Below are 68,065 nucleotides of genomic sequence, written 5' to 3'. Positions count from 1 at the left end.
CATATTTTCAAACAAAGCCAGCTAAACAACTTTATTATCATATTGTGTGGTAAATATTGTTGTTTTTAAAACCTGCTCGTGTTGACTTTATTCCGATTAACACATGTACGTTCATACATGCATACATACGTACACAAAGTTATGACTGTAAAATATTATAATCAGCAAATTTTATTCCCACTATATGTACATACATACATAAATTTGTATGCGCATACCACACATTCGTATGTATGAAAACTATTCGAATGAATGTGTTTTATAAATATAAATATGTAAATATGTCCATATATGTACATATGTACTTATGTATATGCGAATTATCGCATGCATATTTTATGTCACAGTATCAATTACATTGTTTTCTTTAAATGTTCGTACTAAAATCGCAATCAAAACAGAAACGTATTATATCTAAAGTTTTTGTTGTTGCTGACTGCAATCAATTAAAACATGTGTACGTAGGCATCTGCATATGTATGAAGTTCTGTACAAGACATATGTATGTATGCACATACATTTAAAGACTTGTTCAATATAATGTATTAACACATGTAAAGGGTGATTTTTTAAGAGCTTGATAACTTTTTAAAAAAAAAAAAACGCATAAAATTTGCAAAATCTCATCGGTTCTTTATTTGAAACGTTAGATTGGTTCATGACATTTACTTTTTGAAGATAATTTCATTTAAATGTTGACCGCGGCTGCGTCTTAGGTGGTCCATTCGGAAAGTCCAATTTTGGGCAACTTTTTCGAGCATTTCGGCCGGAATAGCCCGAATTTCTTCGGAAATGTTGTCTTCCAAAGCTGGAATAGTTGCTGGCTTATTTCTGTAGACTTTAGACTTGACGTAGCCCCACAAAAAATAGTCTAAAGGCGTTAAATCGCATGATCTTGGTGGCCAACTTACGGGTCCATTTCTTGAGATGAATTGTTGTCCGAAGTTTTCCCTCAAAATGGCCATAGAATCGCGAGCTGTGTGGCATGTAGCGCCATCTTGTTGAAACCACATGTCAACCAAGTTCAGTTCTTCCATTTTTGGCAACAAAAAGTTTGTTAGCATCGAACGATAGCGATCGCCATTCACCGTAACGTTGCGTCCAACAGCATCTTTGAAAAAATACGGTCCAATGATTCCACCAGCGTACAAACCACACCAAACAGTGCATTTTTCGGGATGCATGGGCAGTTCTTGAACGGCTTCTGGTTGCTCTTCACCCCAAATGCGGCAATTTTGCTTATTTACGTAGCCATTCAACCAGAAATGAGCCTCATCATAAATCGGACGTAAAGCGCGAAACACATTTCGAACCGAACACTGATTTTGGTAATAAAATTCAATGATTTGCAAGCGTTGCTCGTTAGTAAGTCTATTCATGATGAAATGTCAAAGCATACTGAGCATCTTTCTCTTTGACACCATGTCTGAAATCCCACGTGATCTGTCAAATACTAATGCATGAAAATCCTAACCTCAAAAAAATCACCCGTTACATATGAAAGTATTAGTAAGTACATACGTATCTTCCTAGGTTCTATGCATTTTCACTTTCACATGCCATTGAACCCAAGCAAAGTGAATATGAATAACATTTCCGCCTCTTTGTTGTGCTTTCGAATTCGCCTCTTGTTATTCTGTTTGTTAGACCAAGACTAAACCACCGAAGACATATAAACACTTACAAATAAGACATATTCGTACATATTTCGATATTCATATATATAGCGTACTTATATATTATATTCATATTTGTTTATGACAGACTTCAATTCAATATACATACATATGTATATGCACAGAGATATGTAAGTGCAAATATTCTCATTTCGTACGATATTCGCACCATATCTACTTTAATATGATGAATTCAGTGCACGAATTAATTTATTTGTAGTCCCCATTAAACCCTTACTGGTTCACATAAGATTAGTTCCAAGTGTTTCTAGACGTAATAAAAATACAAATTTTTAGGGTTGTTCTTATAAGCATCTTAAAATATAATAAATTTTACTGTGCTTAAATAAAAAAATATTTTAATATCTGTTAAAAACTAGTAAGATGTTCTTTCAATAGTCTTGCCATTGCCTATAAACGAGAAATAAGCATAATCACGAACACTTTTGTCTATGTGTGTAATCGCATAACGCATAGTAGCCGATCGCTTCAGCCGCCACGAAATAAACATACACACTTTTTTACAAACATGCAAACAAATAAATATGTATGTATTTATGTAAGTACTGAAGACATTTCAGATAAACAAGTAAACATGTTTGTTTCCCATTTCGAATAATTCTTGGCTTGAAAGATAAGGTCAAAATATATACATATGTACATACTAATATACATATGTATCTGGGTATACATGATATATTTTTATATTTCGCATACATATTTATATTATGCCTTTGAATTAAATCAATTAGTAATTAGTTGTAATAAACATATGTATGTACATATATAGAGTATGGGTTGAAACTAAAGCGAATGCGTTTTCTTTTCTGCTGTTGACCTCAAGGAAAAGAAACCATAAATAAAAGCTTTTTACAGTCGTCTATTATTAGGTTATATATTCGCTTACAACAAAATAAATGTTTTATTAAGAAAATGAAAATCGGAAAGAATTGATTAAAATCCTGGCATAACTGCTGTGTTCTGTTTTCCTTATTTGTCTCAAGCTAAAACATATGAAGAAAATCAGGATTTGAGTTTTTGAATACTGGACAATAATAGGGTGGTGTCTGAATGAGCATAATAAAGTGCAAAGAGTTTGTATACCAAAACAACGTTTAAAAAGTATGGACACTTAATTCCAAAACTCACATTCTGCTTGACAGACTTTAAGAGCACCTCGCACATATCAGAGATAAGGCATACTCTTTCTTCTTTAATATGATGCACTGGAAAAATATTTAAATTTTATGAATATATGTATTTACACTTAGTCTGGTTGTTTTGTAATGGTATATACATATGTATGTTGTGAGTATTTGGCATTATTTGTTATAAGCGGATGCAAAAAGCTCTGTGCTACTTTTGAACGATTACTCAGTCCTTATGATCCGAAGAAAACTCTGGTTTTGCGAAATTCGATCATGCCCAAGGAGGGACAATTTCCGTATATATACTTATGTATAATACATGAATATATGTATATACATACATACATACATACGAACTTTTTTACAAACAAGCATAAGCGAAGCTATGAAAATACCAGCAATTTACCCAATTTTCAAAAAATAGTAAGGATTGTTAAGCGATTTTATGGCTTCCAATTCTCTTGCCTTTGAGAAGCAACCGTATGCTTACATGCAGCGGGTGAATGAAAATCTTAATTATTATGTGTTTCAATACTGTTATACATATGGTTAGATAAGTTCTTATGTATTTAGGAATGTATGTATGTATTCTTATTGAAGTACATATTTGACTTCGGTTTGATAAACTGAGGCATTAACATTACTTGACTTCATTGTCATTGGCAATAAATTGCGTTTGCTTACATTTTTACACACAAATGTTTGTATAGCTAGTAAGGAAGGACTTCGTTTGGGTGTAACCGAACATTTTTTACGCAAGATAAAGTGATATGGTAAATATTTTTACTAAAAGTAAGACGTGTTGCATCCATTATTCACAATCACAGCCATGAAGATAGACTGTTGTTAGAAAGAGGCTATCCGAATTTTCTTAAGATTTCTTACATATTTCCTGATAGATGCGTAAAAAGTCAACCAAAAAGACTTCTTCTCACCAAGTTTGACTGCTTTAGCTTTAGCGGTTTGGAAGATATGTATTTACAAATCATTTAGGGGCGTGGCCGCGCCCACTTAATAATTTTTTTAGCCTACGGGGCTACTGTGCTCTCCTGTACCACATTTTCTAGCTTAATTGAGTGCTTAGTAACGACACTTTACGCACGATTACGACCATCTGTAGTACCAACCGCACTTGGGTGTCAAGTAACATAAGTACATATGTAGTTGTAGTTTTTTCAAGCCTTCTTCATCTCTTGACAAACAATCAATCGCATTTCAACTCGCCTCGTCTTTTGTCATTTACATATGTATCAGTTTGGTGATACAAACAACCGTTAGGTGCACAAAACTGCTATACTGTAGCAACATATTGCGAGAGTTTAAAAACTGTCCAACAAGCTTATCAGTTAACTTGATCCCCTAGTTCGCCACACTCGACTATGAGTGCGTTCGCAATTACACTTTTCGAGTGGAGGTTCTTAGTAATTCTATCTGTCTGACATCAAATCATCATTAATCAGTCAAACATAAGGGGTTATCTATAACTTATAGATGATTATATGAGATTGCGGCGTTTTCTTGTTTGTCATTTTTGCGTTAATAGTATAAATTATTTAAAAACAGTTGTATTGATACATAATTAATTTGTTTTTAATATAATTTTGCGGATTTGCACAAGGAGCGAAAGCAAAAACGGTGTGGAAGTTCCTTTACATCTACCTCAGAGGACACTATGTGTGGCATTGTTAATGGGAGAGCTAGGGACAAAAGGAAAAAATCGGGAGACAAACATACTAAATTATTATAGTACTGGTTAAACATAACGACTAGCTCTATTCGTTCTTCGTTGCTTTACGTGTTTTAACATTCGATCAAATATGTTTTAAATTGATCAAGGAATGGTTATAAACATCGTCCATAATGTGAAAGAACTTTAACAGCTCTTATATCTGTCGATCAGTTAACATTCTCTGCTGATAATCTATTTGGAATAAAATAACTGGAAAGCATACTTTTAGGCAGAGAATGTTATTAAATATATAAAGCGCAAACAGAGAATGTTAACGAATACGAAGGCGCAAATGTTAGTTGTACTAAAATGCAAATTGTTATGAGGAAACATCGAAAAGCTCAAGTTCGATAAGCAAATTACACCACAGCACCACGCCACAGATGTTCTTTGGCATATCTACATATCAAGGAAAATAAGAGTAATACAAATAAAATTAATTAAATTATATGAAAAAATTGTAAAGAATGAGGGAAATAATAATTAAAGTTGAATTAAGTAGTTAAATCTTCATCCCCGGTTGAAATGTCCATTGTCGAACCTGCACCTTCTAGATATTTGCGTTCACAGCAAAACTTCTTATGGAGGAAAAACAAACAAAATGAAAATTTTATTTTTGCCAGGAGTTTTTAAAAAGAATTTATATTTGGTCTCGAGTTTTTTAATTAGTTGTTATTGAACAAAAAATCTTTGTTAACAATGTCTTGATGACCTCTATAAAAATGTCATTAAGATCATGGAATATCTCCAAAACTATTATTCGGACCAACTTGAGAGTTTAGGACAACATTTTAAACATGATATAGAATTAAATAAAACTATAAACCCGTATTTTTAATCGCTGGGCCATATGTATTAAGCTAAATGAAGGTTATGTTGAGAAATATATAGCAATTTTTATTAAATTTGCGTTGATCTTTAGTGAGAAGTAATCTGCGGTATACAATTATACATCGGCTATTTTTCACTCATAAATCTATATTCGGTAATAAGCCCGGCAATTTTGGTTGAAAAGGTGAACGCAACTTTGTACCGTAGGTTCGTTTGGAGCAGAAGCATCGAAGTCTCTTATGTCTTTTCGGTAGGCAAAGTCAACATTCTTGCAGCATTAGAGAATAAAACCAAATAAATAAAATGTAATTATTTCTCATATATCTGCGATACTTTAGCTTAGACTGAATAAATAAATCTTTGCAAAGATAATACTCCTATTCTATACATTGTTAAATCATTTTAAATTTTTTCGCCAGCCGCAAAACATCTTCCATTCGTTTAGTAATCGTGTGCAGTCCACGATTTTTACTTAAAATAGTCATATCTAGATCCTTGAAATCTTCCGGAAGTGTGCTGTTGTCTGCTAAAATAACTTTTGTCATAAAAATCGGATGTGGAATTTCAATTGGGCCCACACGTCGCACTTCGTTCAAAAATCTAATTAATAAAATTAGTACAAATTTTATTAGAAATATGTTAATGTTGCTGAGAGTTTTGAAGACATTTCGGCTTTTGGGAAAAAGCTTTCTCAAGCGGTGCTTACCGCTCGGCAGGCCATGCCTTCGTATATACATATATACCTACCCTTCATAGGAGTAATCATCAGTATTGATTTGCATTTCTTCCAGATTATGTATAAAAGCGTCATAATAAATTTTCAAGAAACTCTCGAAATTATCTTCAAGCACGGCGGAATCGACGCTGGAGAAGAGGAAAAATATAATATCGTGCGCACAGGACTCATATTGTGCTATTTGAAAGTCTACAAATTTTAACTGCGTGGGTTGATCGCTGTCGTCTATTAAAAAACAAAAAGAAAAATACATTTTCATTTATAAAATGTAACAGATTACAAAAAAAATTGCATTTTGAATATTAGTTGTATACCATATTTAAACATGATGTTGTTTATCCACAAATCGCAGTGTACCAAGCTGGTATATAATCCATCGACAGCTTCTGATTGTTCCAACCATTTATCATAGACTTGAAACCTCTCTAGAATTTCATTGATCGCTTCTTCATTATTGTTAGTGGCCAATTGCAGATCTTCACGTAATTCCTTGAGAAACAGATTTTTTTTTTAAGTTTATTTCAATAGTTTCTGAGGTGAAATGCAGGCCATTGATAAAAATACTCACGCTACGCATTTCGTTTTTCATTTCATCGCCCATTGTGGTATTCATGTTGAAGCGGTTGAAGTATGGGCGTATGGTTCTTGCGAATAACTCTGGCTTTTTAATACGCAAAGCTATAGGTAGTGCATGATACTGTGCCATATATTCCAAGACGAGTTTCGCATGAACGTAATCGAACATTTTGTGACGATTGCCAGCTCTATAGCCAGACAGCTGGAGATTTTCCTGCACTAGAACAGCATCTCTGTCAACTTTGGTAGCATTTGGATCAAGTGATATTCGACTTCCATAGTAAGCGGGAAGACCATCAAACAATTTATCCTGGGATAAGCCAGCTTCAAGTTGCAATAGATGTATTTCTGGTACTACAATCTCGTACATTTTGTTCTCAGTAATACAAGTGCGTTCCGGTTGAAATATTTGCCAGTATAAATCGTTCGTCACAGGAGGCAATTTCGCAATTAAAGGCAGTTCCTCGATGAGCCCATTTGGTCTCTTAATTTTAGCAGCTATGGCCAGCATGCAGCTGCCATAGTTGTCGCCTGGCTTGGTGAGATAACGAGTGCTATACGACTGCAACTCACCGCCAGCTAGATGCGGCTGTACCACACTTTTCAGGTCCTCTATTTCCGGTACGGACATTTTCTGCAAATTAAAAATTTCACAACTATCGATTAACATTTAATTAATCTAACCGGCTAAGTAACAATCCATATTCTTTGTTTGCAACATCATAAGTACAAAGTTGTATCTTTGAGATTCATTAACAAACATTATCAATACACAAATAAGTGACTTGCAAGAATGTATAAAAATAGGCATGAATGTAAGTATGTATGGCATATGTACTTTCTTTGGTGCAGAAAAAAACTGAGTAAAACTTTAGATTAGACCATACAGCTGCACTTATGTATATGTATACATTGATACGAAGCTGATTAAATATTCTTCAGGTCTTAAGTACATACATATGCGTATATATGCGTAGATAGTACAAATTATAAAATTTCTTTATCTTAAATTTGTTTTTAATCTCTTAATAGGCCCCCCTAATGCAAGTATTTAGTAGATATACACCGCTATGGACTACACATGCACGTCATATTCATATAGCAAATAATAACATATTATATTATCATCCTAACGTAACAAAAATTGCTTTCAAGAACAGTAGTTTAGGAGTCCAATATCACATCTTAATCGAACAATATAAATTAGTAATTGAAGAAAATCTATTTCTAGCAAGTAAATGTAAGACAATTTATCTTTTGCCTTAAATGCGTTTGTGAAAGTGGTAAGAAAGTAATGAGTTATTGGTTTTGAACAAACAATCAAGCAAATTCATATATTTACATGCATATGAATGTACTTACATATACGTATTTATCTGCCATAGTAGAACTTTTCCTTAAAGGAACAGCACAAAGAGTAAAGAAATATGATATCAGAACACACAATATAAAACAGAACTCAATAATTAAATCCTCAATGTTGAGACATGAGCACAAGTACACCATTAACATTGAAGTGATTGCTAGTTAAAGGGAAGTACGTAATTTGAATACCAGATAAGATTACAAATTAATTTTCATGCTGCCAAAAGCAAAACAAGTTTGGTTATATTGTTTGATTATTTTTAAATTGTAGTCAGTTTTTTGCAACAATTTGTGTATCTAACTTAAGTGTGCTTAGCGTAAAATAAATGTAATTGGTTAAAATATTACTTCACTTCGAAAAATCCCTATACAACTTTTTACTCTTTGTCTAGAATATATGTATATCATTTATTATTCATCTACAACTGGACCCGAAAATAAAAATATTATCACATACATATATACCTTGAGAATTTATTTGTGTAACGGATGATTCCTCTTATTTTCAAATATAAACAGCCTCGGTGCTTTCCTTTATAGTAGATTTCTAATGGGCACAGGTACAAATAGTCGTTTGTAGTTTGCTGATTTGTTTGTACAAGTACTATATATCACAATTGAATTCAATTTGTTAAATCTAAATGAACTGCGCTTGCCAGCGGTGCTTGGAAGACTGAGGCGAAAACTGATGGGACGCACAAAATGGTCAAAGCTTCACACAAAATTCAGCACTGGTATCACCCCCTTATCACGTATCACGTTATTGTGTAGTTGCGGTACTGAAAATGTTTCAATGTAAAGCATCCAAGGAGGCATTCGCGTATTTTAATCAGTTCGACGGAGGCAAATCAGACCAACAAATTCACACATTCAAACGCATTTGCACATAATTGATAATGCAACTGGTTGATAAATGACTAACGTATATATGTAAGTATATATGTTTGTATATCAGGTGTCATTATCAGTTATGAATGAGGTAACAACTTATATGCACAATTGTATATACATACATACATATGTACATGTGTATACATACATATGTATGTTGGCGTACAGTTCCCTACATTGTTTGATAAATATAGGTTTGCGATCGCCTGTTGGCAATTGCTACAAACATTCTCTATCTTCTATCTTTAAGAAGGTAGTAAATCCATATCACTACACATTTCCCTCTTACTCCTTTTCTATTCTTCTATTCTTAAAGCAATTAATAAAGAACAAGTAACACCATCGCTTCAATTTCCGGTTCTGGTGCCATTCAGCTAGCATGGAGTGTCTAGATTAACGATATTTCTTAAATGAGTCGCAACAATAACGGTAGGTAAAGCAGGTAATGCATGAAGGTTCGTGTCAAGGGAAATTTTCACATGCAGGCATATTCATATGTTTGTATATTGTACATATTCAGGGAGGTTCTGCAATTCACTTCTGAGTAAATTTCAAGCAAATCCACTTCCAATCCGACATTCGGGGTTCTATATATATCATTATGAAATATCCAGGTATAATTTAGAAATCACTTCAAAAATATTAAAGTGTGGTAGATTTCTCCTAAGGCAAATGATAAATGATGTTTATATTCCTATAACGACGAGGGCATCTAACATTCGGAAATAGTACTTTCTCAAGCAGAATCTTAATTGCTGTAACCATATTTCTATTCAGCAAGTCAGAACTTTTACTTGTATTTTAGATTATTCAGAATTATATTCAGCAAAAATAAAATACATACGTATACTTAAAAACTTTCCACGTGGGTGTAAAGTTAGGATGATTTACTACCACATGTAAGTAAAATGAAAGCTTAAGTTAAGCTTACGGCTTCGTGATTTCTTTTAAATATTGTAATTAATTAATCGGTCCGATTTTTTTTTAAATAATTACATTCATGAGGAGTACAAAATATTTTTTTTATGTTTATTTATAGGGTGTATAAAAAAATTAGATTAAAAAAATTGTTGAAATGACACGCGAATAAAAAGTCCTGTACGATGTCCACGATTCAAAAAGATTGTTAATTTGTAGAAAAGTCGCTGTCGCGCTATGAAAGCTTTTTTGTTTTTAAATTTGACAAAATGGAACAATAAGTATTTTCGACAGTTTTTCGTAGAAAAAAATAGGAAGATTAAAAAGGAATAGAAGCTTTCATAACGCGATAGCCAATGACATTAGACATGTTCTCTCCAAATCGGAATTAGATATCTTCAAAACTCTTCCTTTGAGAGTGGAAACCGTTTTAAAAAAGACCATTCTGAGAAAAACAAAGAGTTGGTATGTTCCCCACTCTGTTCCCTTTCTACAGGAAACGCTGTAGCGACCGTGATAATTTGAATTTCGATTTCAAAATTTAAGAGAATGATTTTTCGAAAATTTCACACTGAGACGATCCCTTAAGTCTTCTAATAAATCGCATGTATAGCTTATACATTACTATGTACTACTAACGGAATTTTCTTGGGTAATTCAATATAAGAAGGTTTAATATTTGTGTATCGGAATACGCATAAACAAGAGAAACATCAAATTGTTGAATTGAATCCAGATTTTATCTAAGCGATCTAAGAGTCCATTTGGATAACCGGTACTCCTAGTAAATAAAATGAAATCTCAGTTAATAATTTACCAAATACATATAAATCTAATGCAAGTATATTTTATGCTTTCAACTAAAATTAACAAAAAACAATAAAATGCATACACACATAATGTGCACACCTGTATCTCAATCCTTTACATAGACATACATATATGTACATATGCACATACATACATATGCTTTCACGGAGGTGTAATGAACCCCCTCCCATTATTATGCACAAATTTGACCACTAGCATAATAATATTACTGAATGCACGTGAACACCAGAAATTAACAACTAGGATTTTGGAATTCAAAACAAACTAACCCGAAATAGGTCTTACTTGTATCAATTATTATACAATGTTTACTTATTTCATTCCAACGATTTTAACACCCTAAACATCAATTGGTAGATTTCTCATTGATGTGTGTGGGACATCAAACCATAAAACAACTAGTTGCTAGTATGGGAAAATGGAGGGTGGCCGAACTAGTTGGGCTTGTAGTAGTCGTTAAGTAGGTTGGGGTATACTGCAACATATATACATACATGTTTACATGCATTAGTGTGCACTTCTACTGTAATTACAATAGTACATACATATGTATGTTTGCGCTATTATATACTTGCACGTATTGTTAAATTTATAGGTATCGGTATATATCCATATGCGTACATATATATACATTTGTGTTCTAATAATTTTGTATCTAAATGCAATTGAGGGCAAGCTACTGACTAAGTACAAATAGTATGGTGTTTCAAGAGACACAAACATAGATTCATACCCACCTGCGCTTATTTTATAGGTACATATGTATGTATGTATGTATGTGTTGGTACTAAAATATTCAATAAGACAACAAAAAATAAAATGAATTAGTGGTTTAATATTGACCGAGCTTTGACATATGGAAGGTTCCGCTGAGGACACAACAGTTCGTTTGTATCCTTCCTCAAGTGCGGTTAGACATTACTCTTCTCCAAGTATCAGTTACTTTTCTACTCATATGAAATAATTTTATTTCCATAATGCCTAGAGCATATTTAAAATTCTACAATAATATTGTGATATTTTTGAAAATACTATCACTAGTAAGCCTTACTACCGGACAAACCAACCAAAACATCAATGTTTGTGAGTAAATCAACTATTTATTATTATTTATTTATAACCATATACTTTTCATTCGAAACATTTTCGGTGGTCTGGAGACGCACATTGATTTATACAATTTTTATATGCGTTGACGTTTAATCAAACTGCAGAAAGGAGTAAAGTAACATAATGGCATTAATTACTCATAAAGCAGTACTCATATATGTATATATATACAAATATAAAGGATCCAACCAATTTTTATAATATTTATAAATACACATGTACATAGGTTGTATTAATTGTACATACTCATATGGGAATAAAGACGTGACAACTGAATTTAAAAACAGGAAACGCTCTGTTATACGAGTACATATCTATGCACACAAAGACAGGCATATACAAGTAATTGTGAATAAGTAAAGGCAAATAGTTTCAGTTAACTGTTGTGGCATTCCTAATTAGCTCCCATCGATTTTTCTGTTAATAATATTAACATTTGTTATACACATGTTAATCATAAGGGACGACTGTCGGTTTAGCGAAACATACATATGCATATTTATTCAGAGATAAGAAGGAAAAAGGCAGATTTGAACCTTTTTGAAAGTAGAGATTGAATACTTACTACGAAACAGTGTTCTCCGAAAAAACATCAAATTGGGTAGTAATCAAAAAAAAGTTAACTTTAGTTGCACCGAAGCTATAATAACCTTGAGAAATAAAAAAAACAGTTTTCCACACAAGAGCGGTCAGTTTGTGTGGCAGCTATGTAGTAATCCGAGATCAGCAATTTGCCCAAATTAGCAACATTTCTAAAAATGAGGTAGTAGTTCGTCTGTATATATATATAGTCAGACAGACGAGCAGATAGAATGTTATGGCCAAATCGACTCAAACTGATCATATATTATATATATATTTTATAGGTTCTCCGTCGTTTCCTTCAGGGTATTACAAACAAAACTTTGTGCCGATATTAAAGAACATCTACTGATACCTCATCGCTCCCATCCCCCATTACATTGTTTTATATTCCAATACAATTATTCCACATTTGTATAAGATATATACATATGTCTAAACATAAAACCGTTATATTTTTTAAAACTTAAAATTTCGATCGTTATTGTACCCACGCCAATACACAGAAAAAGTATAAGAACGAGTTATTGGAATTTGCTCTTTGGCAGACAATAGCAAATCTGTGAGCGTATTTCTTATAAAATCCATTAGGCGTTCGGAAGCTCTTTCTCATAACACACTAAACAACATGAAGATACCAAATAGAATCACAATCATGTTTATCGTTCGACAAAAGTGAGATAGTTTTAAATTTTATTATAGGTTGAAAAAAGTGTTAGGACCGAACGATAGAACTTCGTCCTTAACGAGAAATATCTCATTAAATATTTTCTTCTAGTTTTTATTAATGATGCTGACAATGAGCCTGCAGCCAAAGCTGTTACAGTGGTATCAACATATCTGAAGAAAAATCCTAGTTATGGAATATCAATTCAGATTGACCAAGTTGAGGCAAACAAAACCGATGCTAAAACACTTTTGGAATCAAGTAAGTCGTTCCCATAGTGACTTTGACTCCCATATACTGCGCGGCAATTCATTTAATGAATACTTGGTTACAAAGGTAGATACCATGAAAACGTTTGTTAAAAAAATATCAATTTGTTTTCAGTTTGTTCAAAATATGCGGAGAGCATTGACCGTAAACAACCCCCTCATGTCGTATTCGACACCACAAAATCGGGAATATCCTCGGAAACAGTCAAATCATTTACTCAAGCATTGGGGTTACCAACTATCAGCGCCTCTTATGGACAGGAAGGAGATTTACGCCAATGGCGCGATATGGATGAGAGCAAACAGAAATATTTGCTCCAGGTAATGCCTCCGGCTGATCTTATACCTGAAGTTGTGCGCAGTATTGTACGGAAAATGAATATAACCAATGCAGCTATTCTATATGATGACACCTTCGTCATGGATCATAAGTACAAATCATTACTGCAAAACATACAAACGCGCCATGTCATTACTGGCATTGCGAAGGAGGGAAAACGAGAACGTGAAGAGCAAATAGAGAAACTACGTAATTTAGACATAAATAATTTTTTCATACTGGGGAATTTAATGTCTATTCGCATGGTTTTAGGTGCGAAAGTTCATAAAATACTTACATATTTACATATATATTTCAGATGCAATTATATTTAATAACTATTTTAGAATCTGTAAAACCGACGTATTTTGAACGTAACTTTGCATGGCATGCCATAACTCAGAGTGAAGGTGAAGTGAGTAGTCAACGTGACAACGCCACTATAATGTTCTTGAAACCAATGTCATATGCTCAGAACCGTGACCGCTTTGGGCGTTTAAAGACCACTTTCAATTTGAACGAAGAACCACAAATTATGTCAGCATTTTATTTTGATTTGGCCCTTCGTACTTTTTTGGCTATCAAGTAAAGTCTTTCATTGGGTTTTCCCGAAAACAAACATATTTGTAATGCATTATTCGCTCTTCATGTAGGGATATGTTACAATCCGGAGCTTGGCCAAAAAACATGGAGTATATTGGGTGTGATGAATTTCAAGGTGGTAATACCCCAGAAAGAAATATAGACCTTAGAACTGCTTTTACAATGGTGAGTACTGTCCTTCCCATTTCATATATTAATATAAATATACTCGTATATGTACATATGTATATTTGTACTCGTTTCATTCAGATTCAGGAGCCAACTTCTTATGGCGTGTTTGAATTAGTTACACAGCCAGGAAAATCATTTAACGGGTACAGTTATATGAAATTTGAAATGGACATTAATGTTCTACAAATTCGTGGAGGGAACTCTGTGAATACAAAATCAATTGGCACTTGGACCGCAGGATTGGACTCGCCGTTAGTTGTTAAAGATGAAGACGTAATGAAAAATTTAACCGCCGATACAGTCTATCGCATTTTTACAGTAGTTGTAGGTTACCTTTCTCCTTAACCATATTAAATTTAATTCGAAATTTTTCTCTATCAACAACAGCAAGCTCCTTTCATTATCAAAGATGAGAAGGCTCCAAAGGGTTATAAAGGCTATTGCATCGATTTAATCAACGAGATAGCAGACATAGTACATTTTGACTATACTATTCAAGAGGTCGAAGACGGAAAATTTGGCAACATGGATGAAAAGGGCGAATGGAATGGAATTGTGAAAAAATTAATGGACAAACAAGCAGACATTGGCTTAGGTTCAATGCATGTTATGGCTGAGCGTGAAATTGTTATTGACTTTACGGTCCCTTACTATGATCTGGTTGGGATTACTATTATGATGCAACGTCCGCAGGTCCCCAGTTCTTTGTTCAAATTTTTAACAGTGCTTGAGACGAACGTTTGGTTGTGCATTTTGGCAGCTTATTTCTTTACTAGCTTTTTGATGTGGATTTTTGATCGATGGAGCCCCTACAGCTACCAGAATAATCGTGAAAAATATAAGGATGACGATGAGAAACGTGAATTCAACCTAAAAGAATGTCTTTGGTTTTGTATGACTTCCTTGACACCGCAAGGCGGCGGTGAGGCACCGAAAAACCTTTCCGGCCGTTTGGTGGCAGCAACATGGTGGCTATTCGGGTATATCAGTTTATACATATTTATGATCTTGCGAATAAACACACGTATATACATATTTTCCCCTGTAAGTGCATAAATGTACATATTTAAGTATTAATAGAATTTTGATTTATTAGGTTCATCATTATTGCATCATACACAGCCAATTTGGCTGCCTTTTTAACAGTATCTCGTCTCGATACACCGGTGGAGTCCTTGGATGATCTTGCAAAGCAGTACAAAATTCTATATGCACCGTTAAATGGCTCCTCAGCAATGACTTATTTTCAAAGGATGGCCAATATTGAGCAACGTTTTTATGAAATATGGAAAGACTTGTCGTTGAATGATTCCCTCACGCCACTCGAGCGCTCAAAACTAGCTGTTTGGGATTACCCAGTTAGTGATAAATACACAAAAATGTGGCAGGCCATGCAGGAAGCCCAGTTACCGGCAACTCTTGAAGAGGCGGTAGAACGAGTTCGCAACTCAACTTCAGCCACCGGCTTCGCCTTTCTGGGCGATGCCACAGATATTCGCTACCTTGTGATGACCAATTGTGATTTGCAGATTGTAGGTGAAGAATTCTCCAGAAAACCATACGCCATTGCCGTTCAACAAGGATCACATCTCAAGGACCAATTTAACAATGCGTGAGTTATTATTTCTAGCAAAGACATACAAGTATGTATGTATGTAAAAGCATAATATTTTCATTCCTTTTATCAATTCAGAATTTTAACCTTACTCAACAAACGTCAACTGGAAAAATTTAAGGAAAAGTGGTGGAAAAACGATGAAACACAAGCCAAATGTGACAAGCCAGAAGACCAGTCAGACGGCATTTCCATACATAATATTGGTGGAGTCTTTATTGTTATATTTGTTGGAATTGGCATGGCCTGCATCACATTGGTATTTGAGTATTGGTGGTATAAATATCGAAAGAATCCCCGCATTGTGGATGTTATTGAAGCGAACTCTGGCGGAAAAGATGGCAAGACAATCGATAGTGTTATTCTTGGACAGGCTGGAAAAGAGTACGACAAGGGTGGTAATACCGTGCTTCGGCCACGATTTCATCAGTATCCCACCACATTTAAACCACGGTTTTAAAATATGTACAAATATACACATACATACATACATACGTACATATGCTTGTATGCAATCAATCAGCTTAACGAAGTCGGATTTGACAACGCTGTTTTTTTATTAACACATACATATACATATGCACGTAGATATGCCTGTATGTAAGTATGTACGTATTAAAGCAGATGCTTTGCTTTTGGAATAAAATATGCACGCACAATTTTTTTAAATCTTGATGGCATTTTAATTACTTATAATATGTATGTATATGCGTACACTCTAATTGAAAATACAAATAAAAATGTTAGTGTCTAAATTTATCAAAGCAAAGTTTGTAGTCTAATTTGCATTCTTAATTATGCCCTGCTATTATGGTTTTACTCGTAATTATAATGCCGCTCCCACAACTCTGACTTACCACTGTCAACTCTTCAGTAGGTAAAAATTATTTGGGGAATGATAACTACCAACAGTTTACTAGAAAATGAAGCGTTATTGTGCATACATATGTACATACATATATCGTGACCACAATAAAAATAATATATGACGACATTATCTTAAAAATCTAATCAGTAATAATATACATATGCATATAATTCCGGGTAAGCTCTCTCGAATTTTGATACAAGCTGCAATGCGGTATAAATAAACGCATGTGGCCATAAATAATTATACAAGTACAAAAACGTGAAATAAACATCAAAAACCCCTTTTATACATACGTGTGTATATAAGTAAATATTTATTAGTTTCTTCAGAATTTTATTAAAAAAAATACAGATAAAATATGCATATCCCCACAAATATGCCGTAAATTTTAAACATACTCTTAGCTAGAGAATTTAATTTTAAGAAGCTACTTTTCTGCTAAATTTTCTTTAAACTGTTCTGCAATATACTGCCAATATTTACGCCGTACAATATCATATTTTTTTGACATGTCGTTACAAAGGTTGAAAACCTTTCGCGACAATACATCGGATTCAGTGACATTTGATTGTTGTAGACATTGATCTCTATAAAGGTCGATTAAAAAAGCCAATAGGTAAGGCGATCGTACACCACTAGTATACAATTCTTCACAAAACGACAAAACTTCCTGGTGACAGTTTCCGGTACCGTTATCTTCATATTTCAATATGCCTCCTAGATAATTCCAAGCGCTCTCGTTATTTTTCACCACACGAATACGGTTCATTGTATACTGAATCTCGCGTTGCACTACATCTGAAGTGAATCCAAAATGTTTAAGCACGAAAAACCGCTGATTCCAAGCCGAGTTATTTCGAATATCTTCCGCAATTAGACGATCCACAAAAGACAGCTCGTTTTCAAAAAGGCTATGGAAAACATTTCAAGAAAATGCCTACTTTTAAAATGTATATATTTTTATTTGTTATATATGTATTACTCACTCAAATGTTTTTATGGCCCATTGCCTATGTTGCCATGCGTGGTAATTTTTGTTATCACGCTCTAGAGCTACTTCTGTCAACTCCAGCTCCTTCGAAGAATCATTTAACATTTCCACAATAACACGACGATGGTGCCAAACTTGATAATTTTTGGCATTGTCTCGTATAACTTCATCCAAATAGTCTAACTCTTCGTACAGGTCAGATTCCAAGGCTCTTAGTATATCTCGCCTATATTGCCAGACAGTATAATTTGCAGGATTAAGCCGTAATGCGTCTGCTGTTAATTCCAAAGCTCTCTGTGATTTCTCTCTATGTGCCAGTACAGCGCGGAAATAATCAAACACTTCTCGGACTACATTTATAAACAGTACACTCTCATTATAGTAACCAAATGACGTAAACATATTAAAACTACTTAATTGAGTTCTAAATACTACACTTACACTTGGGACTGTAAGCTATAGCAACAATAGGATGTTCTCCATCGTCTTGAGGAATCGGTACAATGTCGGCCCATTCGTTTCGTTCACTGTAAGGAATCCATTCTTCAGACCAGTCGTCGCTATCACTATCGCTCATTTTACCACCTTTTAAACACTTCACAAAATATAATCTATAATAATCTGCCAACAATTACTACTATATATAATAAAACATATAATTTACCCAAGAATTCTTTGAATTGTACCAACAGCTGACTCATAGCTTTGTTCCATTTTTCACTTAACAGCCTGACTCAACAGAGTTGCCGTTATCAATATTAGCTAAAACGATATATCTAAAGAACAGGTCACAATGTTAAAAATTTAGAGCCGATTTCAAGAAGTTTTAATTGACTATTTCCATGAATATATTTTAACCGTGCGATTCTGTACTGTGATACAATCCCAAGTCTCTAAATTTGAGATTTTAAGTTAGAGACAATTTTTGAGACTTAAGACGATATTGCTATTCTGTAAGTGACAGTCACAAAATCTATTACATATCATTATTCAGAGATGTTTTTACATTTGAATGAAAATAAATATGTCGATAACAAATATTAATTTTTCTATAACATAGTCAAAAAACATAATTATCAATGAAAAATAAAAATATATGTTGACTTTGTTTCATAATATATACGAAATTTATGTAAAATTTAGTTATTTTTAACCTTTTCGTGTTTGAGTTGCTTTCAAAATATAAAAAAACGACAATCGATTAATATCTATGATGATCTTTATTCAGTATATTCAAAATGGCAGCCAAGAGTTCTTTTAGTTTTGTGACCTGCTAACTACAAGGTCTCGAATTTGAGGCAATATTTTGAGACTAACGCTAGAGACTGTTTAATGAATAGTAACTAGTCACAAATTGAGATTTTACCTCAAAATGTCTCAAATAGAGACTAGAGACTGGTTACAGAATCCCGCTATAAGAGGAACAAAACGGGCCTAATATTTATCAAAATCGTTTCATTGTTGTTCATCCATCCGTAACTACTAAAATGCACTTTCCTGAACTCTTGTAGTTTGTTATTATTTTTACTGATTTTAATAAGTTATGTTACATTGCTGCCATTTTGTGTATGTACATAAGCATTCGTGTTCTGCCAGATAAAGTGGCAAGTTAACCGGATACTCGCATTAGTTGAGAGAGACCGTCAATGTTGTAACGATCTTTAAGAACCGAAAGATCAACACCCCTCAAGGGCTGGCAACATTTTATATTAAACAAGAAAAAACCTTAACTTTGTTGGCATCGAAGCTATAATACGAGGGTTGTCTTCATATTCCGGGATTAGAAAAAAAAACAAATATTAATAATCAAAAATCGCTATATTGTTCAAAATATTCTTCATGCATGTCATCAAAAATGTCAAACTTTAAGATAAAATTGAGAGTAGCCAGATTTCTTTCGAAAATCAACCATTACCCTAGGCCATAAATTCGTGAAGATGTCTTGTCAAAAGAAAAGTTTTCCATACAAATACTTGATTCCGATCGTTCTGATTTTATGGCAGCTATATGCTATAATGATCCGATCTGAACAATAATTAGAATAAAATAATTATATGTAGTATATTTGAATTGGGGTAATTCGTGGACCAATTTCAAATATTTTAGGCATTCGTGTAACTACGGTATATCTAATATTATATGTTCCCTTAATTTTGCTGACATGCATATTGACCCATATATACGGTATAAAGCCAACCCGAAGATATATGGGAAATATGGGTTGTATTGGCATATTTTATCTATTTTTGGCATTCCCACATATTATTAACAAATAAAGAACTCTCTGATTTCATTAAGGTATCTCGCATACAATCTCCAATATACATACATATATGGAGGATCAATCTGAATTATGCATGTCGTAATATTAGTTATATGGGGTCTATGCCAACCGTTATTTGGAGAACCTGCTCACTCAATTTTATTAGGGTAACACATATATAGTATATTTCAACCGGAAGTTCGAAAATAATCCTATTAGGTATTTGGGGGTTAAAGGAAATATTGACCCGATTCAACCCAATTTTGACATATAGACATTCTATTATAAGGAAAGAATTCTGTCCGAACTTCAAGTATATATCTTACACATTGACCTATATTGTCAGCGAAAAGTTGGTGATAAATACCTTCCTGGCACTAAAAAACACTGTTATGGGGTTAGTTTTTGCGCCCGAGCAAATTATCAATGAATTGTTATCAAATAAACTTTACTTCGTAAAGTGTTGCATGTAAATATATATGTAGGTTTTAACATCACATTCAATTAACATATAGTATATAGCAAGAATCTTTGCCTAAACCCAAATGTACATTACATATGATTATTTATTCTAGTTATAAAACTTTATTATGTTTCTGCTTGTAAGGAAAGTATTACATAATGGAAATGAGAACTACTGATAGCGGGAACAAACAATATGAGCGATACATACATACGAATGACTTCTCGGAAATATTCGGCAGTCACTCTTTTTAATCAGCGAGCGGAACCGAATGGCCAAGCAGCCTAGCGGGATCTTTCCTGTTCTGCGCATTAATAATCGCGTTAAAGCTAAAGTAAGCGAATGTATCTTCTATTACATAGTTGAGGGAGCAAATATTGTGACTGGCTTTTCCTACTGGGTATACTATGTATATCAATCTATAAATCCAAAGTGTCGTATTTTTAAGTTAAACTTAATTGTATTGTTGAATTATTCAAATAAACACATATGAAAGTATTGTTACATAAATGTGAGCATCCACAAATACATATGCATGGTATGTATTATTGTTAAACAATTTGATAAGATATCAGTAGCTTTACTTTGCCAATTCAATCTCCACGCTATCTCTCCTCTAAAAACTTGTGTCTTATTTATACTTTTCGACACCACTGGATAATTAAATGTTTCTACGATGTCGAAGTACGCGCACTTAATCAGTTTTGGAATGCGGACTGACTTGCCATCGGAGATTCTTCGTTCGCTCACAAGGATAAATGCAGTGTATAAAGGAGGCCTTGGTTTCATTAGTAAACGATCGATGAGTGTTCAATCGCGTCGCAAATGTAATGTGGTAGTTATAGGGGGAGGTGCTGTGGGATCCTCTACAGCATATTGGTTGAAAAAGCGGGCCAATAGAGATCTCAGCGTCATTGTTCTTGAACGAGATCCAACTGTGAGTACTTTAAATTGTATTGTTATAATTCTTTACGTGAATATAGAGATATTCATATAAATAATATTTTATAATTTAGTACAAAGAAGCTTCCACCGTGTTGTCTGTCGGTGGCGTTCGGCAACAATTCTCCTTACCTGAAAATATTCAAATGTCTTTATTTGGCGCCGAATTCATACAAAATTCAACGAAATATTTTGGCGATGTGGATTTGTGTTTTCGTCCTCATGGTTATCTAGTTCTGTCCTCTGAGAAATGTGCCCAAACTTTGCAAGAAAACTCCAAGTTGCAAAATGAACTGGGCGCTCGAAATGAACTATTAACACCATCTCAACTAATACGGAAATTTCCATGGCTTAATACTGATGATGTAGCATTGGGTATTAGAAATATTTACCATAATTACTTGCCGTATTTTTTAGTTTTCTGTATTTTTAGGGTGTTATGGGTTCGAAAACGAGGGATGGTTTGATCCATGGGCACTTTTGGGAGGCTTTCGTAGCCAAGCTAAAGAGTTTGGGGCTGAGTTTCTGCATGGTGAAGTTCTCAGTTTTGATATCTCTAATAATTCAGAAACACTGAATTCAGTGACGGTTAAAGCCAAAACTAATGAGACTTGCGTTGTCGATTTCGACATTTGTGTTTTAGCTGGTGGTGCCCACTCAGGTCAAATAGCCCGTCAGGCTAATATTGGCACAGGGGCAGGTGCATTGTCGATACCATTGCCCGTTGAACCACGAAAGCGGTTTGTTTATGTTTTTACTACACAGGGAGAAAATGCACCCGGTCCAGGTACACCTTTAACTATCGATCTTGATGGTACATATTTCAGACGAGATGGCATGGGAAGTAATTTTATTACCGGCCGAAGCCCATGTAATGAACAAGCCGAGCCACCAATTACCAACTTGGACGTAGATCATGAATTCTTCGAGACATATATATGGCCAACTTTGGCGAAGCGTTGCACTGCATTCGAGTCGATTAAAGTTTGCGGAAGTTGGGCCGGATATTATGAGTATAATACGTTTGATGAAAACGGTATAATCGGGCCACACACTTACTACAAGAACCTTTTAATTGCAACGGGTTTTAGCGGCCATGGTATTCAACAATCTCCGGCAGTGGGACGAGCTATTTCGGAATTAATATTAGATGGTCATTTTAAAAGTATTGATTTAAGTCGTCTTGGGTTCGATAGGATTGCGTCCAATAGAAAAATGTCTGAATCAAACATATACTAATTTTATAAATGGAACTGTGTAGTACTCCGGATATGTAATACACCAGCGAGCATTCATGCACATTAATACGTATGTAAAATCCATGTGAAATGAATTTTCAGATGGAAACCATTCAAAAATCTATCATTGCCTAATGCTGAATGTAAAATCGTAAAAATACATATACATACATATACACAATTAATTTTTTTGTTTTATTTATTTGCATAGAAATTAAATGGAATTAAGATTGGAAAACAAATTGTGTGCACATTCATACATACGTAGAGTTCTAAATTATGCTGTAGGTTTTTTTTCTATTTTTTTAATTACGTATTTCTAATACAATTTTTCTTTATAAAATATGTAATATGTGTAAAATTAATTCTTAAATCGTTTTAATACTCTTGTGCTTGGAAATTGTCGTGTGCTCATTAAGGAAAATTAAATATATTATTAGATAAACAATTTTTTGACAATTTGCTTCGCATAAGCCTTCAATCAGGCCTTAGTTACATTTATATTTATATGTATGTTTCCAATCGGTTGTTACACTTAATTTACATATGTGTATGTTTGAGGCATACATACATATGCATATACAGATATAATATATATATTTCTAGCTATAGCGGGCGTATTCATTATTAGGAAGATGAATTAAAGAACTACAAGCATACTCACATACATGTATATATAAGTATATGTATGTGAATGTGTCCTTAAAATCATGGAAGTCCTAACCGCAAACAATTCATTATTTGCTCTAACTTCATACATACACATGCATAAACATACATATGTACATACATACAATTAATCAGTGTTTTTTTTTGTTTTTGTAAAAGCATTTTAGCAAAATCTTTTAAAATAATTTTTATCGATTCGTTTATTATTTGTTTTAAATATTAATTTTGTATGGTTTTTGCGAGTGCACTAGCTCCTAACTACCAAATCCGTATAAACATATGTATTTACATAAACAATTAAATACATATGTACAGTATTCATGCCAGTTTCCGTTTCCTTCTCTTTCATCTGTTATCCAATCAGCTGAAAATATAAATTACATCAACATACCAGTTTCTCCCTGTGCACTCATTCCTTATAAATTTAAGTTGCATTGTTATAAGTATATAATATGTTCATGGAGTTTTTCTGTTTTTAGCATTTGCAATAGATTTTTGTTAGTTTCATTTCTTATCTTATTACCCGACTTTTCCCTTATCGGGATTCTCCTCACCACTACACACTCATTTTATTGGTGTTCGTTTAATTATTTATTTATCCTCTTCGATACCCTCGTCCATTGCAGCTTTTACGTGGGCGGTACACATTTCCTCCTTACCAATATCACATTTTTCAGCTAACATATCCTCTATGCCTTCATCGACTGGTTGATTTTCTTTGTTAGCCTCTGTGTCATAATCTGCCCTTGTTGATGAACCCTTAGCATTGCCAACACCATTAGTCGCAGCTTGCGGATTTGACACTGGCTCTTCCTTAAGGATATCATCTGTCAGGTCAGGAGTCATTTTGACTCGACATGTTTCATACGCTTTTGTAAATCCTAACTTTGTATAAAGATTTCTAGAAGCATCATTTTGTGGACGTATGACGACAAACGGCGAATAACCACGTTCAATAACAAGTTTAGTCAGAGATCTAGCAAGTCGAATTCCATAGCTAATTTTGAAGAGAATAACACTTTTATAAATATATTATCGAATATTATTTGAGTAATCTTCCTACCCTTTGCGACGGTACTCTGGACGTGTTTGCATTGAGAACATTGCCCCATAATAAGAATGCACCATCCATGCGGCTAATTCATTGGTATCTTTGCGAAATATTCCCAAACCGGGTAATACTTGCACTAATATCTCGAATACTTCTATGCGTTCAATCTCGCTGGCCGGATACAAATCATGTATAGCTTTTACATCCTCAGCAGTAAGTGGACGCATTTCTGCATCATCAGGCAATTCCTCCAACTCTAAATCCGTATTCAATTTATTACACACATAAATGTCGCCTTCGAGCCTCTCCATTACACCAATAGTCGAATAAAAGTCATCCAGACGATTCATGATAGCAATATGCGTGAAATTCAGGTACAATGGCTTTTTCCAATCGATAAGGATATCTTCGGTCCGCATCAGATCGACACATTCGATTTGTGTTGAGGGACAAAATATACCAAAGCTTTGATAGATATTGTTGTTGGGCTAATTAAATACAAGAAATACCATTTTTAAATATTTAAAAATGAGCAATTGGCGAGAATTAATAATGAATATACATAGACATGCACGCAGGTAACTTAGAAGGGCGAGCCCTAAACCAATTTAAACGCAAAATCATATATACCGTAAGCGTGCATCCTGGAAAATGTAATATTATTGGCTTCTGTGGCCATTCTTTAGAAACATAAAAGTTAAAGTCCCAAACACGATCATTCAGGTACGTTTTAATGGTTTGATGAAACTGAAATAGAGCAATTGATTAGTTACTAGTTTAGATTCGACAATCAAGATTTTTTAAGCCAATTATCTGTGTCAATTATTTACTTACCTTTAGTGATTCCGGTATGTATCTTTCCAAATACTCCAAAATTTCTGGAAGCTCAGATTCTTGTACCAAACGAAAATGTTTACCCTCAGGAATGATTTCCATTTCTGCAACAAAGTAATAAGGAATCATATAAGTATAAGTATTCTTCAAATTAACCTATACATTTAAGTGTTTTGATTACATACATACATATATTTATTCTTTTAATTTTTATGAAGGAAAATAAAAAAATTACGATGTGAACCAGCTATTGTGACTCTCCAAATCGATAATGGTCAACTTTTGAATATACTTGTACATACAACGCACGTTTGCGTGTGTAGTAATGCCTCTACTGTATGGTGGTGCAGTACTCCTCACCGAAATTAGTAAAATAAAATATAAATATATTACAATTAAATTGTAGCATGGAATTTAATGCCACAAAGTCATGTATATGGAAATAAATATACATTTCCTGTTAATTAATGTTAATTGGCTGATATTACTTTTTTGACTTAGTTCCAACTAATTAAGCCATCAACAACAAAAACAGCAAAGGGTATACAGATGTATGTATAAAATAAATAAATCCCATTTAAGGGAAAGGATTCAGTACTGTCGCACATAAACACATTTGTACGCTAGTTCTTTCTAAGCCTACACATATTACATACAAGTGCACCGCTATATATTCGCACGTGAGACTTTTACACATACATACATAAGTACATTTATGTATATGTATGTATGTATGTGCATTAGGACAAAATCGGTTGTGTTGAACTAAAATGAATAGCATGTTCGAATTCTACGTGAACGCTAAGAAAACAAGTTGATTAAATCATAACTCAAACACGTCAAATCTTTTATTTTATGCGACGCTCTAGGAAGCATTGTTTTATTGAAGATGAAAAAAGCAAAAAAAAAAACAGTTATCACAACATAAGAAAATATCGTTGTAAAGGGTGAAATCTGAAATCTATCCAAAATTATACAAGAATACTTTTCTGACATTGGCGGTCAATATTTTATGTTTATACGTATAATATATACATATAATGCATATCCCTATATACTTACGTATGTATATACTTATATATGTATTTTGGGATATTCTGGAATTGCAATGATAATTTTTGAAATATTTCATTTGAATGACAAACACTATGTCTTTGCAAACAAAAATATAAATATGTCATGTACATATTCATAAATTCTCAAGATAAACTAACAGGCAGGCACAAGTGTCTTGAAAAAGTGAGCAGATGCAGATAATATTGAATTAGCTGGCCGAGGAAGTGCTAAACATGTACTTATGTGTGTGCTTTTAAGCACATTTGCATTTGTAACATACTTGTACATTTATAAAAAATATACAGAGAGGTACTTACAAACAAATAAAGTCGCACACTTATGTAAAGATATACTTCCGATCGTTTCTCCTAATTATTTAATTCGACTTAACGAATTTACGTTGGAATCGCTATAAATTTTGTTTTGAGATTTACAGTGATTTTTTTATTTATAAAGATGCGTAGAGGCGATTAGTTTTGTGTTGTATTATTTAAATTTCCTTTTAGAGGAGAGTGTGATTATTAAATTAAGACAATCACAGATTTTAAATGTGTTTTTTTTTTGTTTTATTAATAGTTTTGTTAAATTAAGAATTTGTTGAATTAACTCAAGAATTTCTTGGATTTTATTTTATTATTTTGATAAAGTATTTAATGTTTTTGTTTTTATTTATCCTCCGTTATTTGTGCTTAGAAAATATGTTTTTTTTTTTGTTTTTTTTTCTGAATTTGTATGTATTATTTGGGTTGGCCTTGTTAGTTGGAGATGACGGGAGGCGAATCTAGTATCAAGTTATATAAATTAAATATGAATTTAAATTTCTTCAAATAATAGCTGCTATGTATAAATTACGTATTTCTCAGTTAAGTAATTGTTGATTAATTAATAATCCGGCGTTTTAGAAACAAGTTTGGGAGACTTGGATAGTTTGATCCAGCGGATATCACGCTTGCGTTGCCCCCCGGAGCACCTCCACTGGCCAAACCCCGTTCAAAATCAAATTATTATTTTAGAGTTTCCACGGTTACTTATCTATAAACACAAATATTTAGCGCTTGCAGTAATAATGTCTTTTCAATAAATTCGTAAATACAGAGCACGTTTTTATTATTATTGATTCCTGGTCACACAGAACACATAGATTTGAATGTATGCGTATAACCGCGATTATTACTTAATATAAAAGTCCGGACAAACTTGGAGTACAAATTTTAATGGTTCTCTTGTGATGACCAATTTAATCGGCTTCTGACTATAGTTAATTGTTGTAACAGCTGCTGATGATGCGTTGTTGTCACCGTCGTTGTTTCTGTACGTTTTTAAAATTATGTGTGATTTTTGCTGATATGCATTGGCGAGCAACCGCCTCGCATATGGTAAGTATGTACGTGGTTAGTCACTCGATGTGGAATTTGTTCGTACGAGACTCTGTTAATCGCGTTTTTCTTTTCCGAATTCTCGTGTGGGTTTATTTTATTTTCAGCGCTTCGAACTTAACAACATTGAGAGATTTGAAAGAAATTTTTGCAGACTGGCAATCAATCGATTTTTAATTCACTTTCTTTTTAACCGTGAAAAGGAAAAAACTACTTTTCCAAATTCCTCTTACAGGACAATTGATTTTTAAATTTCTTTTATCCAAATATTGTGACTCATTCAATGCCACAACAACAAAATTACTTTTATTTTCTGAAGACAATATTGATAAGTATATTCCAGCACTCTTCAATCTCAGATAAATCCTTCCGGCAATGCAACTTTATAAGGTGGCTTAATTTTCACAAAATTGAAGAATTGATTGAAAAAACTGATGTTCTTTTATTTTCCAAGTATAGAGGTGTTTGGTACTTCTTGCACTTCTTACTGCCGAATCAATTGTAAACTCTTGTGGCGAATGGCGACGGTCTCGAACTGTTTGTTTGGCAAGGAGCAGATGATGCATTTAGGCTCTTTGTTGTGTCGGACGATTTCATGGCGCTGCAACATTAGTTGCTACATCGCTGTTGCGCTCTTCTCTCGCGTTTGTTCTTACTCGTTGTTGTCGTTCATGACACTCCTACTGTTAGTTTCAACATTATAAGCAGAGAAAGCCGGTAGTTAACATACATTCACACATCCATGGTATATAATATATTAATACATATGTATGTATAAATGCAATGCATGTCATGTGTAATTCTAAAGTGGTAGAACGGAATCAAATAACTTGGCATTATTCGGTGACGGTGCTCCGCTCTGTTGCAGTGATCGAAACAATGTTTTTTTACTTTAAACAAATTTTGACATTTATATACATATGTATGTAGATATAACCGAGTCATACACATTTAGAATGTATAAGTCATATTATTAATGTATCTTTACAGTGCTAACTAACCTGCATGTTTCTTATTTGGATTTATATGCACACACATACCCGCTCTATTAATGCGATTTTCATAAATTAATAAGGTGGCTTATTTCTAGTTTTACTACTGCAGCAATGTCACTGTCAGTGAATTTGTACTTTTCGAATTTGTTATAGGCATGCCAAAGGCATGCAACAAGATAAACTACAATTTCAAATCCTTAACAGCCACACATTTACTCATATGCCACAACAATTGAAGTTAAACATAAAAAACCACAGTTACATAGTTAATTCTATCTAAAATTAAGTTTTATGGCTTCAAATATTCAAAATTTCACATATTTACTTACATACATATTATGTATTGCATATGTGGATGTTCTAATATATTTACATACATACATACAAATAAGTATATTTTGTACGCATCAACGTAGAACTATTGATATTTTGCAAAATTACACCCTGCATCCTTGAGTGTGCGCGTTGAGGAAGACTGCTCTCCACCATCATCGAGTATTTATGCTCTCCCAAATTCGCAAAATATGCGTGCGTACATAAGTGTTTCGTATAGTTGAAGCAGTGCATTCAGCATTGAGAACTCTGCTCACCATACTCCCTAACTGTTTTTGCACACTTGGAGGTGCCTGCATTGGCGTAAGCATGAATCAGCCGAATTTGGCACATGTTTTTGCAGTTGTTAGGTACACTGATTTGTTTATCGTATGCATATCGCATGAATTTTCGCAAGGCACTCATAAGGGCAGGTACTTACTATTTGTGTAACTTATAAATAAACATTCGAAAGTAAGTACATATGTATGTACGTATCTGTATGTCTTACGTTTACATTTTCGCGAGTTAGTTGATATAAAAATGGAAATGCATAACTTTGAAAAGAGTTTCCATCACAGATATTGTATATACATATGTACATATAAATAAATATAATATTTGCTAAGGTTTTTGTTAAAATAATAGGCGAATTTGGTTTTTGGTTTTCGAGTTTTGCCTAACATAATTGTGTTTGAATTTTGCACACATTAAAATCGAATTTATTAGCTATATGTGCATGTACTATGTACATACATATGTATGAATATAAATATTAAACGTAAATTCCACATTATGAAAAATCAATCATAATATTGCATCAAACATACCGATATCCGCTGTCTGAAAACGAGAAAAAATTACCCCTCTTCAAATGGAATGGAGTACATTCGGTCATAAGCATAATTAGAACTATGGCAATTTGATTTAACTGTACCGGTATGTTCTCAAATCAATGTTAAGATATGCATTAAAAATATTAGTATGCGCATCTTCATTATCAAGAATCAAAAATACAAAAGCAAGAATGGGCCACAATATCTTTTTAAATAGCAATTTCATATTTCTCTCTCCATCTGTGGAAGCCTTGTGCTTTGTATTAGTATAAAATTCGCGGGTTTTAGCCCAACCCTCTCACCAATCTCTCACTTTGATTGTTATTCTGAGACTTTTAGAAGATAAACTGTAATCAGAGAAGTCATGCTATCTACAAGTTATCTTTGGTTAAATATTAATACACGTGCAAATGCACGTTCATATGTTTGTATATAAATATATATACACAAAAACAATGTATAAATTAGAAAATTATGAAAGAAAGGCATTTTTTATAAATTCATGTTTAAATCTGCCTTCTTTCTCAAGCATTGATTGCAATAATAAAACATTTAAAGATGTGTGTATATTATGCATTATGTATGTACATATGTATGTATGTATATATGTATATTTGCACATACTTACATAATATATAGTTCGACTTTCGGCAGAAATGAAAACGGTGTTGTTATTTGCAAAACGCTTAACCTAAAGAATTAATTTGCAAATAATATTGGGTTTATTCCAGTTATTGCTGATCCAAGAAGTATAAGAATAATATTTAAAATATAATTCCCTTACCATTATTTATTTCACAGCCAATATTCGGTTTGTTAAAAGCCGTCAACGGTTAATTTGCTATTCTGCTTTGTGAATAAAATGATTGCGTTATGTATTTGTAATTGTATGTTCGCAGACAAATATGTATGTATAAACCAACATTCAAACCTGACGGTTAAGCCGACAAAAGCGTGATAGAAATGTATACATATGTACATACGAATTCAAGGAGTGCAAAAATAGTGATATATACATATGTATACATAAACACATATATACAAATACAATTATAAAATGTTCTTTCTCAGCTTGAAACAACTACCCCGTATTTTTTGATTGATCCAAAGCCACTAGCACTACAACCTCTAGTGTTCGCGACCTTGACGTAAGTAAGTAATACAAATACAAATGTAGTTACATTTGTCAATGAATCATCAAAATTTGGTCAGTGTCGCAGAAATCTCAATCGCCTGCATATACATACATACATATGTACATTCAAAGTGCAGTCATATGCAATGTTTTTTGTGAAAACAATACGCGACGCTACAAATTGAATCCTTGGTACTCATTTATTCAATAACATGCATATGTACATACATGTGTAATACAAGCTCAACATGTTATTGTTGGATTTCTTTAAATTCACCATTCGTGTTTATGAAGGTGAATAGAATAAATAGACCCTTAGGTGGAAATTTTATATAGTTTTTTGACTTTTTTCACATGATGTCACATATCGGTTGTTACGGTTTTAAACTTTTTGGAGGAGCTTAATTTGCCTCAATAATCGTTTATAAAACAAAAGCATTCATTTCTTCATTTTCAGGCAATTGGAGAATCAGTGGTATATTTAAAGGGAGCTGGTTTTACTGCTGTTTATTTTGATCCACACTAAATTAAAACTTAAAAGAAGTATCACGGCGACGGTTATAAGCTTACAACAACATTCATGTTATTTTAACTAAAAGGCTTACAATATGTACATAAGTAATTAGGTACATATACCAACAAACAAAAGGATTATTGATGTAAAGTTCATGGTCAGTTGGTGGAACAAGTTTTAGCGCAATTACTAACGACAGTAACACTGAGTGACTCATCTCTCCGCAAACAAAATTAATAAGTACATACACATTGCGTACCTACATACATATGTAGATTTAAATGTGTAAGTATGAACATCTCTGTCATAACGTCGAAATACCATTCTAAAATACAAACATATGTATGTACATAAATAAAACTATAATATGATGTATTTTTAATTTATAATATATACTTTGGTTCTATACAAATTTTATTTCCAAAACCTTTCATGCCTACTATTTTCTCTTTACTTAATTTTTGAAAAATATCGGGAGTTCCTCAAAAAAAGTAGTGATTAAATTTTAAATCCATTTCAAGTTTTTCAAAGTGGAAAAGAATACTTTCAACAATGATAATTAAATTTCAAAGTTTTAGGGAAATGATGCATGCTAAAAATAACATCACTTTATTAAGAACTCATTTTTCGCAATATAGCCTTTTAGGCGCAGGCAACAATTAAATTAGGAAATTGCAATAAAAGAAAATAAATAAATTTCAATAAAATAATCCTTTGCCCTCTCTTTAGTAATCTAGTAACCTAATTTACGTAAAAAATATTATGCCAGTGATTTATTAGGCTATGGTCTCATTAGACATATTCAAAATGTTTTGCTTTGCGTTTAAGAATAGTGAACACCTTTATCGACATTACCTTCAAACTATTGTGATCTACTGAGACCACAATATCAGAGAACCAGAGAACGTATATAATTTACGTTCTGTGATAAAACTGACAATTTCACATGTGAGCTCTAATGAAGTGGTAGTTTATGGTCTGTAGTGTAATCAAAACATAAATATGGAGACATTCAACTCACATCCCGGCTTTTGTCCAGTATGTGGATCCATTCTTCCGCAATTAAATACAGTAGGATATGTTGTATGTTACAATTGCAAAAAGGAATTTCCCCCTGACGGTAAAGTATTTTGTGAATTTATAGTGCTTTCAATCTACAATACAAAGTGCATATTTGGAACTAATTTTGATATATGAATTTTTAGTTTTTGGATCGCAAGACGTTGAGTACACTATACACTTCAACAGTTACAATCCAGAAAAGGTATTTGACAAAACTAAAAGCTACCCAGATGATGAAGCTGAAGGACCGGTTGTTGAACGCAAATGTCCAAAATGTGGCAATATGCAAATGTCTTATGCGACACTGCAGCTGCGTTCTGCAGATGAAGGGCAAACTGTGTTCTTTACATGCCTTAAGTGCAAGTATGTACAATATTTATATATATTAAAAATCGAAGAAGAAATAAAAATTATTTCTTTTTTTTTACAGATTTAAGGAATCTGAAAACTCATAACTTCGATGGAAATTTAATATATGTGTTTTTATTTAGGTTATTTCATTGCACTATTTGCACTACATATACAATTTTTTTATAGTAAATGCAAGATCAATAAAAAACGCTATGTCGCATTTTTTGTTATTATTTATCTTTGTCTTGTTCTGCTTCCTGCGACTCGTCACTATCCTCGTCTTCTTCGGTATCCTCATCACTGTTTTCGTAATCATACTCGTCTTCGTCACTTTCATTTTCCTGAGCATAACTGGAGCTGGCCCCGGCACCATAAGCACCTCCGCCGTAATATGAAAATCCTCCATATTCGTCATCGCTATCTACTGGTGCCCCCTGTTGTTGACGTCCAAACTTATGAGATCTCGTTGACATGCTCAAATCTTTTGTGACAGAAGTCTCATAATTACATTTCGGACATGGAATGGCTTTATTCTTTTCATATTTGAATCCTTTCCTTCGCACGTGATCTTCACAGTAACAAGTTTTACAACGCAAGCAAGAATATTGACCCAACCGGTTACAGCTCTGGCATTTGAAATTCTCCGATTCCAAAACTTGGCATGACGCTTGGTGCTCAAATTGGTCATCTTCGCATAAAAATCCATCACAAAATGAACATTTGAAAATGCGACCACCATGCTCCCAAACTCCTCGCTCGCATTCCAGACAAATAGCATTTTGCAGAGGACAAGTGCAGGCATGTGTTTGAAGGCACTTCCTTCCATGACACACCCAAGCTTCACAGAAATCACAAATCGCCCCGACCATACCAAGACCAGTGGTGTATACTCCAGGATGTTTTACAACACAGTCGCCAGTTTTCAGCATGCATTTTATCTTTCCACATTGAGCACATATTGGCAAACGTTGGAGACTCTGGCAAAAGTAGCAAAATGCTCTACTCTTCTGCTTCTTATCACACTTTTCACATTCCATTGGTGCATTACAGGGCATGTCTGCAAGTGGTACTTCACGATTCCTGATCTCTTTGAGGCGCAATTTTTGCTTTTCAGCTTTCTTCCTTTGTCCAGTTTTCTTTTTCGGCATTTTAAATTCTTCACTTCTACAAAACCTTAAATCACTCCAAATGCCACCTGAGCAAGTTTATCTAACAATCCATTTACCAGTGATGGCAAATAAATTTATTTAAAAATCTTTACCTTTTCTTCGGCTAAAATGACAGCTAAAATCTATTGTGAATTATTGCATTGAATTGATTTTAGTAGCTCTCAAAATGTCACATGTTGACATTTACGACACCGACGAGAACACATTTGGGTTATAAATAATAGAACGTCAAAAAAAATGTTTGTTATTGGTGTTGTTCATTTTTAAAGACTTCGACGCTATAAACTTTAGATCTATAATTTAATATATATATAAATATTTATTGTTCCACTTTGTTTTGGGGAAAGGACTTAACAATACCAAGATGTCGTCATCTGTTCATTGTCAATTGTGGATGGGTAGTGTAAGTAAAGGATAATTAACTAATTAAAGCATTTCTCTATATAACCGAATTATAAATAATTTTAGTTGGAGCCGTACATGACGGAAAATTTCATAATAGCTGCTTTTCGCAAAATGGGTGAGGAACCAACAACAGTCCGACTAATGAGGAACAAATATACTGGTGAGCCGGCTGGTTACTGCTTTGTTAATTTTGCGACTGACGAAAGTGCAATGGATGCTATGCATAAACTAAATGGCAAACCCATTCCTGGAACTAATCCGATTGTTCGTTTTCGATTAAATAGCGCAAGTAATTCATATAAACTTCCTGGAAACGAGCGAGAATTCAGTGTATGGGTTGGAGATTTAAGCTCAGATGTCGATGATTATCAACTTTATAAGGTGTTTTCAACAAAATATACTTCTATAAAAACTGCCAAAGTAATTCTGGATAGTTCTGGGTTTTCGAAAGGCTACGGGTTCGTACGATTCGGCATCGAGGACGAACAAAAGTCGGCATTGTATGATATGAATGGATACATTGGTTTGGGAACTAAACCAATAAAAATTTGTAATGCTGTGCCAAAACCAAAGAATGAATTAGGAGTTGCACTTGGTACAACTAGTAATTATGGTTATGGTGGTGTTGGTATTACTGGGACATCAACCACAACAGCAACAACTGCGGACTATTCTCAATACTATGATCCTACCAGCACTTATTGGCAGAACTATAATTCTTGGCAAGGATATTATGATCAGAGTGGAGCAGGAGCTATATCAGATGCCAACAGTGCATACTATCAACAATCAATAGCACAGTCTCATGCCAATCCACAAACATTGGCTCAACATGCAGAGGCGTGGAGTGCTCAGCGTGCGGCACAATATGAACAACAAGCAGCAGCTACAGCTGCTGCTAATAATACAACTAATGTTGGTGAAGACGATGACTACGCTTTAGTGGAACACAAGTACACATTGGATATAGACAAGTTAAATCGGGAGACATTAGATGCAGATCGTCTGTTATATGACGCTCTAGAGAGTTCAAAATGGCTCCCACTTGAACAGCTGGAAACATATTGATTTTTAATGATTTTACATATCTTAAGAAATAAATTCGCATACATCTGATTCGATTAAGAAATCATTTTAGGTAGATGGTTTACTTAAACAAGTTATCAATGTAAGAACCGTTTTTATTTTAATTAAGAAATTTTCATCGGATTTTAATTAATTTGAGTTTCAGAATTATTTGCATACATAATTTTTATATACATTCTTGTGCGCCGAATTCCTATCCGTATAGTTTAGCCTTCATTTTTACTTATAAAGCTTATACAAAAAACCAAACAAAATGAATTATAGTACTCATTAAATATCTAAATTTGATAAAAAAATATAAGGTAAATATTCGGATTTGCAAGCCAATTGAATGTTTGTAATTAGTCTTTTGCATTCTTTACAACAAATGAATATGTCTACAAATACATTTCTGAACTAACTTTGGTTTGGACCGATTACAGACCTCAAATGCGAGTAAATAGAATCTAAACTCGTAACAAAAGCATTTTTCTTAAATACGATCCATAAATATTTTGTTTTATAATTATATATATATTACGAATTACAACCGAAGGAATTTCATTTGGCTTTCTTTGATTCTTTCTTTTTATTTGCTCCACTGCTACTAGCAGATATTTCTTTATTCTCTTTTTTCTCAGCTTTTTCCTCGGGATGATCTTCATAACTGAAACAACCAATTATTTATTATATAAGACTTTCTATCAAATACTTATAAAACTTACGCAAAAAGACTTTTCAGTTCGCCTCGCACCAACGCCACCAACAATGGAGTACCCATGCATGCAGGAACAAGATAGAGTAGTGCTGGCTGCGCATGTTTGAATACATGCATTACAAAAATAGTTGCCATAAGTCCAAGGAAATACGCCACCAAAGTAGAATAGAAGTAAATGCGACTTTTTCGCTTGGAACTATGATCGAAGCGTAATAGTAGCGCTATGAAAATACCTGGAATTACTATATCACCCAATCCTAACATCGCAAAATTGGTTCCACTTAGACCATTTGTGGGTAAATCTTGTGGGAAAACCAATTTAATTGGCGCTTCGAAACTTTTGGCTACTGTAACCATCACGTTTGTTCCAAATACCCAGAAGATGTCGTAGAAAAACAAACCACTTAAAAGTATACATCCTGTGACAATGTTATTAAGGTGGAGTAGTTCCACTCCGTTCACAGCAAAAGCTAGTCCGAACATGTTATTGGCAATCCAATGTTTTTTATATAAATACCATACACCGATCCCTGACGAAATGGCCAAACATATGATATCATGCGTTGAAAATTTGTAATTTATAATATCCTCTTTGTGTTTTCCTTCACCTTTGGTAAAATGCATATGAAAAGGTATTTTCGGTACAGCCGTAGGCATCAGTGAATTGACAATTGGACTAAGAAGGTGTGCTAATGCGATAACACCCAAACAAAAGAAATATCCAGTAAGGAGTAGGTTTATATGGTCTTTAGAGAAAATTTTGAAGAACATGTAAAGTCCAAAGAGAGCGGCTGAGGCTATTATAGGGAAGAACATCGCATCTTTTTTGGTCATTGTTTCGGCTTTTTCCCCACTCACCTGAAATTAGATACGTTAACAAAAAATGTATTTTATAGTATTTGTTGTTGCACCACGAATATGCAGAAATCATCTTTTTCATACAATTTCTAATTACCTTTTTGAGTTTGTGCAATTTAACAGAACGTATTGAACCAAATACAATCGGTAGCATGGCCATTACCACTAAACTTCCATATGCAACTACAATGCCCTCTGGTGTAGCTGGGATTTTTTCATTTGTTATAGTTTCACTGGTTGCATTTTCCACCGCATCTTTAACGGCATCAGCAACGGTTTCCACCACCGGATCGGACATTTAACAAAACTATGTAATTTTTAACAGTTATTGTGTTAAATTTATCTATGATTATTTTAATAAATAAATTTTGTGAATTTGACCACGCATGCACCACAAATAATATAGAAAAGAAAGTGTTGTACTAGATGTTGCACCGTTTCTTCTTCTTACCAACAGAGGTAATGATGTGTCAAAACAGGTTGGCATTATGTGAAAACGTGTCAATAAGTTTTGTGATACCATATCTAATCCAAAACACCTACCAACAAAAAAAGTTAAAGAAATGAATTGAATTGATTTATGTGTTGAAATTTAAAACATTTTTTATATTTATTATAATATATTAGAGGAATGGTGCAAAGTGTTGATAAAAATGAAATAATGTGAGTTAATTTTAAGATTTTGCCAGTGAACACTCTGCATAAGTAAAAATAAAAAATATAAATATTTCAAAAGCGGCTAGTGTACGTCATTATCGACAATGGTGTAAGGACAACCAACTTTGCTATAATACGTCCGAATGACTGAATTGACTTGTCATTCCCGGCTATAACTACATTCTGTTTGGAATTTTGTAGATTAATATAAATAAAATAAGCACAACTATATACGATGGAGACAATTTTGGGAATACGTGGAGAAGACTTTGCTATTGTTGCAGCTGAAACAACTCAAGCTCGGTCCATTGTTGTTATGAAGGAAGGTAAATAAAAATAAACAAGTATTTGTAATGGAATTTTGATAAATCGAAGGTATCTAATTTACTAGATGAAAATAAAATTCACAAGATTAACAATAGTCTTGTATTTGCCACAATGGGCGAATCTGGCGATACTGTTCAATTCACGGAATTTATTTCCAAAAATATTGCTCTGTACAAAATGCGAAACAACTACGAGCTTTCACCCAAGGAGGCAGCACACTTTACTCGAAAGAACCTTGCGGATTACTTGCGTAGCAGAACACCATACCAAGTTAATATGATGATAGCAGGGTAAAATTTATATTCATACATGTATGTTCAAAAAATAATCCTACAGTGGTATACAAATTTTAGCTATGACGAACAAACACAAAAATCAGCATTATACTTCATCGACTATTTAGCTAATTCCGTTGAAGTAAAATACAGTGGCCAAGGCTACGGAGCAATGTTTTGTCAAAGTATTTTTGACAGAGAATATAAAAATGGCTTAAACCAAAATGAGGCCTATACGATTCTTGAACACTGTGTTAAGGAAATACAAAAGCGTCTTGTAATAAATCAGAAGAATTTCAAAGTCGCTATCGTAAATAAAGATGGTTTTAAATGGATGCCCGACATTAACGCCAAAAATATCTGTAATTAACTTAAAAACACTAATTTGAATAAAACATATAAGCATTGTGGTTTTGAAAAAAATATTTCCAATTCCTTTGATATTTTAAAGGTGGCATATTTAAAAAAAGTGGACGTTTCCCAATACATATAAACAAATATACGAACCAATTTAAATACATACATGGGTGCTGTATATATTTATTTGAAATTGAAAATATCAACATATAGCAACATAGTGTCATAGAAAAATTTGTCGTTTTTATAATGTGCAAACTGAAGGTGGCCAATCCAAATCTATTTCCACGACATCAAGCGCTATGATATCAATATGTTGTCCAATCAATGACGCCACTGATGGTACAGTTCGTCCGAATTCTCCATGCACCAACTCCTTAATGTATGTACCTGCTTGTGTTACGATGTCTAATATAATTAAATTCTTATTTTGTCTACAAACTGATGGCTTTAGGCTATACACTGTTCGAGGTCTTGTGTGGAGGGGTCGGCGATGTAATACGCGTATCGGGGTCTTCTGTTGGATTTCAAATCCATTCTGAAAATCCAGCCGTTTTAAAATATCTACTGTCACTATGTTGCCAATTTGACAAAGTGCACGATAGCATTTTCTTTTTTGCTCTTCTCCCATTTTTATATGTATTAATTCTTCCCGTTTAACTATCTGAATATCACGAACTGATACCTTTTGAGAGACATCTATATTTTCCTCCATTTCACGGGCTAAAGCAGAAGACAGAGACGATCGAAAAGCATTGGGTATTTCCAATACGAAGGGTCGTCCTGCTCCAAGGCACCTAACATCCACGTCCTCTCGACCACTGGACATAAAGTTAACTTTCTTTTGATCATCACTAAAATGAAAAAAGGTTAGTATTAAATAATGATAATATCATCTTGGTTTATTAAAATTGTTCCTTACCAAAAATAGTGAGCTATATTACGAATAATAATCTCCTCTATGCTGTCGTCCATTACTCTTTCGCCATTCAAAACCCATGGTGTATGTGATAGTTTTCGGGAAAGCTTTCTATATCGCCCAGCTACATATGTTGAAGGTCCAATTAGAGAAACTGAATCGAATTTAAGGCTTTCGGTTGGTATTGATGGAGGCACAACGAATGCATTTTTGAATAATTCGGAACTGACTCTTAGAGGTGTATATTTTTTCTCAATTAATGACCTTGAAATTTGTTCCGATTTCTGACCCTTTTTTCGTGGATAAACCAAGCTATTCAATTTTTCTAATTGACTGACTCCTTCTTGTTCTTCCGAATGACTTAAGTTTATAGTTAACATTAAGCCGTTGCTGATATCATATGATTTATTTAGCCTTTCGCAAATAGTCGGATTTAAAATCAACTTTATTGCTTCTTTCAAAGATACGTCGGGTGCCCGATCTAAGTTAATATTATCTCCAAACTTATCTAATAAGGCGTACCACATGGACAATTGCCGTAGTTGTAGCACTATAGGAATACTAATGGCAACAACAATTCCATCGCACTCATATTTATCGATGTCAGTGTTTTCGATGGATTGAAGGAGTTGTTCTTTAAACTCTTCTGAAAATAAGCCCAAACACGTTGGACATACATTTTGGCGTTTCTTTTTATTGGCAGGATCCCCGGTCCAGTCTATTTCCTCTTCATAGTCCACATTAACCTGAAATATTTGAAATAATTAAACTAAGATAGTTCTTAAATTATATTCGATTTTTAGTTTGGTACCCGATCAAAATACTCTTGTTTATTTTGATATTCATTGCCACGAGCTTTGAGATAACGTAATTGACAAAACTGGCATACACTACAGTATTTAAGGTAATCAACCAGATCCTGATTTTTCATATTAATAATGTTACGATATTACTTTTTAAATGCAAGGTATTCAACTAGTATGAACATAGCCACTTTGTACACACTTCTTTATCTGCCTGAAGAATTTTTAAGCATGGCGTTCCACTTCGTTACCAACCACTATATTATCATAAAACAGCTGTGAGCTTTGACGTTTCCAAAGCATAATAATTTAGTTTATACATTTTTGTGCACTACTATTTCGGAACAAATTTAATAAACTGCTTATAAATAGGTAAATATGTAATTTTTTAAGTATCAAGATTTTTTAATTGGGGATATGGTACATTACTAATTAGTACAAATCGTCAAGAAAGTATACTTTGTTTAAAAGAAATGTTACGTCACTGCTTCAGAACCATAAGTCTGGAACACAGATTATAATTTCCTTTGGCACAAAAATCGTCTCCCAAATACTTGTGAAAGTTAATTTTGTTCTTCTTCAACAGTTGCAATGTCTTTGGGACCATTTTTGCGTACTCCATTTACAGATTTGACTGGATGTTTAATCAATCACCAAACTTATGAGAAGTGTGGAAAGATGGAAATGGAAATGATGGAATGCCTTGAAGCTTATGGAGTTGAAAGGGGTCAAAAGATGTGTGCTGATATTATAGCAGATTTCGGAGAATGTGTTGGTGTGCAGAAGCAACTAAAGAGGTTCCATGTAAGATTTAATGTGTGTACAATTTGGACAAAATCAAACCTTATCATAACTTACAGGCAATGCGTAATGAACGGCTAAAACAATACTATTTTGGTGACCGTAAAAAGGAAGAACTATTTGCAGATCCTCCTAGAGTTGATGCTTTCTAATAAACAAAATTTAATTAAATTTCTTGAAAAGTTTGTATTGACTGTCGCTAAAGAATTTTGTCTTGCATATAAAAAAAAATACCAGTCTATTGGTTAAGGTCCGCAATGTATTTAGTAAAAGTAAATAGGTAGGAATTCTTCCGAGCATAAATAGATGTCATTTTAAATATTTGTAAACATTATTTCAAGAGTAAAAGTAGAACTTTATTTTATTAGTCAGTCGTAAGCTTCTATAGTTGGAATATAGTAATTTCCACCATGTGTGGAGGTGTTGGCAAATATTTTGGGTAAATATCGAAACTAGCAGCGATGTACGTGCAGAGAACGTAAAGTATAGAGAAGGTGCAAATCGAAATCTGTATGACGGTTCGATTGCGCGGCTAACAGAGCTGATAGAATTTGTGTAAGGAATTCGCCGTTCTCGCTGCTATTTAGCAGAATTGAGCACGTGGAGTGGCAGAAATATATGTAAATGACTGAAAATAAATAAAGAGAATTTGCTTCGTAGAAAAATATACAAAATATACAAAGGCACACAGAGAATGTAAAAAAGCATTCTATGTGTCACATACATATGTATGCATGCTTATATTGTACTATATAATATGAACCATTGTCACATATGCATCAAATGAACCATTTTTTTCCGAAAAATGGTAAAAATTTTAATTTTTTTTACAAAATCAGGAAAAATAAGGAAAAATTATTTTAATGTTATTTCTCTTTATTTTTATTTTTTAATTTTTAAATTAATTAATATTTATTTCGACTATTACAAAGTGAAGATGTGAAAAATGATCTTCATTTCTTCAAAAAAAATTAATGACCTTCATGAAATATGCATATTCGCATTATTTCGTTATCATTTCCATATTTGTACCAATAGAATTTCTATGGCATATACATACATACATATGTATATTATTTCTTTGGCACATTTGTCTGTATGTTACGAAAACAAATGCGAGCCACATACATATGTACATACATTCATAATAACAAGTGTCGCACGCATCTTCCGCATCTCCGTTTTCACGATCAACCAATGGCCGAAACAGGCGTTTTGTCAAAGAGTCAAATGCTGAACACATTGAGCGGGGATGACTGCAAGCGACATCTGTCAAATATTAAAATATACACGTTCATATGGACACAGTTATGTAGTTGTGCAGCTGTCTAAATAACTGTGTCGATAAGAATGTGTGTATTTCAATATCAGATTCAGATGGCGCTTGCAGTCTTTCGCGTTCTATGTGTTCAGCACATCAATCTGTCGAAGCACTGACGCGACGGGACGCGAAAGAAACTAACAAACGATTGCCGATTGTTACCGCTTCCCTTGCCGCTGTAACAGCTTCAGCAGAAGATCTAGCGTAAATATGTATGCATATGTATGAACTTGCTTACATATCGACGCTGATTTTTGCGAGCTACGGAAAAATATTTTAGAATTGAATATTATAAATCGACAACTCCGTTGTTGCCACTTTTGTCACTTCTTTCTGTGAAGAAGCATCAGAAAGATGTTCAATTTATGATTTTTAGCTTTTGCCATCGTCGCGAGAAGACGCTTGTAGGCAAAGGCATGCTCGGGGAGATGTTACGGCGTCTGTTTATATGAATGAAGCGCGGTCGCTTGTGGCATATGCGCCTGCGTTTATGAATGAAATCGTTTTTGTTGTAGAATTTACTACATTTGGGCTTCGCCAATTCAGCTGCCATATTGACTTGTGATGCTTCTTCTATTTGAGCAGTTGTTGTTTTTATAGAACAATGCTTCAATTTTTTGTTGGTGACATATTCACATGTGTACGCATATGTATGTTTGTATGCTTGTGCGTTATTTGTTCGCAAGTGTGTCCAAATATATGCACATATAAGTATATATGAATATATGAACATACAGATCAATGCGCGCACATGTAATATATTGATATGTAAGTGATAAAATCATGATATGAATTTCTGAACGCGCACATGCGTATACATGCAGTCATATGAGCAGATAATAAGATTATGATATGAGCATGTGCAGAGACATACGTTAATATGATGTGTGTACATATGTACGCATATATTGTTGTGATAAACTTAATTTCTATTAGTAGGAAATATAATACAAAAATATTTATTAGTATAATATATTATGTAAAAATCAAAGAAAATTATTAAATATGCAAGTCCAAATTGACTAAATATTACTATGCATGCATTCATACAAAATTGTACTCATATCATAATTATGTGTACAAGTCAATATTCAATTGCCGACGGCAAAACGCAAAAGCATACATACATACTTATTTGCATGCATTGCGATTCCCAAGTTGAAAAATTGAAGCTGAAAATATAACAAAGTTGGGAGATCATAAGGAGCAGCATGCATATGTTTATGTCTTCATATTCATATTCAATGCATGCATATGTTTACATACATATGTCTTCATATTCATATTCATGCATACATATATTTATGTCTCTTCATATTCTTGCGTATGTGAGACAGGGAACATCATGTATTTTGTACACATTTTTCGGTGTCAAAAATGAAACAAAATATATCAAACAAAACGAAATTCTTCGTTGGGAGTCTCTTCATATTCTCTGCTTTGGCATATATGCCTTGTCATTACAGAGCACATAAAAGTATGTGTTTACGTTCTCTGTGTGAGACATAAAAAATATAAACGAAAAGCAAAACGAAATTCTTCGTTGGGAGTGTATTTCTGTCTCTTTATATTCTATGCTTCGGCATATATGCCTTGTCATCATATGCCGTAAATACATATATTTCTGTCTCTTCATATTCTCTGTTATAATATGTGAGAGAATTGTAAGCAATGTTAAAATTGTGAAGCGAATTTCGATGTACAATGTTAACAAATGCGGCAAATTCCTCACACAAAATCTAACAAATGTTCGCAGTCGAACCTGCACCTTCTCTATACTTTACGTTCTCTGGATCGACTACTGTGGGAACAGTTGTATTAGGCGTTCTTACTTAACAATTACATCTGTTCAAATGCGTCGTTTGTGGTCAGCATAAAGGAATACAATTTGGCAATATATGAATATTCTTCTTTATCGACAAAATCGTATTTGAATATTTTGTCCAAGTGTCAGATATGACAGCTTGAATTTTTTAACAAATCATATGTGTTTGTGCATATATATAATCACATACTAGACGTTTTCTTATCATAAATAACATTCTCCTACGAGGGAAAATTATTAGTAAATTCGTGACGGAAGGAAGTTGAAAGTGTATACGCAAAAAGGATATCAGTACAAAATTTTTAAGAATTTAACATTTTAAAATACTTCTCATAACTCAGTAAAACCGGGAAACTTAAATGTAAAGAACTAATAGATGTTTAATTGTTTATCCTGAGAGACTTTTATACACTGGCTGTATGTACTATATTACTATATATATAGTATATGTTTGCAATTATTTGTGTAAGTTGCAACTTCATTAAAGTAAAATGAAAAATAAGTAGACAGGAGAATCTCCCTCCGACCTTCATGCAACCTTCAGCTGCGCCTCACATGTGCCTCACTTTTGATTGGTTTAACGCTCTTATAAGCACTGCAAGCAAAACCAATGCAATGCTTACTTCATTGTATAAACGTTTTATTGTCGCTGCTAAGTAACACAAAATAAACAAAATTGGGGTTATAAATTTAAAAAGTAGTCTTAGTCTTATTTAGTGCTATGAGTGCAGTGAGTGAATAGTTATAGTCATACCGGTTGATAATCATAATATTCTAATTATATACATATGTACAAGTGGCTTGCGTATAAGCAGAAGTAACGATAAACATTTGTATGTAGATAAATACATTCATAAGTACTTATAAAATCTTACTAATGGCAATGATAAGAACAATATAAGACATTTTTACACAGAAATCTGTATTATTTTCACAACCATATATATCTTAAATTAAATTTGATAAAAGAAGTATTCTCAAGTAAATGGTATAATTATCTAAAATTTCTATTAGACATTTTTCTAAAGGGGTGAATGGATAAGTTCCAGTACAACCGAGCACGAGAAACACATTTGTTGTGAAATCTCTATTTGGTAAGTGATATTTGGCGTAAAGCCTAATGAACGGAAGGAAATGAGAAAATTAGAATAAACGCCAATCGGCAGTATAAAATTAATTTATCAGGTATTTTTATAATACAACAAAAACAGATATATTTTTTGTTGTTCTAGATATGTTAGTAAGTTTTCATGTTTTCAAAAGTCCAGATTACGAATTTCTTCATTAAGGTATTGAATGTGCTTTTGTTTTCATGATAAATGCCTATCTTAATATTGATCTATTCTCTGCATTTCAGCAATAAAAGTTATTACTTAAGTCATTAGTTAGAACAGGTGCTTACGCACACAAGCACCACGTGATCCCTATTCTCAGTCTCCTTAATGCCAAAGTTATTTTCTGAGAATTACCTCATTGGTTCAATACGCGATCGAATTAGGAATTATAAAACCAGTAGTAAAAGCTTAGAACGTGAAAGGATATTGTTTTAATAACATTTAAAGAAAATTTCCGAAGCTTAGTATAGAAAAGTTGAATGGTGAAATACTTGAAGGTCCTTATATGTGACAAATAATGAAATACACCGATTTTATCAACCTTATGACTGTTCAGGAAAGAGAATTTTGGAATAGTTTATTGCTGATAGTTTCGGATTCAGAACTCGCCAGTAGAAGCAGAAGAAGAAGAAGACTTCCACCCCGTTGGAGAGATCAGGAAGGAAGAACCTGGCTGAACTTGGTATCTCGAATTGACGCCAAATAGCGAAAAAAACGGCTGGCGCGTTGTTGTTAACTCGGCTATAATCGCGTAAGCGCTGTTTTCGCCGGCAAAGAAGTAAAAGAAGTTCAAATATGAGCATTAAGTTAGTTAGAGTTTCTGGTCCTTAAAAAGAAATTATCTACTGGAAAATGTTTTAATCAAGTATAGCATTGGTTTCTAGACAGTTTTCTCTCTGTTTACATTAATATTTCCTTACTGACATTAGGGGTATTCAGACCAGCCTTGTTAATTCGTTAGTCGTTATTCGGTAGTTTTTTACATGTATTTTGTTTTTGTAAAATGAACAGACTATCGTTCTACCGTGTAACGAATTACCAAATTAACAAGCTTCGGTCTGAATACCCATATGATAAAGATAACTGCTACTTTGTTAACATAAAGTTAAACAAGAGCAAGTCTTACAAAATTATTGATAGTTTCATGAATCGTGGGTACAAATATATCCAAAGCCGATAAGGCAACAAAACTATTGTAGACCAGTGTAATATATTAGATTTCAATATATTTACACTACTAAGAGAGAGAGAGAATTAAAGATAATTATTTATTAATCAGAATAGAAATGAGTTATAAATTAGTTAGAAGATAATAAATGATACATTATTGATTAAAAGGAGAAACTGTATATGAACTATTTAACAATATTTTGTCCTTGAACAAAAAAGAAACAAAACATTGCGTAATATTGTGATTATGTACTTGCATTTTGATCAACACAAATAGCACAACTTTAAGTGCATTTCAATATGTGTGTCATGTAAATCTTTAAATACAGTACTCGAAGTACTCTCTTTAGGGTGTACTTGGCGCTCAATAGATGTGTGGTCGGGAAAAGGGAAGTGTACATATGTTTGAATTTTTAAGGGTTAAAAATTGTTTATCTCGATTTACGTCAAAACTAAGAGTCCTATTAAAAGAGTCATATGACAAAGTTGCAAGTAATGAAGAGATCTACTACTTTTGTATTAACGCTTTTTTAACTTTTCACATAACTTCAAAATTTATGGGAAAATTTCAGAAAACCCATTTTTAGGTTTTTTACTTTTATATTGTAAACAAATTTTTCTTACACGAATTTTGGTGTAAGCTTACGGAAATAATGTTTCCTCCTTTATATTTTAAGTAAAAAAATACAGTATATTTGTGTTATAATAAGGTAAGTTTACACCAGATTTGATGGAAGAATTTGTCCTTTACAAAATGAATAATCGAAAAACTTTGATATTTAATTTTTTAACATAAATTTTGAGGTTATGTAAAAAAGGTTTCAACATATACCATCCTCTTCCTCTTCCAATGTGTTTCAAACAACTATTTCATATATTACAATTTTCAAAGACTATTGCATTATAAAACTGTTGTTAATTCTTTTGAACTAATTATTTTTCAGATTCGTTAAAAAGTCAGTCAGTAAATTAATTTATAAATTTGAAAATCATAAAGGGACTGCATGCCGATATTTTTGTAACAAAAAGAGATAAGGTATTAAAATGAGCCAACTTCAAAGTTCTAATTCGGGTGGTCAATTTATGGATCGGGGGCGCATGAATCAAAATGGTGTTGTCCAGCCTCTTTTAACAGGTGAGTCTGTTTAATTAATGCTTTGTTTTATTCTCCAAGTCACCATGTATTCAGATTATAAATTCATCTATAACTTACTTTTTGTCTATAGAAACTGTGTAACATATTCTCATAAGAATTTTTTCTGTCTGAAGCAGTCACATCACGCATTATATCATTACTTGCTACTTACTTATTAAATAATAATTTTTTTCATAAACTTTTAGCAAAATAATGTATTTTATTAGATCTTTATCAGATTACGATGGCATACGCTTATTGGAAGTCGGGAAAAACTGATGACCAATCGGTATTTGATTTGTTCTTTCGAACGAACCCATTTCATGGAGAATTCACCATATTTGCTGGACTGGAGGAATGTCTAAAATTTTTAGATAGTTTCCACTACTCAGATAGCGGTGAAAATTCTTTTCTATTTTATTATTTAAAATAAATTACATTGTACATAATTTTCTTATTAGATATTGACTATCTGAGGCAAACATTACCCGAAGGTGTAGAAAATGATTTTTTTGAATACTTAGCCAGTTTGACAGCAAAAGATGTTACCTTATACGCCATCGATGAGGGTACAGTGGCCTTTCCAAGGTAACCAATTATTAACTTCTTTTTTTAAATTAGAAAGATTTAATGCACATTGATTTTATAATTTATGAATTATCTGCAATGTTGTTTACAAATATTCCATCCCTACATATGTACATATATACATATATTCCCACATAAATGAGTGTAAATAATTTAATGGCAATGAACTTTTTGATAGAGTACAATATGTTTATAAAAGCAATTACATATTTGTATTCAAAATGAAACAGGGTACCTATTATCAAAGTTGAAGGACCTTTGATAATTGTGCAGCTTTTGGAAACAACATTATTGACGTTGGTGAATTATGCGAGGTACATTAATTGTTTAAACGTTGACATAACTGTATCTACTACATATGTATTTCAAGCATATTTCATTTTTATTGATTTTAGTTTAATGGCAACGAATGCTGCTCGTTATCGTATGGTGGCTGGAAAACACGTGAAACTCTTAGAATTCGGCCTACGTCGTGCTCAAGGCCCAGATGGAGGATTATCGGCATCAAAATATTCTTACACCGGTATATTTTACATTGATTCGATTGCTATAATATAGACATGTATCTTTCCTTTTCCGAACACGTCAAAAGTCGAAAGGCTACAAGAAGTAGTTTTGCAATCGAATTACACGTTGCCACGGTATTAATCGCATGCTTATTACATATAATCAATTAAAAGTACTGTGTTATAGATCCATCACCTATACAGGTGTCTCATTGATTTAAATACTTCAACTATTTGCTCAGCTCAAATACTTTTTCGAATATTGCTTGATGATGTGTTTGCATGCAAGCGCTTTTATATGCCGCAATACCATATCATGGAGCATGAATCAAGAGTAAATTAACGCTTTATATATTCACAAACACATTTAGTTCGTGAATACACATGCATGCCTATGTCCATGTGTATTTCATACCCTTGCGATTATTGTTATTGAGCAATATTCAAGGTAATAAACAGCAGAAAGTGTCTTTGTTTGACTGGGGAAATTCCTTCGGAAAATAGCAAATGGAAAGTTGTGCTGAAAGCATTATCCATACAGAAGTACACCCATATATTGTACAGCATTTGTTTTGCTCAATTAGCGTACCATTTGGTGTCGGGCTATTTTTCACGTCTGACGTATGTAAGCACCCTCGAAAAGGATTATGCGTAATACTATAGAATTTCTCTACTTTGTGTGTTGTGTGATATATCACGGAAGCATAGTGTGTAATATGAGTTTTGTTTTTTTTTTGTTTTTGGATATACCTATGTACATATGCATATACATTTGTATTTAAGGTGTAAAATTTTCATACAATTAAGTAATTCGTCGTGAGAAATGAGAAATTTACCGATTAAACATATATAATATTTTGTTGTCAAGGGGGCTTTGATGGAACATCTAACGTGCTAGCAGGAAAACTTTTCAATATACCTGTTAAGGGCACCCATGCGCATGCTTATATAACGTCATTTTCTGGAATTGGAGAGTTAAAAACCCGCTTACTGAGACATAAGACAACAGGTACATTGGAGAATTCATGTAATAATATCGTTTATGAACATTATCTGAAATTGATTCACCAGGTATAACTGGTGATCTGTTGGATCACGCTGTCCGACATCGTCAGGCATTGGCCCATGTGCTCGACGTATCCCAGGAGGAGTCTAGTGAGGGCGAATTGGCGGCAATGGTGTCCTATGCAATAGCGTTTCCCGATGGATTCATGGCGCTAGTCGATACGTACGATGTTAAGAGGTATTTCGCTTCTAGGCAGATTCTCTCGGAACTACAATTTTTCTATACTTTGTTGTTAACATTTATACATTTAGAACAACAACATATCATCATTTTCCATGAAATCTTATCACACTTATGGTATTTAGCTTTACCTCAAGTCAAATTTAACACAGATTCAAAGCTAGTAGTATACATACATTAACGTATGTATGTATGTAACATACATAGGTACAAATTACAAACAGTATAGAAAATGCACGTCCATACAAAATATTTTAGTGTTCTATTTTTAGGATACGTCATCATATACATTCACGCGTTTATGCCTATTCAAATTGGATAGGATAAGCGGTAATTTATATCATATTTCATATTTCACTAATAAAATGTGTTATTATGTCTTGTCCCGCTATATAAATGTTTAGCTTACTTAGTTTGCGAAATAAGTTCGTATATGTACATATAAACCAATGTATTTAACAGCAAAGTACAAACTTCGAAGTCAAGCAAAGACAAAAGTGTGACAATCAATTACGATATTCCTATCAACTTGTCTCAATCTAACGGCCACATTCTGCAGGAGACAGTTAATGGATATTTTACCGCAAATGACGTGCATGCGAGAAATGAAAGTCTAGTTGCTACGAATGAAAGACCATGTATTGGTGCATTACTGGACCTTAATGATGCAGTTGAATCAAGTACGCACTTAAATTCAGCCAGTAAACCTAATATCATTTCTATAAACACGACAACAGATAGACAAACTCTAACTTCTTCTGCTCCAAACGCGTATCTGCCAAAATATGTCGCGAAGTCATTCAGGTAAATCAATATTAGGCTTTAAAACTCTCGAGAGCGTTCTCTAATATCTTTATATATATTTTTGCGATTAAAATTATTCCTCGGCCTATACATTACTATCCATGTATGTATTAAAGAAAGATATTGGCAATTAAATACACACATATTCATAAAAGTGCTTTGAATTCTTTCCTAAAAAGTGGAGTAATTTTTACCAACTTCAAGGCTTCAAGTTTCGAGGCTGCATTTATACATTTTCCTCGAGCTGCTATCAATTGAAAGGAACGAATTTTTAAATCTAAAAACATGTTTTTTGACATTACACTACAATTTATGTATGCATTGTGTATAATAATGATTTGTTATTTTTTTATTTTACTGTTAACATCCTTAAACTTAAAAAACACAAATTTGTAATCGTTCTATAAATTAACATGCGGGAAAGTTCCATAGTACTAAATATCTACACTCATAACGTAAATGTTAATGCTTAAGGTCATACGTTTTATTTGGATCCGTAATATATTATAGATAAATTGTTCAATTGATTAATTTTTCTGAAGGATGGACATTCATTTACATACAAACTTATATTATTTTAAAAGCCATAAATTTGTTTAAACTGAAACTTGTATTTAAAATACAAATTACATACATAGTTGTTCACCGTTATCCCATTCCTACCATATAAACACACATTAATACATACATATTAATTTAAGCATGCATACCTAGTCTACATATTCAGATGTGATTGTTAAAAATTACTTTTGGTTTCCTTTGAACACATATTATGATTTACTAAAATGAGAAACCCCAAAATTAAATATAAATGACTTCCCGGCACTATTTTGGCAGAGGTATGTAAGCCCGAATCCATAAGTATATTTCCAATAAAAAAAAAAAAACAAAAAACCAAGCAAAAAATGACATTTGTGATTACGCGTGCTGCCAAATAAAACATTATTGCACTAGATGTGTGTGTATTACGCGGATTGAAGGCGACTCACATGCACACCAATTATGTGAAGAACCATAATATTTAGTTTAACTTCAAAGCTCTACAGCAAACTTCATTACATACTACATCAACAAAACGCATATGTTATCTTCATAACAATTGTTGTTAACAAAATGTCGACTATACTAATGTGGTGCATACCTATCTACTTATGTACGTTTTCATATAAAGTTACACCCATAAGGACGAAAAGGTACATGTCTTATATTAGCGAGAAATTACATTTGTTTTCTGTCGTTGAATTTCCATGAGTCTTTTCCCGTCATTTGTTTATCCATATTTAAAGAAATATAGTGAAATTGTGTCCGAGAGAGCACACTGCATGGCTTATGTGTTTTTGTGCATTTTTATTTTTACAGTTAACTTTGTTTGATTAGCTTTCGTGTGGTTTTGTCTGGTCATACAGTAGTATTTATCCACATATTCTTTTTGTAAATGGAACACAGATTTGAATACGTAGCTGCACACATTTTTAATAGATATAAACGATTTGTAATAACAAACATATTTCCAAGTGCTTACAAGCATACAATTAGTATGTGATATAAGATCACCAATCATGCTTGTAGGTTAACGATTTCTAGTAGAAGCAGCGAAATAGTTTCACCTTTAAACACATTCGCTCTTTTGGGAGTATTTTAATCAAACATGCAAAAGCACGATTCTTGAAGTCAAATATATTTACTTAATAGTTAAAACCATCGACTGCCGACCGTTCAAATATCCCCCAATGGAAATAGGGTAATATGATTGTAATTTGTTAAAAACAAAAATGTTGAAAATCTAAGAATTCAATGAACCCGAATTGACATTTGTAAGCACAGACCTATTTGGACAATATTGGAACGGTCACATTAACTTAGTAATCTTTGTAGGCGTATCTAACTAGTTCAATATCGAAACAAAATGTGAATTTTAATTTCACTGTGTTATTTATATTTTGCATTTGTAATTTTCTACTCCATATTTTCTCTCAAATGAATTCCGTCCATAGAAGCGGGCTTTTAAATTTCTGTGCTGTTGCATTGGCGCTCAACGATTTGGGCTATCATGCAGTTGGTATTCGCATCGACTCCGGAGATTTGGCTTACTTATCTTGCTTGGCACGCGAAACTTTCGAAAAGGTCGCCGAAAGATTTAAGGTGCCATGGTTCAATAAGTTAACAATTGTTGCATCGAATGACATCAATGAAGACACCATTCTCAGCTTGAATGAGCAAGGTCATAAAATTGATTGTTTCGGAATCGGTACTCATTTAGGTAAGTTCTGTGTGCAGATATGAATAAAGTATCCTACAATTGCAATTCAAATTAAGAGTTACTAACCCCATACAAGTGTATAAGAATTGTTAAGGAATAACCAAAAATTTTGTTGCTTCACTGCTTTAAAGCAACAAATTTATCCATATATGCATTATATATGTACATACATACGTATATGTATATGTATGCTACTATGTCCAAAGAACTTAAATGTATATCCATTAGTATTGAATAATATACGTATTTAAAACGATATTGCAGTAACATGCCAAAGACAGCCAGCCCTCGGTTGTGTGTACAAGCTCGTTGAAATAAATGGACAACCACGCATTAAATTGAGCCAAGATGTCGAAAAGGTCACAATGCCGGGAAACAAGAACGCTTACAGGTACATTGCGTATTATAATTGGTTATGCCACATTTTATTGATATATGTAAATCGGCCGAATATTTCCAGATTATACAGTGCTGATGGACATGCACTAATTGATTTACTACAGAAGGTTTCGGAGCCGCCTCCAAGTGTTGGTCAAAAAGTTTTGTGCCGTCATCCCTTCCAGGAGTCGAAGCGGGCTTACGTAATTCCCTCGCATGTTGAATTGTTGTACAAAGTATATTGGAAGGACGGCAAAATTACACAACAGTTGCCCACATTAGAACAAGTGCGCGAAAAGGTAAAGATTTCGCTTAAAACCCTGCGGAATGATCACAAGCGCACACTCAACCCAACGCCTTATAAGGTATGAAAAATTTAACTTTTCCATTTAACACGTTCGCGGACACAAAAAATTTTAGGGAGCTGCAAAAATATACAGGCAATTATTTTTGAAACTAGTTGTAATATCCGAAATCTAATTAGACATATATTATAAGAGTAGTCAGAACATCGTATTTTAACCGTTATATACAATGAATGCTATAGCATCCACGACGATATAGATAATATTTTTCAACCAGAATGACGTGAATGAATTTGTAAATACATTGAGAAAAGATAAAATAATATGAAAGTATCTACTGAATCAATTGGTCATTATTTTGAAATGTGTATTAATTACAAAAACTTAAGATTGTATAAAATTAAATGAATAAAAATTGGCTTTAAAGTTTGAATGCTATAGCATTCACGTCATTTTGCATCAGTATGAAAATTAATGCTATAGCATTCACGTCCGCGAACGTGTTAATTTTACTTTATTCTTTTTAATCAGACTAATAAATGTATTGTCTGTGGTTTTCTTCATACAGGTGGCCGTCAGCGACAATTTATACAACTTTATACACGATTTGTGGCTACAAAATGCACCGATTGGCGAACTCTCATGATCTATATAATTTTCTAATTTCCCAAGTCATGGTGCAAATCATATGAACATAAAATTAGAAAAAATTTATCGAAATTTGACATAGGCAGCAATTCAAGCAAATTACATTGACAATTCTCATTTCAATACATTCGTAGATTTATATATCTATATACATATGTATATGGAAATCGGATTGGGAAAATATAAGGTACGCAGAATAGAAAATGCTATTAATATACATATGTACATACTACAATAATAAATACAGTTTACAGCACAACTTATCAGGAATGTGTCTTGTGCCTTATGTACACAGACCCGGTTATATATAAATGCATATGAATGCAAATTCGTTTTCATGACTTTTAAGTACAATTATTAGTTATGCAAATAAGTGTCATTGTATGTATATACACAAATGTGTATATGAGAGCTTTTTAATAGATGTTAGTTGAACATTAAAATGTAGATGATGTATTACACTCACAATGAAACATACTGAAATATTGTTAAAGTTAAAGAAATTGTCGTAATTAATATAATATATTTTAAGATATCATAAAAATATGTAGATTGTGAAATTTGCTAACAAAATATTTACTTAATTTCTTGCAAAACGTAAAATATGCACAACTTAACCTTCACTAACCACTTTATTGAGTATAGAATGCGTAACTAAAATAGCATTCCGAATCATGTAAGCCAAAATATAGGCAATTTCTAATTAATGAAAACTGTTTGCCTCCCTGAAGCACCCTATGTAGTTTAAATTTATAATGTCTGTAATTGATTAAGTTACATATTATGACATTAGCAAAGCGTACATACTAAGGCATATTTTGTATATATAATATAGTTTGACGTGTGTTTAAAATTAAGTGTTGGTTTATGTTTTTAAATTAGAATTAAAAGATTGGAAACACAAAAATAAAATTTGTACAAAATAAATCATCCAATATTCAGTTTATTATTACCGTGAGTTGATATATGTACATATGTATGTACATATGTAAACTGTTTAAAGAGAAAGTCCCCTGACTACCATATAAATTCGTTAATGACAAAAAATGGAAACACGCATAATTATTTTCAAATTTTTATTAATTTATTGGTTGTATCATTGTCTTGTACATTTCAAAAATTCATATCCTTATTAAGTATATTTTATGAAAGATCTTTATAATCTACTCTGAATCGTCGCACAGGATTGTTCATCGATTTAAGTATGCATGTATTTTGTATATTAAGTTTCCGTCCGTCTATTTTCACGTGGGTATATATGTATGTATAGTATATAATTCACTACATAATATGAAACTGTTTAACGTTGAAGATAAATATTTTTTTATATTTTTGTCACTATTTACTATTCCGCTTTTATATACTATATGTATGTTCTTAAATTCTTTATTGTTTGGTTATAGTTCTTTGATTAATTATCTGAGTATTTGTACACTTCTTGCTTTAAAAATTGTTGATTAAGGAGTAGTCATATATACTGCAAATTTAAATGTGGATGCATTGCCACTCGGCAATGTTCTCTGTTTTCGTATTATAACTTAAAAAATATGAATAAAAATATTATTGTTTTCAATATATTTCTTTATGTTTTAGAATTAGGTATTTTATTTCCCAGTTCTCCTGGTTCTTTTTGTTGTTAGAGGTCTTTGGCATTTCAATTACTTAAGTATATTTATACGATTGTTGCAATATTTTAGCTATACAATTTTCAATCTAACAAATTGCTCTTTTGATCATAGAAATCACGGTACTAAACTTCAGTAAAATTTATAAAAATGTCAGTTAATTGTGTGCTCGAACCTCTGTATGTAGTCCACTTTAGTATTGGATGTCCACTTTTGCTTCAAGTACATTTACTTGAGCGCGATCAACGCATTATCCATAACAAGGCTGTTTTGTATATATTATTTAAAATAGATATAACCAGATTTAACAACACTTCAATTATTAGCTTTATTGCATCAGTTATTTTGGTTTTCCGATTCGAGCTGTACATAAAGGGATTAACAATGACAAAAAACAAAATGTTTCTGTTTTTGCTGAAATTCTAATATATACAAGTTTCTAATATATTCACAATAAATAAGATTTTTAATCAATCTTCAACGCAATATATTTAAGTAAAATGTTGTCATCTCTACTCCATACATACACATGTAGGTATCTATATGAATAGGCATACTTATCTATACAAATCTGCATATATCTTTGAAAACAAAAAAAAATCGACTTCCTCAAGAATAACATATGTATGTACACATATTCACGTATTTTCCCTTTGACAATAAAGAGAATTAGAGCTGACGGAATAATGTGGTATTATCCCCACATAAATTGTATTTGTTTTTTGACTAAAGTTTATGAGCTCTCTTTATGGTTAATTTTCAAATATTTACCACAAATTTCGAAGTACACCTCTTTATTGCTAAAGGTGTTTTTCGTCTTTTTGTTAAATGAAGAATAATGACCATCGAGTTTTTAGCAGTAAAAAATGAAACACGCAACTTATTACAAATAATTGTAGTTTTATTTTCAGAAATTTGAATTTCTCTTTAAGCTTACAATAACACAAATTCTTAACTGTCATCATTCATATTTCTTTTCAAAGTAATGTAATCCTTGCTTTTTGTTTTTCGTTTCTACAAACTATATGTTTACAGTCAAGCCGACAATAGATAATTAATTTTCAAAACTGTTATGTTTATATGTTTATTGTAGTAGATATTTTACATACTTAAGTATTTATCTGTTTGAGTTTTAGTGATGTACAAAATTACACAAGTGGTAACCTATTCAATCTTATTCTTAGAAGGTTATATTGGTTGTGCTATCACCATATCCTCATCGGAATTACAGTATTTCAACCCCGATAGCATATCTTGTACGCAATTGTAATTTGCACCTTTTTGGTATTGTTATTATTATTTTAATTAACATAAATGGCTTCTCATATTATTTCACTATTTATTTTTTATTAACAAACTTATTTGATTTTAAAAATCGTTACAATTTATTTTCGTTTTTCTTTGCTTTTTTAACAAAACAAAATCACATTGAATTGTTCAAGTTTATTGAAATTTTAAATTCTAATTTGGTCAAAATATTATAAGACAACAAAATATTTTTGAAGTATATATAAAAATAAAATCAACGATAAAGTGACTAAGGAGACACAAAGGAAGGCAGAATCGTATGTAGCGTTATTAACATTCTAATGCTAAAATAAATATTATAAACAATACTAAATAAAAAAATATTAGCAATTTTTGTACAATTAAATAATGTCAAACGAACTGAACAAAGTTGTTTGTACATGTGTAATTGAAATAATTGTATATGTATGTATGTACATATTCATATTGTGAGTAACATAATATTGAGTTAACATATTTATGTATTATGTGCAGTATACTTGTTACTTCACCTTTCAATTAATAAAAATATATTGATAACTTATTTGATTATACAAACAGGCAATCTCCATCAAAACTGATTTACATTTTAACTGGTGGGCTAATCTGGCTTGTTTTGTGTCAAACATAATAAACAAATATACATGCATATATCATATACTATAAATACATAAGTATATTAATAATATAGTTAGAAGAAGTAAAGTTTCTACCCAACTTTATTAATCAATATTTAACAATTCTAAGGGCTAAGTGTGCACCAGCATAGAACAAACCCGGATTTTTGGACAATTTTATACATATTGCATACAAAAATGCAATGCATGAAAATGCAAATACATATATGCGGAAGAGCTATGCGTGCGTATTGAACTCAAATATAGCGGGAGTTATCGGAAAACAGTGGTAATTAAGTATACTTATGTGTGTATTGCATAGCTTTTTTCTGCATTGTTTGGTTCTAATTATACTTTTTACGAATAATAATTAACTACGGACATTACTATACATATGTATATGTACAAAGTAAATGAAAAAAGGCCTACTTACAGATATTGAATTAATATTATAATTTGTATACATGTATGTGTATGTACATATGTAGGTTTCTTAAATAAACTTTTTGTTTTAATTCATTTTAAAGCTTTGGTTTCAGTAAATATATATTTTGTATGCTTTTTTGCACTTTAAACAGAATAACAAGAAAATACAGTTTGTTTTAAAAAAACTAAAAGAAATTACTGGGGGAGCATATTCGTAAAACGGGACATCTACCAAAAGCATGGTTAAAAATATATATTTTTTTTACATATGACAGTAAAGGGTTTCAGTTGTTTAAGAAAGAAGAAGTTCTTAATATTTTTTTAACAATTGCATTAAGAACAAAAGGTTTGTATACGAGAACTCAGTAAACGAATAAAACGATTTGTATTATTTATGTTATGTATGTACATATAGTACACACGTGGTGTGCGTTGAAGCTTTTTACATTGTGTTCAACTTGCTTTCTATGCTTAGAATCTAGTTGATTGGAGTAACCATTAGCTTTTGTCATCTAACTATTTTCCAACGACTTCCCAACTATTATTTCGTGAAAGCAAAAAATTCATATTGGAATTCTTAAAAAATTGTATCGGTCCATAAATTTGAAATATTTCAATATTCCAAATACACAAACATACATACATATATGCATGCGTTTATTTAATGTATCTGAATAAATGTAACACTTTAGTTCTGTATTCTTTATCATTGTGAACTTGTGGTCAGCTTTGAAGCATTTTAGCATGAAAGCTGCTACATAGTAGGCTAAATGTAATTAAAAGAGAAGCGCATAAAAACATTCTTATTATGTAAATATGTGAGTATTTAGAGTATTTACATTACATATGAATTGTACTCGTCATAAGGGAAGCAGAGTAAAGGTGTGTATATATATGTATGTACCCCCACTTGTACTAAGAAAGTACTCTCGCATTACCATGATAAATGAGTTAATTATGTTAGCCTGCTTTGATATACTTTATCGTAGACCCTTCGAACACGCCGACTATCAGTCTTATTGCATTGTAACGGTTACATTATCTCCTCTTTGACCCATAACTCGGTGTTTGTTGTCGGTGTTTCTTTTTTACTCGCCTTCGTGGCGAGAGGTGTTCGGGTCACCTGCTCCTTACATATGTTATTGTTGTTAACCTTACCACTGACGCTGAATTTTTCGTCGTCGTATTTTGTAGCCTTATGTACTTCATTTGATTTTAACGACGGAATAGAGTTGTTGAGAAATCTTCCATCGCGCGTACAGTTTTGCTCTTTTTTAATGTTCAATGTTCCTGATTTCACATTTTCACGGTTATCATTAGTTTTGATCTCATCGCAAGCGCTGTCTTGAACATCGTCAAACCTTTCTTCAACTTCGTTGAACTTTGTCTTTTCTTTCACTTTCGCCAAGTCGTCGCGATCGTCCGCAGATTCAGATATTTTCGCAAGAGCGTCAGATGCTGACATTTGGGCTTTCTTCATTGATAATTCATCACTACTATTGCTGCTGTCGAACAACTGTCCAGCAGTTGCGGTTGAATGAGGCGACAGTGGCGTACTTTTTGCCGGTACTATACCTAAGGAGCTGCTGTGAGGTGCTTGAACATCTGACTCTACCCTTTGTGAGCTCGTTAAGGGTGCGCAGCTTTCATCTCCGTCATCATCCGATGTATTTGTATCACTGCTGCTACCATTTGTAACAGTAAAACGCGAAGCCTCCGCTTCGTCATCACCCAAATCAGCGTTGCTTATTTGCGTGTATACTTTATTTTTATTTTTTGAGCACTCGTTGCCGTAATCCGACAACGGCGCTTCGTCTTCCGAATCGAAATTGGGATCATGATCAGTTCCTTGTGATGTATGTTCTGCTAAATGGCCTATGTTTTCTTTGTTTATTGCATATGTCCGGCTTAAGCTGTCACTGCTTTCACTGCCACTTTCGATTCTAGAACGCTTCGCTTGTGGCTGTTTATCTATATCAATTTCGTTAACATCATTTTTGCTCGCTGTTTCATCAACACTTTCTTCGATGTTGGCGTTACTTCGGATATGATCTACGGTATTAACAGCATTATCGTCCTTTTCACTTTCCTTATCACTAACATTATCGTGATCATAATCGTTTTCCTTATTGTTGCAAAGAGCTTCCTGTTCATCTACATTATTGCTGAATTGATCATTTTCTGACTGAATGCTTTTCTTTCTCTCATATAACTTTGACTGACTATTCACTTTCACTAAGTTATTATCATTTTCACCGACGTCAGTTTCTTTGGTTAGACAGGTGTTTACAAAATCGTTCTCGTCTATGATCGTTAATGATTTTTTCAATGGTAAGCTGCGAATCTTGTCATCTTGAAGACCTTCTTGGTTATCCAAGCCATTGGATTGAATGGGGGGCTCTTGTAAACTGAGAATTTGCAAATGGTGTCGACACGCTCGTAGCTGTTCTCGAAGTTCTCTGATCATTACGTCACGTTTGTGTGTCATTTCGCTGAGTTGAAGGTTGCTATAACGTAATTGTTGGTTTTCGTGTAAAACTTTCCGTAACAGACCGAGTACTCGATCTCGTTCCTTGGGTCCGGTATCACGGAGTGCTTCAACAGCCATATCCCAAGGTGCTAAAATATTGCTGCTATCCGCCTCTCCATTCACACTGTCATCGTCAGTATCCGTGGACAGCTCGAACTCGGAGCCGACGTACGGCAGTCCGTTGTATGAGCTTTGAAGTTGGGATTCTTGCTGATTTTGTGCATCCGTCACATCTGTCCGCATTAGAATTTTTGTGGAGTTGGTGCTCAAATTTAACCCTGCGGTAGTGGAAGACTGTGAAGGCGAATGTTTTACATGCTGCAAATTTGGTTGAGAGCGGATGAGGATGTGTTGGTGTTGTATTGTTGATAGCGCCTGGTGTTGTTGCTGCTGACGTTGTTGATCGTAAGCTCGCTGATTGTGCTTATAAAATTCGTACTGTTGCTGATGCTGTTGCAATATTTGCAGTTGGGGTTGTAGCTGTTGTTGTTGTGGTGTGTGATTGGGCTCTTGTTGCGTATGAAGTTGGGACAATGCAGCTGTTGGAGGTAGTGATGGTGGAGGTGTTGGCGATCTCATTATATTCGACCGATTGATTAAGTTTTTGCTTATCCGAATTCGGCTATGCAATTCGTTGTGGTTGCTATTGTTGTTGGCAGTAAAATTTGTTGATAATGGTGATGGCAGAAGCTTTGCATGCTGATTCACCGTAGCAATAAGTGGTTGATCTCGGCCGATTTCTCGTCTATGATGGTAGTGCGGTCCATTGTCGCCGCTAATATGTTTGCTTTCGTTGCATGGGGCAGGTGATGTGGAAGATGTGATCTCGTTCGAACCAGAAAATTCTTGAGAACTGTGTGAATCTGTTGGAGAGAGAGGGCACGTGCGTGGCGATTGTCCTAAACGAGTTTGCTGCTCCTGATGCACCAAGGTTTGGGCATGCTTGTGATCTTGTTGGTATTGTTTTGAAGGGGGCAGGTGAGCAGGCAGTAATTGTTGTTGTGGAGGCGTCGTAGATGCCGTCGACGATGTTGAACTAGCAGAAGAGTTTGAGGTATAAAGTGAATGACGTCGAGGTTGCAATTGCTGCTGATGCTCTTGAAGCTGCTGCTGTTGTTGAAGCATAACGTCTGCATCGCTATGACAACTGCTGCCATTACTATTGCTATTACTGCTGCTATTGTTATTGCTTAGCATTTTTCGTTGTTGTTGGCTCATCGTCAGCGATATAGGCGAAACCATTGGCAAATTCGCGGAATTATCGCTAATGGGTATATTAATACGGCAATCGGGAGGATCCTCGTCACCTCCGCTGGTATTAATAAGCGGTGGCGACTGCGGTATCTCGTTTGGTGTATTGGCACGTTCTTGTTTTATTTTCAGTTCAGTTGGGCACAAACTTGACAATGACACTTGCTCTTGCAGTTCTTGTACAGATTTTTGTTGCTGATGCATAGTTTGTTGTTGCAGTAAATGTTGCTGCTGCAACTGCTGTATTTCTCGTTCTCTTCGACCCCTCTCGAGTTCATGTTGTTCACGTTTCTCTCGTTCTCTTGAACGCTCCTGATCTCGTTCTCGTTCTCGTTCAATGCGTTCGCGATCTCTTTCTCTTTCTCGTTCTCTATACTCGCGGTGCTCCTTTTCCCTATCCTTCACCAATACGCATTTTCGTGGCACAAGAGCTACATTTGGCTGGTAGGTGCGTTCGAAACGTTCACGATCTGTGCTACGCACTACTCTTTCGGGATTTTGCAACACTGGTGGCTCTTGACTTAAATAGGGTAGTGTGGAGAATGCTGTTATCGCGTTATAAGGAGCAGCCGGATGTAGGAAAGATTTCGGTGCCCACGGTCTAAACGCTGACATTGAGCCGATCCTTTGCTGCTGTGCACAGTGGGCATACATAAAGGATTGATAGTGCTGATATTCCAGCTGATAGGCAGCGGCTTCTTCCAGACCTTTCGCTTTCTTCGTTGGAACAGCAAGCATTTCAGTGCGCTGCTTATCGCTCATATTGGACACCTGTTGGTGGGGTGGTGGTGCCATACTAGGTAGTGAATGTCCCATCTGAGAAGTGAGCATTTCGTCATCCACATGTAATGCATGCTGTAATGAAAATGATACAAATTGTTATTTTACCCAATATCCTTGTACATACGTATGTAGATAATTTACAAATATCATAATATACAAAATGGCGTTAATCTATCCAATTTAGATTGTAATAGAGCAGGAGTCACAATAAACAATATATTTAATTTTTTTCCTAGACGGAATTACGCATTTTCGAATTGTCGAATGTCAAGAGGCGTTTGGCTTCAGAAATAATTTCATATAAACTAGACGCAACTTACAACTAGTCGAAAGGCCAAGTTATAAATTGCTAACTCCGTTAGTTGCAAAATGCAGTTTGTTTATTTGACGTCAACACCATTACTTGCTGGCGATTGACTGCATAAGTAAACCAACAGGCTAGTTACTCTATGGTGCTGAATTGTTGATCGAATGTCGCCACATTGCCACCGTGTTGTTTTAGCAACGGCTGAAGAATAGACAAGCAGGCTAAACATCAATATTGCCGAACACTAACGCGCCATTAGGCGCAATAGTCGTAAAAATCAAGGACCATAAAGACAATCAGTAAAAGAAAAACTTAAAATGTTCAGAGAGGCACAACGGCAGCGCAACTACGACAGCCGGTATTTCGAACAAATGTGCAGACCAAACAGTACAAGGAAAAGGCGAAGGTGAGTTTCTTAGCGCATTGATCTCAGAAGCATTTTGGACTTTATGAAATCGCCGATTGAAGTATTGAAGCCACAGCGCTTCTAAGCTTCGATGTTTATTATCAACGTACTGTAGACAAGCAGCCGGTCAGCTCAGTAAGACCTCCGGAATTCGTGTCTGCGTAGTACACATACATACATATGTAGAGTTTGTTTATAAATTATCCTTTAAACCAGGTTATACATGTAAAACTTTTTTGTGCGCACTATATTTTCCGGCAAAGAAATATTTCAAATCATCAGCAAATACTCAGCGGTAAAGCCATGGCAAATAAAGTTTGCCTTCTATGGCTTTGACATTAAATATTCAATAAAAATACAATAACCTTCCGAAGTTATGCAATGTAACACCAACAAATACCCTTGACATATCTTATGTAGGGAAATTCTCGAAATTAAAAACGTTAACTGAAGACCAAAGCATCAATTAGCGACCAGGCAGTAAACAATGTATTAGGGATGGAAAGACATTCGTCAACGCTGCAATCGAAGTTTGAGCCGTGAGTTAATTAATTATTATTATTATCGTACATATAAAGAAATTGGGTTTCACAGCTCTATATGCTCATAACTGTATATACATATCTAGTTATATACATAAGGACATATGTATGTACGTGCAAATCAGTATTGCACAGGGAGCAGTAACACCCGCAAGGATTTGTTGCATAAAGTGTTTAAATTAAAGATTGACAAAATGCAGATAAAGTGCCATTGCCGCATTCTCTGGCTATGCTCCACCAAAAGTGTGCTTTCCCTTCAATTCTTGTTTACCATGTCCATGTCCATGCATTCGCTTGCAATGAAAACCGAGAATTTAAGCAGAGTTCATTCACATTGGTGAATTTGTGGTTGAACGAAGCTTCTACAGAGGTAGAAGTGGGTGATGGAATGGGGTCACCTAGCCACCTAACTGTCTCTTTCGAAAACTGCATGACGTGAAGTTACCGGGACCGAGCGGAAAAACGGGCGCATTATGGGCTAGACGCCGCATGGTAATGGGGTGAATATCTGTATTGGTGTGAGGCGTGTGTGGTACATACTTACAAGTATGTGCACTGCCTCTCAAAACGCTGTATTGTTTTCCTTTACCTTTCTTTTGTATTGCTAATTGCAAAATGTACACCGTGATCATACTTCCAGTTAAAATTTACTGCATCACCTAAAAAGTAAAGTGCAAAATGTGGCAAGATGAATTAATAATTTATTAAAAAAATTAAAATTTCGTTCGCCCAACCAACGCACTCGTGCCACGCTGTTCACTCGCCTGTACATATATAAAATATGTATACATGTATGCATATATGTGGCTCTATATACATATACACTATACAAATAAACTCTCAATAGCTTCATTACCATTGCAGATATTTTTAAAACTTTTGAAAGTTGAGAAGGGGAAGTGTTCGGAAGTTGGTTGTACTCGAAAAGTTATTGAAAAGATGGTGTTTGGGGCAGAAGTAATGCGAGATCCACAATTTAAAAACAAAAGGCAGAAAAATAGTGGAAAATGTGAAAAATACAGAATATCAACAGCACAGAGTGCTGCTAAAAAATTTAATTAGACGAATGTATAGTACGCTGCGATACCAGTCATCGCCGTAACGCATTGAGGGACGAAGAGGCGGAGAGTTGAATTCTGCATACAACTATGGAAGGTTATATGGAAAACTGCACTAGCTGTAGAATTGAATGGCGACCTCTTTATGGGCGGTTGAAAGCGAATGAACGAAAAACTCACAGCGGTGAAGTCTACGAGTATAGTGCTACAACGATGTTAACAGGGGAGTTGTAAGTGCCGCCCCAGCTGTGGCTGGATGAAGGATGAAGATGATGGCGCATGTGTAGTTGTTATACCCCTCTCAGATTAGCTTGAGTTGCGAAAAATAAGGGGAAAAAACCAATTCATTCTGCGTCAGTGTCAAATGAATTTAATTCTTTACGAATCTTTAACAAACAAAGCAATCATTTAGTTAATTTAATAAATATGAAAGATTATGCTTTGATATATGATAATTCCTAACACAACTAATGATAACATTTAATGAAAGAAAATAACATATCTTTAAAACTGGACATTCCATGGCAATTATGACGGTGCCATTGCATATTTATTAGTGGGCGATTAACTCGTCCTCTATTGTTTAAAATCCTACTAAAATAAAAGCCTTTTACGCACGTTCTCCACATATTAAAAAACTTATAAATCAGAACGCTGGGCTCCGTAATCGCAATTTTGCAAGACTTACGACATATGGGCATGCCTCAAAAGTTAGTGGTTAATTCCTTTTCCGCTAATATTTTTCTTATGAAAACGATGAAGATTTTTAAATATCGAAAATGTTATGTCAATGTCAATTTCGTATTATGAAGCAAGGAAGCCTGCATGACTTTCTTTTAAGTACAAAACCGCATGAAACGAATTGTTGTCCTCTCTGCCTGAAGGAACAAAATAACGAGGCAAGTGAGAGTAAATGACATTGAGGTAAGGGTGCAAGCTACGATGTAATAAGTGGATCCCTACTCTTATAAATAGTATACTCGTATTCAGCGGCATATTCAATTAAGGTTAAGGACATGTCCCAATATTGCAAGGGCCACTTAGTCAGGCTCCGCAACTTGAAGATTATAAAGAACGGTTCAGATGTTCTGCTGGTTTTATTGTTTGAATGCGACAACAGGTCTCAGTAATACCTGAAAGTATGGTACACACGCTCAATTCAAATGCTTACAGAGAGTTAACCGCAAAGAAAGACAATTATTTATCTAAAGACAACAAGCGAAATGTTAGAGTTCAAAAAGAAAGACGAAATACCAGGGTATGATTTTACATTGGTTGAAGCAAACGCTTTTAGGTGCAATTGTACAAATTCAAAAATGTAAAAACTTTTCTTATAATTCAAAATAATGAATAGGTGGAAAGTCTAAAACTATTACAAAAAATGTGGGTACAGACCCAAAAACCAATTTTTAGAGCAAAGCTGAAAAGCCAGGAAAATTATCAGTTATTCAGTAAAGTAAAGTTAAATTGAAAGCCGCAAAGTGAGATCTGCTAACTGATTTAATTCATATCGTAACCTTGAATGTGATTTCGCTCGTTTATAAAATGTGATGTGAAACATAAATTTCGTCCATCAACTGATCACTGTCTGATATAAAGTACCCATATATACACGAACAAATATTTATATGCATGTAGTTGTTGTATGTACATTGGTACATGCCCTAGTCTCTTGCGGCGCAAATAACGAATGCAACAGCAAGAAAAACGCCTGGAGAGGGGATGTGTACAGGCAAGTAAGTATCGTACTTACAAGCATGCATATGTACATAAGTATGCAAGCTAAAGTCGCATTCGTGTAGTCACTGCGCTGGATGCAGTGCGAACACCCTACTCATTGCAAAATGGAATTGGTGAGAGGGGCAGTGCAAAAACCTGCCCGTACATTGAACTTGCGTATTTTTCTTCATTTTTATGTATGCATTTGTTTTTGTTATTTTTATTTCCACCAGCTTGTAATTTTTTCGTTCATTTTTTGTTATTTTTTACTTAGCGTAATGAAACGGTTGCTTTTATACTCCGTCAGGCAATTCAAAGGTGTTGCTAGGGCCCACTGTTACGCAAGCTACTCGTGGATGAGGGCTGGGTTGCACTGAATTTTAATGGACTCGGCAGGCGGCTACCGAAGTACTCATATACAACATTAGCAATGCTTTTATTTTCCTCAAAACACGACAGTGCCACCGGTAGGTTTGGCTTCTTCCAGTACTTATGTGAGATGGTCCGCTGCTTCGGCCGACAGCGCAAGTAATAATTTGAGATCGCTTTGCGAACGAATGTTAAGGTTGGTGTGAATTAGCGATGATTAATTCTTTCATATGTACATACTTTATCAGATATACAAAGTTAAATGCACACATCTCTATATTTTTAACAGAATACAAATTTATGAAAGGAAATATAAAATTGAAGAAAATTTTATTAAATTATTTAGAAGTGAAAAATTTGACAAGATGTTATGAAATAATGGCAATATTTTTTTGTTTTAATTAAAGGTTTTCAAATGCTGTAGGCAAACTGTTTGGGTGCATAAATGGCACTTGTTGAGTACTCGTTTCATGTGCTGAAGACGGGTTTTAAAA

General features: G+C 33.6%; 14 protein-coding genes across 29 annotated transcripts; 7 read left to right on the top strand and 7 right to left on the bottom strand.

Annotated features, from left to right (window-relative positions):
- Positions 1 to 5,683: 5,683 nt before the first annotated feature.
- Positions 5,684 to 8,805, bottom strand: LOC105229305 (uncharacterized). 2 transcript variants are annotated; one of them, XM_011209494.4, is made up of 5 exons: positions 8,527 to 8,805; positions 6,689 to 7,330; positions 6,435 to 6,609; positions 6,132 to 6,345; positions 5,684 to 5,984 (listed from the first exon to the last, which is right to left on the bottom strand). In XM_011209494.4, exons 2-5 carry the CDS (start codon positions 7,325 to 7,327, stop codon positions 5,777 to 5,779), a joined length of 1,236 nt encoding a protein of 411 aa, XP_011207796.1. In that variant the 5' UTR covers positions 7,328 to 7,330; positions 8,527 to 8,805; the 3' UTR covers positions 5,684 to 5,776. The 2 variants fall into 2 exon arrangements, with proteins under 2 accessions (XP_011207796.1, XP_049317347.1); XM_049461390.1 differs by lacking the exon at positions 8,527 to 8,805 and adding an exon at positions 8,059 to 8,186.
- A 2,737-nt stretch (positions 8,806 to 11,542) lies between these two features.
- Positions 11,543 to 16,806, top strand: LOC105229304 (ionotropic receptor 25a). The gene is made up of 9 exons (XM_011209493.4): positions 11,543 to 11,784; positions 13,172 to 13,321; positions 13,445 to 13,921; positions 13,996 to 14,233; positions 14,302 to 14,416; positions 14,501 to 14,746; positions 14,810 to 15,402; positions 15,519 to 16,034; positions 16,116 to 16,806. Exons 1-9 carry the CDS (start codon positions 11,679 to 11,681, stop codon positions 16,495 to 16,497), a joined length of 2,823 nt encoding a protein of 940 aa, XP_011207795.2. The 5' UTR covers positions 11,543 to 11,678; the 3' UTR covers positions 16,498 to 16,806.
- Positions 16,807 to 17,198: 392 nt separating this feature from the next.
- Positions 17,199 to 18,704, bottom strand: LOC105229303 (protein farnesyltransferase/geranylgeranyltransferase type-1 subunit alpha). Of its 2 annotated transcripts, none has more exons than XM_011209491.3 (4): positions 18,564 to 18,704; positions 18,341 to 18,494; positions 17,895 to 18,249; positions 17,199 to 17,819 (listed from the first exon to the last, which is right to left on the bottom strand). In XM_011209491.3, exons 2-4 carry the CDS (start codon positions 18,474 to 18,476, stop codon positions 17,336 to 17,338), a joined length of 975 nt encoding a protein of 324 aa, XP_011207793.1. In that variant the 5' UTR covers positions 18,477 to 18,494; positions 18,564 to 18,704; the 3' UTR covers positions 17,199 to 17,335. The 2 variants fall into 2 exon arrangements, with proteins under 2 accessions (XP_011207793.1, XP_011207792.2); XM_011209490.4 differs by having other exon boundaries at positions 18,341 to 18,510; positions 18,564 to 18,670.
- Positions 18,705 to 21,252: 2,548 nt separating this feature from the next.
- On the top strand, positions 21,253 to 22,990 carry LOC105229385 (FAD-dependent oxidoreductase domain-containing protein 1). Its single transcript, XM_049461391.1, has 3 exons — positions 21,253 to 21,562; positions 21,642 to 21,942; positions 22,001 to 22,990. Exons 1-3 carry the CDS (start codon positions 21,302 to 21,304, stop codon positions 22,804 to 22,806), a joined length of 1,368 nt encoding a protein of 455 aa, XP_049317348.1. The 5' UTR covers positions 21,253 to 21,301; the 3' UTR covers positions 22,807 to 22,990.
- On the bottom strand, positions 22,987 to 28,355 carry LOC105229301 (uncharacterized). Its single transcript, XM_029551567.2, has 5 exons — positions 26,733 to 28,355; positions 25,360 to 25,463; positions 25,156 to 25,272; positions 24,538 to 25,013; positions 22,987 to 24,471 (listed from the first exon to the last, which is right to left on the bottom strand). Exons 2-5 carry the CDS (start codon positions 25,459 to 25,461, stop codon positions 24,066 to 24,068), a joined length of 1,101 nt encoding a protein of 366 aa, XP_029407427.1. The 5' UTR covers positions 25,462 to 25,463; positions 26,733 to 28,355; the 3' UTR covers positions 22,987 to 24,065.
- A 4,154-nt stretch (positions 28,356 to 32,509) lies between these two features.
- On the top strand, positions 32,510 to 33,229 carry LOC105229299 (DNA-directed RNA polymerase I subunit RPA12). Its single transcript, XM_011209486.4, has 3 exons — positions 32,510 to 32,703; positions 32,789 to 33,008; positions 33,076 to 33,229. Exons 1-3 carry the CDS (start codon positions 32,586 to 32,588, stop codon positions 33,098 to 33,100), a joined length of 363 nt encoding a protein of 120 aa, XP_011207788.1. The 5' UTR covers positions 32,510 to 32,585; the 3' UTR covers positions 33,101 to 33,229.
- LOC105229300 (zinc finger protein 330 homolog) lies at positions 33,102 to 34,244 on the bottom strand. The gene has a single exon (XM_011209487.4). The coding sequence runs from the start codon at positions 34,142 to 34,144 to the stop codon at positions 33,227 to 33,229; it is 918 nt and encodes a 305-aa protein (XP_011207789.1). The 5' UTR covers positions 34,145 to 34,244; the 3' UTR covers positions 33,102 to 33,226.
- Positions 34,245 to 34,344: 100 nt separating this feature from the next.
- On the top strand, positions 34,345 to 35,686 carry LOC105229298 (tRNA selenocysteine 1-associated protein 1). Its single transcript, XM_011209485.4, has 2 exons — positions 34,345 to 34,568; positions 34,634 to 35,686. The coding sequence occupies exons 1-2, from the start codon at positions 34,530 to 34,532 to the stop codon at positions 35,636 to 35,638; spliced, it is 1,044 nt and encodes a 347-aa protein (XP_011207787.1). The 5' UTR covers positions 34,345 to 34,529; the 3' UTR covers positions 35,639 to 35,686.
- Positions 35,687 to 35,730: 44 nt separating this feature from the next.
- LOC105229297 (minor histocompatibility antigen H13) lies at positions 35,731 to 37,698 on the bottom strand. The gene is made up of 3 exons (XM_011209484.4): positions 37,309 to 37,698; positions 36,361 to 37,211; positions 35,731 to 36,302 (listed from the first exon to the last, which is right to left on the bottom strand). Exons 1-3 carry the CDS (start codon positions 37,507 to 37,509, stop codon positions 36,197 to 36,199), a joined length of 1,158 nt encoding a protein of 385 aa, XP_011207786.1. The 5' UTR covers positions 37,510 to 37,698; the 3' UTR covers positions 35,731 to 36,196.
- A 292-nt stretch (positions 37,699 to 37,990) lies between these two features.
- Positions 37,991 to 38,895, top strand: LOC105229296 (probable proteasome subunit beta type-2). The gene is made up of 3 exons (XM_011209483.4): positions 37,991 to 38,194; positions 38,260 to 38,485; positions 38,549 to 38,895. The coding sequence occupies exons 1-3, from the start codon at positions 38,104 to 38,106 to the stop codon at positions 38,838 to 38,840; spliced, it is 609 nt and encodes a 202-aa protein (XP_011207785.1). The 5' UTR covers positions 37,991 to 38,103; the 3' UTR covers positions 38,841 to 38,895.
- A 95-nt stretch (positions 38,896 to 38,990) lies between these two features.
- Positions 38,991 to 40,738, bottom strand: LOC105229295 (putative tRNA pseudouridine synthase Pus10). The gene is made up of 3 exons (XM_011209482.4): positions 40,558 to 40,738; positions 39,750 to 40,492; positions 38,991 to 39,681 (listed from the first exon to the last, which is right to left on the bottom strand). Exons 1-3 carry the CDS (start codon positions 40,675 to 40,677, stop codon positions 39,072 to 39,074), a joined length of 1,473 nt encoding a protein of 490 aa, XP_011207784.1. The 5' UTR covers positions 40,678 to 40,738; the 3' UTR covers positions 38,991 to 39,071.
- A 43-nt stretch (positions 40,739 to 40,781) lies between these two features.
- LOC105229292 (NADH dehydrogenase [ubiquinone] iron-sulfur protein 5) lies at positions 40,782 to 41,698 on the top strand. Its single transcript, XM_019991398.3, has 3 exons — positions 40,782 to 40,921; positions 41,136 to 41,353; positions 41,410 to 41,698. Exons 2-3 carry the CDS (start codon positions 41,141 to 41,143, stop codon positions 41,500 to 41,502), a joined length of 306 nt encoding a protein of 101 aa, XP_019846957.1. The 5' UTR covers positions 40,782 to 40,921; positions 41,136 to 41,140; the 3' UTR covers positions 41,503 to 41,698.
- Positions 41,699 to 44,445: 2,747 nt separating this feature from the next.
- On the top strand, positions 44,446 to 55,586 carry LOC105229294 (nicotinate phosphoribosyltransferase). 14 transcript variants are annotated; one of them, XR_007423492.1, is made up of 15 exons: positions 45,000 to 45,329; positions 45,511 to 45,590; positions 47,726 to 47,916; positions 48,144 to 48,314; positions 48,378 to 48,504; positions 48,735 to 48,818; positions 48,900 to 49,027; positions 49,879 to 50,019; positions 50,082 to 50,253; positions 50,719 to 51,060; positions 53,055 to 53,320; positions 53,585 to 53,711; positions 53,781 to 54,063; positions 54,572 to 54,838; positions 54,899 to 55,586. XR_007423492.1 is itself a non-coding variant. In XM_049461387.1 (15 exons), the coding sequence occupies exons 3-15, from the start codon at positions 47,826 to 47,828 to the stop codon at positions 54,647 to 54,649; spliced, it is 1,908 nt and encodes a 635-aa protein (XP_049317344.1). In that variant the 5' UTR covers positions 45,000 to 45,329; positions 45,511 to 45,590; positions 47,726 to 47,825; the 3' UTR covers positions 54,650 to 55,586. The 14 variants fall into 14 exon arrangements, 11 of the variants coding, with proteins under 11 accessions (XP_019846955.2, XP_029407425.2, XP_019846953.2 ...); XM_049461387.1 differs by adding an exon at positions 52,232 to 52,253 and having other exon boundaries at positions 50,719 to 50,936; positions 54,572 to 55,586; XM_029551565.2 differs by lacking the exon at positions 45,000 to 45,329 and adding an exon at positions 44,447 to 44,961 and having other exon boundaries at positions 45,525 to 45,590; positions 54,572 to 55,586.
- Positions 55,587 to 56,703: 1,117 nt separating this feature from the next.
- On the bottom strand, positions 56,704 to 63,243 carry LOC125775282 (putative mediator of RNA polymerase II transcription subunit 26; the record flags this gene model as incomplete). The annotated part of the gene is given in 1 exon segment (XM_049461384.1): positions 56,704 to 63,243. A coding segment is annotated over 1 exon segment (3,604 nt), but the record flags the coding sequence as incomplete, so codon positions are not given.
- Positions 63,244 to 68,065: the final 4,822 nt, after the last annotated feature.

The sequence above is a fragment of the Bactrocera dorsalis genome, unplaced genomic scaffold, assembly GCF_023373825.1.
Source record: "Bactrocera dorsalis isolate Fly_Bdor unplaced genomic scaffold, ASM2337382v1 BdCtg029, whole genome shotgun sequence".
Lineage (NCBI taxonomy): Eukaryota > Metazoa > Arthropoda > Insecta > Diptera > Tephritidae > Bactrocera > Bactrocera dorsalis.
This window is presented reverse-complemented; position numbering and strand designations above follow the sequence as displayed.

Bases quoted from the DNA above. Each gene is read 5' to 3' on its own strand.
- LOC105229303 (XM_011209490.4), bottom strand. From the start codon at position 18,613: ATGGAACAAAGCTATGAGTCAGCTGTTGGTACAATTCAAAGAATTCTT. The intron at 18,250-18,340 runs GTAAGTGTAGTA...TTATAAATGTAG, and splicing joins TATAGCTTACAGTCCCAAGT to TCCGAGAAGTGTTTGATTAT. The intron at 17,820-17,894 runs GTGAGTAATACA...TGTTTTCCATAG, and splicing joins TGGGCCATAAAAACATTTGA to CCTTTTTGAAAACGAGCTGT.
- LOC105229294 (XM_019991396.3), top strand. From the start codon at position 47,826: ATGAGCCAACTTCAAAGTTCTAATTCGGGTGGTCAATTTATGGATCGG. The intron at 47,917-48,143 runs GTGAGTCTGTTT...GTATTTTATTAG, and splicing joins TGTCCAGCCTCTTTTAACAG to ATCTTTATCAGATTACGATG. The intron at 48,819-48,899 runs GTACATTAATTG...TATTGATTTTAG, and splicing joins ACGTTGGTGAATTATGCGAG to TTTAATGGCAACGAATGCTG.
- LOC105229298 (XM_011209485.4), top strand. From the start codon at position 34,530: ATGTCGTCATCTGTTCATTGTCAATTGTGGATGGGTAGT. The intron at 34,569-34,633 runs GTAAGTAAAGGA...AAATAATTTTAG, and splicing joins GTCAATTGTGGATGGGTAGT to TTGGAGCCGTACATGACGGA.
- LOC105229295 (XM_011209482.4), bottom strand. From the start codon at position 40,677: ATGAAAAATCAGGATCTGGTTGATTACCTTAAATACTGTAGTGTATGC. The intron at 40,493-40,557 runs GTACCAAACTAA...CAAATATTTCAG, and splicing joins AACAAGAGTATTTTGATCGG to GTTAATGTGGACTATGAAGA. The intron at 39,682-39,749 runs GTAAGGAACAAT...TTTTCATTTTAG, and splicing joins AATATAGCTCACTATTTTTG to TGATGATCAAAAGAAAGTTA.
- LOC105229292 (XM_019991398.3), top strand. From the start codon at position 41,141: ATGTCTTTGGGACCATTTTTGCGTACTCCATTTACAGATTTGACTGGA. The intron at 41,354-41,409 runs GTAAGATTTAAT...CATAACTTACAG, and splicing joins AGCAACTAAAGAGGTTCCAT to GCAATGCGTAATGAACGGCT.
- LOC105229297 (XM_011209484.4), bottom strand. From the start codon at position 37,509: ATGTCCGATCCGGTGGTGGAAACCGTTGCTGATGCCGTTAAAGATGCG. The intron at 37,212-37,308 runs GTAATTAGAAAT...ATCTAATTTCAG, and splicing joins AATTGCACAAACTCAAAAAG to GTGAGTGGGGAAAAAGCCGA. The intron at 36,303-36,360 runs GTAAGTTTTATA...TGGTTGTTTCAG, and splicing joins GAACTGAAAAGTCTTTTTGC to TTATGAAGATCATCCCGAGG.
- LOC105229300 (XM_011209487.4), bottom strand. From the start codon at position 34,144: ATGCCGAAAAAGAAAACTGGACAAAGGAAGAAAGCTGAAAAGCAAAAA.
- LOC105229296 (XM_011209483.4), top strand. From the start codon at position 38,104: ATGGAGACAATTTTGGGAATACGTGGAGAAGACTTTGCTATTGTTGCA. The intron at 38,195-38,259 runs GTAAATAAAAAT...CTAATTTACTAG, and splicing joins CATTGTTGTTATGAAGGAAG to ATGAAAATAAAATTCACAAG. The intron at 38,486-38,548 runs GTAAAATTTATA...TACAAATTTTAG, and splicing joins GTTAATATGATGATAGCAGG to CTATGACGAACAAACACAAA.
- LOC105229301 (XM_029551567.2), bottom strand. From the start codon at position 25,461: ATGGAAATCATTCCTGAGGGTAAACATTTTCGTTTGGTACAAGAATCT. The intron at 25,273-25,359 runs GTAAGTAAATAA...GCTCTATTTCAG, and splicing joins ACATACCGGAATCACTAAAG to TTTCATCAAACCATTAAAAC. The intron at 25,014-25,155 runs GTATATATGATT...GTATTTAATTAG, and splicing joins TTCCAGGATGCACGCTTACG to CCCAACAACAATATCTATCA.
- LOC105229304 (XM_011209493.4), top strand. From the start codon at position 11,679: ATGCCTAGAGCATATTTAAAATTCTACAATAATATTGTGATATTTTTG. The intron at 13,922-13,995 runs GTGCGAAAGTTC...TAACTATTTTAG, and splicing joins GTCTATTCGCATGGTTTTAG to AATCTGTAAAACCGACGTAT. The intron at 15,403-15,518 runs GTATATCAGTTT...TTGATTTATTAG, and splicing joins GCAACATGGTGGCTATTCGG to GTTCATCATTATTGCATCAT.
- LOC105229385 (XM_049461391.1), top strand. From the start codon at position 21,302: ATGTCGAAGTACGCGCACTTAATCAGTTTTGGAATGCGGACTGACTTG. The intron at 21,563-21,641 runs GTGAGTACTTTA...TTTATAATTTAG, and splicing joins TTCTTGAACGAGATCCAACT to TACAAAGAAGCTTCCACCGT. The intron at 21,943-22,000 runs GTATTAGAAATA...CTGTATTTTTAG, and splicing joins TACTGATGATGTAGCATTGG to GGTGTTATGGGTTCGAAAAC.
- LOC105229299 (XM_011209486.4), top strand. From the start codon at position 32,586: ATGGAGACATTCAACTCACATCCCGGCTTTTGTCCAGTATGTGGATCC. The intron at 32,704-32,788 runs GTAAAGTATTTT...ATGAATTTTTAG, and splicing joins AAAGGAATTTCCCCCTGACG to TTTTTGGATCGCAAGACGTT. The intron at 33,009-33,075 runs GTATGTACAATA...TTTTTTTTACAG, and splicing joins TTTACATGCCTTAAGTGCAA to ATTTAAGGAATCTGAAAACT.
- LOC105229305 (XM_049461390.1), bottom strand. From the start codon at position 8,079: ATGGCAGATAAATACGTATAT. The intron at 6,610-6,688 runs GTGAGTATTTTT...CTGTTTCTCAAG, and splicing joins TGAAAAACGAAATGCGTAGC to GAATTACGTGAAGATCTGCA. The intron at 6,346-6,434 runs GTATACAACTAA...GTTTTTTAATAG, and splicing joins CAACATCATGTTTAAATATG to ACGACAGCGATCAACCCACG.